This window comes from Miscanthus floridulus, chromosome 15 (assembly GCF_019320115.1).
Source record: "Miscanthus floridulus cultivar M001 chromosome 15, ASM1932011v1, whole genome shotgun sequence".
Taxonomy (NCBI): domain Eukaryota; kingdom Viridiplantae; phylum Streptophyta; class Magnoliopsida; order Poales; family Poaceae; genus Miscanthus; species Miscanthus floridulus.
In genome coordinates, this window is record NC_089594.1 from 54,035,408 (window position 1) to 54,107,496 (window position 72,089).

A 72,089-nucleotide genomic window follows, 5' to 3' on the forward strand; every position below is an offset into this window, starting at 1 on the left:
ACAACGATGATATTACAAACTAGTGGTAATTTCATAATTACCTCGTCTTCATCCTTTGGCCTCACGTACAGCCACCACATAGCCATGGCAACAGCAGCTGCGTAGGGGTGGGCTTGACTTGTTGCACAAAGGAGAGAATGGCCAGGCTGGGTAGCGTGGCGGTGGCGACGGCGACGAGAGGAGAAAAATCTAATTTACTACACAAGGGATTTTCCAAACTAGGGGCTCCCCTAACGGTAGTTTTGATGTGCTTTGCCTAAGGGGTTAGTACATATTTATAGGGAGAAAAACTCCTAACATCTACATCAACTAGCAATATAGTACTAATTAATGTTGCACCCTCCACATTAACTAATGGGCCTAAATAATCATTAAAGCCCATTAGTAAATAAATGCATGAGCCTTTACGATTTATTTGGATTATTGCACATTAGCTTTGAGCGTTGGGAAAATGAGAGATTTATTATTTTCGGAATTAATTAATTTTGTGGATAAAATAATTCTAGAAAAGTATAGAATTATTATTTAAGCCACGAAAAACACTCCGAAACATCTGAAAATTTGGGGAAATTTCCTAGAGACATTGTGGAACATGAGGAACGCAAATAAGTATTTGGAGCCAATGATAACATAATTTGGAGTATCTAAAAATTAAATTATACTCACAGACAAGTAGGAACAAGTTTAAGAAAAGCTGGAAAATTTCCTAAGAAGTTTGTAGAGATTGATTAATGGACGAGGAACTAAAATGAGTGATTTGAGTTACAAAGAAAAGATTTTAGGAAGCGCCCAATGAAAACTTGAGCCAAGAAACAAAGAATTTGATTGGAGAAAAAGATAAAGGCATGCTAGAGAAGGAAAATCGACCTACTAACGCATTTTAAAGACTTTGCTCACTCTCAACACACAAAGAAGCAACAAGCAAACATCACATCATCCAAACGTCTGTGAAAATTAGAAAACTTTGAAAATTCACTTTTTTCCTATAACTAAATTTGCGCTAGCTTAAACTAAACTTGGTAAATTTTATCCAAATATTAAAATAATTCATTTTATTTAGTGTTTTCTATGCACAACCCAAAATCAAAATTTTGGGGTGTGACAAACTACCCCACTTAATAGGAATCTCATCCCGAGATTCAGAGAGACTAGGGAGAAAGATAAAGAAGTTCTTCATGCCTCCACACTTCCTCGATTTGTAATAAATGAGATGAAGGAATGAACTTGCATGATAAAGTGGATTGGGAGTTGCACAGGAAAGCAAGGAAAAGAAAGGTCAATGATGCTTTGTAGAGGATGCTACCCCACTTAACAAGAGTTTTGCTAAACTCTGAATATTCCATACGAAGATCCTTGTGTTTGTGTAGTCTTTAGGGCCTTCCTTTGGATCACAAAGATAGGGATGACGAACAAGCAACATACCAAACAAGACAAGCATGCATCACAACATCGAAACTACACGTGCTTCTATAGCAATGGCGGGCATCCTAAGGAGTGGATTTTGATGAAAGGCCATCGCAAATATGAATAAGGTGAGATTAAAAAACTTTAGTAAACCAAAGAAATAAAAATCAAGCAGATAAGAAGCAATAGCTCAACGAAACCTATCAAGGAGAGAAGAAAATAGGACAAGGATAAGAAATAATCAATTCAACTAGTCAAGGAGATGAAAAAGTAGTCTTGTAGTGAATTCTAAACCTTAGAACGACCAGTTTCTACTAAGGCTAGCGTCCTACAGTCAGCACTGCTCTGATACCACTTTATAGCACCCGGTTTTAAGAATAAAACTAGATACACACCATATGTGAGCCCAGAAAGTCAAATCTCACATATAGCTATAAATAAGGGTAATATCGAAAAACAATGCTCAATATATAGCGTACTTAGTATAAAGGATATAACCTTAGACAGCAAACAGCGGAAAGACAACTCTGATCTTCTCGTGAAGACTCCAATTCCATAGGGACAACGGACTGGTTGATCACAAGCCTAATTCCTCCTAAACTCTACCAATCTGGTACCCATCTAGGATTTTTTGCCCAATAATTAAAAAAATTAAAGCAAGCATAAGTACATGTCGTACTCAACAAATATAATATGGGGTTCATGAGGCTCAAAAGGCTAACACTAGTTTAACTGCAATTAGCTTTTAATTGTCACAATTTTAGCAATAGGGTGGCAACAAGTTTATTCACAAGCCCGTATAAATACATGATCAGGTAAACATGAATTATGAATAGCATAGGCAGTAATTATTAGTGACCATCTTCATCATCAGTATCATCAGTGTTCATCATCTATTCCATAAGGGTTTCAAGGCCGCTCGTGATCGTGAGCATGACTGATATACTAGTTTTACACTCTACAGAGGTTGTACACTTTTACTATGAGTCATGATTTACCCTTTCGCCCGAGGTCATGAGCCTCTTGACCCACTACTAAGGAAGGTCAGCCAGGTTCACTATGAAGCCTTTCAAAGGTTTGTCTAACAAATTAGGGCCGCTAAGGTTTCCCCATCAATAAGCATGAACCCCCCTCCAAGGAGTGACTAACAAAATACCAAGAAACCAAAGTGCACCCTCTTGGTAGGCTAAGATCATACAAAATAGAGCCCCTCTTATGCCATAGAAGTAACCACTAATAAGCTAGAAAAGGTCCTCATACTGAGCTAAAGCCAGAGCCATGTAGCCCTCACAGCTGTACTATAAGTCCCAGATGATCACTTATAGATAAGTCCTTAGGGAGAGGAATCTAGAATACCATAAAATAGTCCAATGCTTCTAGCCCCCTGATTCCATGTTGTTAAAAAGCATCTTTTAATGTTTATTGCATATTCCATTAGTCAAGTTACAAGATCATGGTTGTAGTTGAGCACTAGCATCATACTACATAATACAATAACCCAAAGGTGTAAGGCACAAGGTAACAAAGTACTAGGAAATCCTTAGTGGCAGTCAAGGTAGACACATGCAGTATGAATTAAATGATTAAAGGTGTATAAGACAATAAGGAAGATCCCATGCTATACTTGCCTTAAACTTAGATCCTTCTTCTATTGAATTGTAACCTCCAAAGGACTTCTTCTGGATCACCCACTTCTTTTATATCACCAACACAAAGCTCACCGACTAGACATGATCATAAAGCACCACATAAACATCCATGCAATCATACACGAAGCAAACAATAGAACTAAATCAGAACAGTACATCAAACATAATAAATATCAAGTAAAAAGGTTTTAAAGATATTCTACATGTCACTACGAACACACAGAGACAAAAAAACACGCTAATCGGAACTACGGTTGTAAAGAAACGACTATAGGGTTTTATATTATAAAAGAAAAGATAAGACTATAAGCTTGATTTATGTTAATTAGGAAAAACTATGTGAGTAGCATTAATTTAGATTAAACAAATCATATTTATACTTAAAAACTGAGTTGAAGCTAATCATATTTTATTTATAAATATTTTGATATCATTTATGCCAATTCAACTTTAACTTGCAAATACAAACTAACATGTGAGAATATCTAATAAAATTTGATATGTGTATTTAGACTAAACATATTATAATTTAGAAACATATTTATGTTAGCAACTAGTCATGTTAAAACTTATTTGCAAAAGAGCATTGTATATAATTATGTTGCTTTTATTTATAAAAACTAGTTGCATGCATATTAATCAAATTAATATTTAAGCATATATATAAAAGTCACTTGACATGAAAAATGATGACACTAGCATGTAGATCACATCAATACGAATCTAACGCAATTGGAATGATTCGAAACGGACTTAAAATGAATATACGATGATGATATTACGAACTGGTGGTAATTTTGTAATTACCTCGTCTTCATCCTTTGGCCTCCTGTATAGCCACCACACGACCATGGCAACAGCAGCTGCGCAAGGGTGGGCTCGACTTGTTGCACAAAGGACAGAATGGCCAGGTTGGGCAGCGCGGCGGCGGCGATGACGAGAGAAGGAGAAAAATCTAATTTACTACACGAGGGATTTCCCAAACTAGGGGCTCCCTTATGGTAGTCTTGGTGTGCTTTGCCAAAGGGCTTGGTACATATTTATAGGGAAAAAACTCCCCACATCTCCGTCAACTAGCAATATGGTCCTAATTGATGTTGCACCCTCCACATTTACTAATGGGCCTAAATAATCATTAAAGCACATTAGTAAATAAATGCATGGGCTTTTAGGATTTATTAGGATTATTGCACATGAGCTTTGAGCGTTGGGAAAAATCAGAGATTTATTATTTTTGGAATTAATTAATTTCATGGATAAAATAATTCCACAAAAGTCTAGAATTATTATTTAAGCCACGAAAAATACTCCGAAAGCTCTCAAAATATGGGGAAAATTCCCAGAGGCATTGTGGAACATGAGGAAACCAAATGAAGTATTTGGAGCCCATGATAACATAATTTGGAGTATCTAAAAATTAAATTATGCTCACAGACAAGTGTGAACAAGTTCCAGGAAAAGCTGGAAAATTTCCTAAGAAGTTTGTAGAGATTGATTAATGGACGAGGAACTAAAAGGAGTGATTTGCGTTACAAAGAAAACATTTTAGGAAGTGCCCAATGAAAACTTGAGCTAAGAAATAAAGAATTTGATTGTAGAAAAAGATAATGGCGTGTCGGAGAAGGAAAATCGACCAACTAACGCATTTTAAAGACTTTGCTCACTCTCAAGACACAAAGAAGCAACAAGCAAACATCACATCATCCAAACGCCTGTCAAAATTAGAAAACTATGAAAATTCATATTTTTCCAATAACTAAATTTGCGCTAGCTCAAACTAAACTTGGTAAATTTTATCCAAATATTAAAATAATTCATTTTATTTGGTGTTTTCTATGCACAACCCAAAATCAGAAATTTTGGGGTGTGACAGTTTCCCATCCACTAAATAAGTACTCCAAATTCTTGTTGCTATCTCTCAAAGTTTTTGTTGCAAAAAAGAGGCATGGGCTATGCAAAATTTATTCATAAAAAAGAAAAAATAGTTGAGAAAAAATGGACACAAAAGTGTTCAAGATATTTAAAATAATGGGTACTTAGATGTCCACCTGAAAAAATAACAGTGAAGAATAAGATAGCCCTTGCTCTCTAGAAAAAAATATTTCCAAGTTTCAAAAGAGAGATAAGTTTTCAAGGAGCAAAGTAGAATTAGGTTTCCACTATATATCCACCACAGATTTATCCACATACATACACATCTTGATTTGATTATATGACGCATCCCTCTTTAAATCCATTGTTTGACTTTATAATATATGTATTGCAAGTATGCTCTAGCTTTCTCCCTACCTATGAACTTCACAAAAGCCTTAGTGGAAGGAAGAGAAAAGACAACAACAAATTATGCCTTGGTGAGGATCCACAAATACCACATATATTGAGAGACTTGAAAGTGTCATACAAAGGAATCTCTGAGTTTTATTTTGAAAACTTATAAAAACTTTGGAACAATGGTGGAATAAAGAACTTCAGACATAGTACTTGATTTGATCTATCTTTTAATTGTTCAAGACCCAAGTGAAGGCTAAGAAGCCCCACAATTGAAGGTAATATGGGTAGTTTGAAAGTCATATCAGTTTATTCTAATTCGGATGAGAATTTTTGATTGAACGCACGTGTACTTTTGAGGCATGAAAGAATTGTAGCAACTCTTGATCCATTGTTCAAGTTTAACTTTGCTTAGGGACTAGCAAAGGGTAAGCTTGGGGGAACTTGTTGATGGTTGTTAATGTCAATCATAAACCATCAACATATCCTATATATATACTTAATTCTATCACCAAACATAGGTATAGGGTTTTAAACTAATGGATTCCACAAGTTTTGGTGAATATTTGTATGCAGGAGGGTTTATCTAGAAAACTGGCCCTAGAACCATAGTCATACACTCCAAATAAGCAAATCGATGACAACAAGTGATTCAACTAACTGAAAACTACAAAAGTCAACTCAAGACAGAGTTCAGGACCCACCACATGAAGGGGAGGCCCACTTGCCAAAGTGGCAAGCTGGCTGGCCAAGTGGGGAGGCCGACTGGCCCACTCTAGAACCCATTCGCTCTCCACCACCTCGTATGCATTTCTAAGATCTACACCATTAATTTTAAGCTGGTTTTAAGTCGCTTTATCTAACGGTGATTGAGGGAGTTGACAGTGGATCGATGACTTGGCAATGCCTTGCCCCTACTCCATCTCCCCTATATAAGGAGCCCGCTACCTGCTCCAAGAGGCATCAATCCCATAGAAAGCCATCTCTCATTTAGATCAAGATACACCATAAGAGAGAAATCTCCACAAGCTTTCAAGATGTAGAAGTAGAATAGCTCTAGTTGAGAGTTAGGGAGGGTTGAGCCATTCTTAGGTTCTAGAGAAATCTTTGAAGGTCGGGTATATCTTTGTATCTTACCTTTGCAAGACTTATGCTTTAATATAGTTATCTTCTCTATTTACTTTTATGCCATTCATGTGTATGGTTAATATAATTATCATATCTTAGCATGGATCTTTGCTTGCATTGAGTGCTTTAGTTATCATATGTGACTAGAGTAGTAATCCATAGTATAGACATGGTGTCTAGACTATAGGTTACCTGAGATTGCGCTCAATCCTATGGTTAGTTATGGTAGCCGCAGGGGTGACAGCTCTGTTAGGCCATTGTAATCCACCATGTTAGGATTGGTGTTCATAGAGCTTTAGGCATCCTTCCCCCAACTATGCTTTCTCACCCCCCTTGAGAGTTGGAAAGGTACTGTTGCTCCATACTGTTATTGTGTATGATCGCTATACTTACCCATGATTTAGTTATACCCTATAGAACCAAAGTAATAGAGAAATATTTAGGAACCTTGAACTCACCCGTTGTCCTCTCAATTTAGCTAGACAGCTCATTTATGGAATTTCTTATGTGTGTGTCATTATTCATAACTCTTATCATAAACAACACTTACCCCCACTTTAGTTTAGTTAGTATACTAGCTAGTAGATACATGATGGTGAACTATCAACTTCTTTAACCATTGTTTCCCTGTGGATAAATATGATACCTTGGAATATTCCTAGGTGAAAGCTACAGCGGTACCCAAGTGCTTGTGGATTTATCTGTGTACATCTAAAAAATACCAACACATATCATAACGCCAAGATATACAAGGAGAGAACAAAGAGATGGCACGACAAAAGGATTAAGAAGGAGTTTGCCCCAGGAGATAAGGTATTACTTTTTAATTCTAGGGTGACGTTATTCGGCCATAGAAAACTTCAGAGCAAATGGGAAGGACCATTCAAAGTCATAAGCACCTCATCACATGGAGCGATAACACTGCAAAATGATGAAGGTATGTTATTTAAGGTAAATGGTCATCGTCTCAAGATCTTTCTAGAACCTAAAAAACTTTCTAAGGACTTAGATGAAATAGATTTCATTATTTTACCATAGATTTTCATCGCTGCCCTCCTTACAATTCGTAACATGAAAATAGATTTTTTTGGAAGAGATAGGCATTAGAAATAATAATGAGAAAGATGACCGCGAGGGTCCATAGGGAGAGGCCAGCCAGCCTACTACTCTAGTCAGTTGGCCCACCTATCAGCCACCTCATCTCCAATCGACTTCATCATGATTCTTTGATCATTATCCAGTAAGATTCTCTAGATTCCCGTGTCATTCAAAGCAAGGACCACATATGACAAAGTTGGACCCGAATAGGTCCAGGACTAGGCTACCTAACCTCCCCTATGGGTCAGACAGCCCAGCCTAGTACCTGCTCACCTCGTGCTTTGGCCTCGGTCAAGTTTGCGTCACGTACATTATATTTTCATCTACCTCGCTTTCTGTTTCGAATCGAATTGAAAATCCTTTGATAAAACAACTTTAGAACATGAGGAAAGATTATTTCAATCATGACTTGAAGGATAGATTCACATAACTCTTTTCCTAGAAGTCTTCCTATTATTGGGAACTTACTATTAGGGACCCCGTGTCACTTGAGTTGTTGTTGAATGAGATATAGTAGAATAATGAGAACTTGATTCTTGATTCTCGTTATTGGAGAATTTTATTTCAAAACCCTAAAATATATAGTTTTATCTCTCCTTTGTGGTAAAGCAAATTCCCACCAGAGCCGTGGGAAAACCTTCTACATATGCCACTTGCCATTGTGTTGAGTTTGGTCAAACCTTGTGACCCTTGTTGTGAAACTTATCATGCACTCAAGATCAAGATCAAGTACACTCCACGTATATGTGCTGCTCCTACACTAGGAGTACGCAATAACATGCTTTCCATTTAGATCGACCAAAAATGTTTTACTCCTACACAAGGGGTAAACACAAAAAAATAGGTTTTTTATTCACCAAATAAATGCTCCAAAATCTTGTGAATATCTCTCTTGAAAAGTTCTATTGCAGAAAGAGGCATGGGCTATGCAAAAGTAAAAGAAAAGAAAGAGTTGAAAAAAATGGACACAAAAGTGTTCGAGAAATTGAAAACAATGGGTACAAAGATGCCCGCCATTTAAAAAAAAGAAAAAAGAAAGATAGCCCCTACTCTCTTGAAGAAGTTTTTCAAGTTTCAAACAAGAGAGCCATGTTTCAAGGAGCATAGCAGAATTAGGATAGCCACCATACATATCCACACACATGCACATCTTGATCTAAGAGTATGAAATTTTTCTCCTTGGATCCTTGTTTTGACTTTACAATATATGCAATGCAAGTATGATCTCATATTTATTCCTACCTGAGCTCCACATAAGCCTTTAAAAGTAGGTAAAAAGAAGGCAAAGATATCTATGCCTTGGTGAGGATCCAAAAATACCACATATATTGAGTGATTTGAGAGTACCACTAAAGGAGAAGGTAAGCTATGTTTTGTTTTTTAGAAATCTTAAAATGTTTCTCTAATTGACTTGATTGAAGGAAGATGGTAATCTAATTCAAGCTATTTTGTTCTTCAACCGCCTAAAGTTTCATGGTAGACACTTTGAATCCTATAGATCATGCATGACTAGGAATGGTTTTATGTTGATGTCTTGTCCCAAGGTTATGTATAAAGTAATCCATTCTTTTATCGAGGATGAGTAAAAGCCTAAGTGTGGGGGAGCTTGTTGATGGTAGTTAATGTCAATTTTAAATCGTCAATATTCCCTACATAAATGACTAAAATGGATCATCAACATAGGCATATTGTTTTAAACTAATGAGTTCCATGAGTTTTGGTGATTTCATGACTATAGGAGGATTTAATGAGAAAACTATCAAGATGGACCTATTCGTCAAAGCAAACCACGTTTATCCGCAATGAAATCAACTTGAGAAGAATCTAGAACACTCTAGAAGGCAATACACTATGACCTAACCCCTGATGTCTAGGTGTGGGACCGACCGGCCCCACCTATAGGCTGGTTGGCCTATGGGAACCACATGTCAGTCCCTCCTCGCTATGTCGGTATCACCTTGCACTAGTCTTTGTTGCAGATATCAAAATCATGAATCAAGACTTTTTGAGCAAGCATCATAAGTGGCATCAAGAAGAAGGAATTCAAGTCAAGGACAAGGTACAAATGTGCAATTCAAAAGTGAGGCTAATCGGGCATGGAGTGCTTGGAAGCAAATGTGATGGTCCATTCAAAGTCATCATCATGAGCCATCATGCTTCGAAGCAACAAAGGTAACTTCTCTAAGGTATGTGGTTAATGGTTAAATCATTACCTTTGACCCGATAAGCATGAAAATGAAGAAGTTTATGTGATTCACTTGTTTAGTTTTGCTAAAACAATGGTCAAATTTAGCTTTTGAATCATGTCTTCCTTCTATTCATAATCATAGTCAACACTTTTGAATTCATGTTAATCTAAGCAATGGAAGTCTACACAAAAGCTTTTGCCATGTTTGACATCTATGGGGGTCGGCCAACCTGGCCCAAGGTCGTTCGACATTGCGCAAGCATGTTTCAGCTCCAAAACTCATACACATGTTCTTCTATCTTGTCTTAACTTGATCTAACATATGAAGAGTGGAGTTTGAGATGTTAAAACTAAATGATCTTGTTCTATCTTTACATTCTCAATCTCTAAAACAAATGCTTAAACATGAACCTCTTTTATGCAACCTCTTGTCATGTTAAATTTTGCTAAATTTTGTGACCTTGTGAAGTAGTGACACTTCATGAATATGATATAAAAATACCCTTTTTGCCTTTTTGTGAAGAGAGACATGGAGCTAAAAAAATTTGGACACATGAAGGTCCATGTAAAATAAAAATATATGGGCACATGAAGGTCCAAGTATATTAAAAGTATATGTATAAAAAATATATATAATATATCCATGATCTCAAATGTTATCTTGTGGGGGTCAATCATGGAGATCCACTAACAACATTGCTTTAGTATGATGAATTGAACATATCACATACTATTCAATGTGAGTTTATTTCCTCCTTTTTCATCACATATTATTCCTTCTAATGATTAGCTTGAGAAGTGTCACAACTTTAACTAGGACCTTTGTTTAACTTAAAAATGTACATGACATAGGTATGTTTCTCCTTCAACTTGATTTCCCCTTTTGCATGATAAATGTTTGGGCACCCTTGTTTCATTTCCAATCATGATATGTGCCTCTATTTGCTTTTCAATAAGAGGAATAAAGTTTTGGTTCACTAGTACATTTGTACTAGTAGAACCTTGTTGCTTTCACTCTTTGTGTCTTTGAATAAGCACAGATGTCGAAGGAATAGGTGTGGGGTTTAAGCAACCCAACCCAGCTTAAGCAACTTCTCCTTCGATGAAAAACATCGAGGCTACACACAAAAGCACTTCACACATCAACATCAACTCTATGGACTTCATCTCAATATGAGATGCTAGTTTGTATCTTGGTACCCCTCTCCTACATTTATCTCCCTAAAAATGAATGCTTAAAAAGCCAATTCTTTCATGTTATTAAAACTCAATGAACTTTAAAACATGATCCCAAGATTTGATCATGACTTTTCTTGTGAGATTGGCTTGCATAATCTTTATTCCTTGTCTTTCACTTAATGATTGTGGGAACCTTACTCAATTAGGATAACATTACCTAAGTTGTTGTGAAGTGTGATATAGTGATGACAAGACAAGTCCTTTCTAATCAAGTGTTTTGGAGACTTTTGTTTTGAACAAAATTTAAAACCTTGGCTTCATAACTCCTCTATGGTACCAATGTCCTACCAGAGCCATATGTTTACAAACCCATAGATTCTTGTTGCTTAGATTTTGTTTTGAGTTTTGTCAAATTGTGTGACCCTAGTGAGTGATGCACCATGCTTACATGATCAAGATCACATACACTCCACCATATATGCTTTACTCTTACACTAAGAGTAAGCAAAAACATGCTTTCCACACTTAGCTATGCTCTTACACTGAGAGCTAGCATAGATATGCCTTTTTACCTCTCCACAAACATTCCTTTCCACCTCTCCACAATCATGTTTTTCAACCTCTCCACAAAATAAAGACTCCATGTATCCAAGATCTCCCCATTCTCCATCCAAGTCTGAAAAGAGACATGGGCTATATGTTACAAAGAAAAGAGAGAGAGAGTTGAAAAAATATGAGTTAGAAAAGATGATGAAAAAAAATAGTGAGAGAGATGAGTGCAGAAAAAGTGTCGAGCAAAAAAAAAGAGGATGAGCATCAAAAATAGCCTATGATCTCAAGCATCTAGATTTGGAGAGAGAATCTTTAAGGAGTCAACCTTCCACTCATATCCACACACTTGCACTCTTGATCATGTTTGTATGTTGTTTTCCTCCAAGGATCCATGCTTTGACTTTACAATACAAACATTCTAAGTATGCCTTTCAAGTTCTCCTACCCAAAACTCCACATAAGCTATAGTTGTAGAGCCTTGAGGCAAAGAAAGATCTTCATGAGGACATATACACAAATACCACTGAGTGATTTGAGAGAACCATATGAGGAGTAACATGAGCTATGAATTGTTTTGAAAAATATTTTTAAAAACTCCAATCCTACTTGAGAAGGAAGAGGGATCTATGTCTTCAAGTCAGAACTGTTCCATTTCTCAACCGCCTAAGGTGATGTGTTATAGCCTCTTCAAAACTCACAGGTATGAGTATGTGACTTGGAATAACTTTTATGTTTGCATCATATCCTAAGAAAGTTGTGCATCAAATCCATCTGAATCTTTGCTTGGTACTCTTTCTTGTTTGAATCCTTTACTCAGGATGAGCAACGGTTCGGTGTGGTGGAGTTTGTTGATGGTCCTTAAGACCTCATTTTAGACCCTCAACAATGCCTAGTTTGGTGATAAAAATGACATAAACCATAGTCATATGGCTTATTTCTAACCATTTCCACAAGTTGTGATTACAATGTGAGTGTAGGAACAAGATGGCAATATACATGCAAAAAACCTTCATCAAATGCTAATTTTGACTATACCATGTTGAAGAGCTCATCGAGATACATGAAATCAAGTTTTGCTTCACCCAATTCAGAATCCGGATGACAAAGTTTTGCCTTATGAAAGATTGCAAGATGGGTTGGGCTGGACTTGGACCAGAGGGGCGTCGGCCGACCTAGACTTGTGTCCAATGGCCCCCAAACTTGGTCCATAGGCTCTACACTCAATGGAGAAGCCATGGGAGGCCTTGTTCACCCCATTTGACCAAATGGAGGGTCGGGTGACGCCAACCCAAGGCTAGGTGGCCCAAACCAGTTTTGTCCATGTCATTAATCCTCTCCACCAGCAAGAAACACACTTTGGAGGCATCCTAAACATCGATTCAATGATGGATCATCATCAAGGATGGAGATGGTGTCCATGTGGCCTCTCCCATGGATCCATGGGCCCACTAACAAAAGAAACTGAACTCCAAAAGTGACCAAGCTTTGTACCCAAGCAAAGGTGAACCGTGGAGCACCAAACCGATTCAAGATCGACGGCAGACATGCCAGGGGGCGTTGGGCAACAGTAACCCATGTTAGCCAACATGTGGGATCTCCCAAACTGACCTAGGACCACTTCAACCAACTCTAGGGAGCTCCATTAGCTGTAGATGCACCAAGTCAGTGCATCCAAGTGTCGGCTGACACCCAAGTAGGTTGGCCAATGCCATTGACATGCCAACCGACCTCCTCAGCTCTCTACAAGTACCCCCCCCCCTCCAAGAACCAACCTTGGGAGGCTATAAACAGTGGTGTAGAGCTCCATTTGTAATCATTCCATTCCATCTCATTCATATCTAGTAGAATAGTCACAAGGCAAAGCTCTATAGCTACTCCACTTAGAAGTAGAAGATAGGGAGAGAGTGAGGAGAAGTTTGGGGAGGAGCTGGGGTTGTCGGCATCCTCTCCACTTGTGCCACGGCAAATGAAGCTCTTCTTCGAGTGAAGCCCGGCATCTTCTGTGTGGTAACTTTGTTCTTTTGCATTACTTAAGTGTTGATTATATTACTGTTGTTTACAAGTTTCACCACTTGGTTAGAGTGCTCCGATCTTATTTCATCAAGGCCTAGATTGGAGTAGTGAGTCTATAGATTAAGCATGGTGCTTAGGCTCTAGCTTGCCGGTGTTTATGGCTAGATCCTTGGATAGATTGTGGTTGGGGCAGGTGGTGACAACCCTATCCATCCTCTATATTCCACCACGTTGGTTCTAGTTATTAAATCATAGGGCTCATTGTGCTTTGTGCCTAATCAACCCTTTGGGTGAGGTTAGGGCAGGTACGCCCCAAAGTAAACAACCTTGATATAACCTTCCTTAGTCTTGCCTTAGTATCTTAGAAACCACAGAGATCATCTCTACCTATTATCACCTATCATTGTTCTATCCTTGGACACTCTTGTTTCTTAACTAGTCCACTTCACGTTCCCCATGGAAATTCGATACCTTAGAATACTCCTAGGTGAAAGCTACATTGACATTTGTGTGCTTGTGGATTTATCTATTTGCCATATCTAGTGTCAATAGGTGTAACTAAACCTTCACTGCGCCTACGAATCTTTGCCATGAGCAGGGATGATGCCTCGAAGAATCCTAGGGAAGAACCACCTCATGGAACTCCCTCTAACATCCTAGAGGATGAGGAGCCCTACGAGGAGCCTTGCCCATGCCATCTTCTTCATCGTCGGGGAGGAACGCATGGCATGGTGTTGAGAGATCCTAGGTCGAGATCTGTGGACTCAAAAGGTTTCCTGACAATAGCAAGGCACCCGCCGCCCTCTTGGATTTCCTACAAATATTCTAACCTAGAAGTCTCCCGCATGCCGACCATCAATGAGCCTAGCCGCCGTTTCACTAGAGACCCAGGCCACCGAAGATGGTATTGTTCTTCCCCATCTCTTCGTGGAACTTCCTCTAACACCCAAGATGAATGGCCACAAGCAGTCCGCTACAAAACCCAATATTGAAAGCCTTCTCCTAGCAACGGTAGAGCCGCCAAAGTACGCCATGAACCATGGTGGATGAAAGGAGTTGTCGCTCTCTCACTAATCTAATGCTAAGTGATTTGGAGGGATAGGAGGGGCAAAGCAAGAGACTCAGTGCACCTAGACCCGGCTTAAATAGGCCAACCTTGAAGATGCACCCAGACTCAATGCAATTAAGATGCGTGATCTAGGGAGCACGCATCAGGGAAGACGAGGTATACGATGGTTCCCGGCATAATAAGTGGTGGGGACGGTGTTGGAAGTTGGGACATTCAAGACTCATGCACTTAAATATTCGAACCATGAAGATGCACCCAGACTCAGTGTAGTTAAGATGTGTGATCTAGGGAGCACGCATCAGGGAAGATGAGGTATACGATGGTTCCTAGCGTAATAAGTGGTGGGGACAGTGTTGGAAGTTGGGACGACATTCAACACTCACGCACACTTCCCTGAGTTTTGGGCTTCCTATGCATCTTCCCATATTTTGGTGTGAACACATGCCCCCAAATTTTGGAATAAATATTTCGGTGTGAACACATGCCCCCAAATTTTCAATGAACCCATTGTCCCCTAGGGCTATAAATTTGGAGGTAAGGCGGAGTAGAAGGAATACTACTTGTGTGTTATTTGTTGTGTTGTGAGCCTATGACACATATCTTTTCTTCTTTGTTTTCTCCTTCTAGTCTTCTTCTAAACAATGGCTCAAGGCAAGCATCCAAGGGAGGAAACTCTAGAAGCCACGGATCCACATCCACCCCTTTGTGTCCCTCTTTGTCGCCAAGGGTGAGAGGGAATTATTTCTTATCTCTATGGCTACCTTGCATTAATCCTTTGAATATGCAGGGCTAGCTCTCATGCTGTGGTACATCGACCAACTTTGACGGAGGTTGGACAACAATGGATTCTACATCTTGCTAGGTCCATGGTATCGTCATCTTCATCCTCCTAGTTGGGTTAGGATATCCAGAATCTTATCCATGAAAGGAGGGAGGCCGAAAAACTTGTATTCTGAAGCCACGCTTGAGGTAGGTTGGTCGGCTCGAGCAATGTCTCGATGTCATTAAAACAACCCTCTTTGCATCTAAAGAAGAGACCAATGTTGCTCAAATGAGGGCTGATGAAGCTCGTGCTAGGACAGCAGGTAAAATTTCTTTGAAGAGTTTTTCTTTTAAATTCGTGACTTTATCTGATAACCCTTCATTTTCATTAGATCTTGAGGAACAACTAGCTGCTTCTCATTGCGAGATCGAGGAGGCTCATCATCAGAAGATTGAACAGGAGAGTCACCATGAGATCCTCCAATAGGCAGCACATGGCACAGTTGTAGCAGTCAACGCTAGGGGAGTTTCTCTAGAAGATTGTCTGCATGATATCCTAATTCGTACCAGAGAAGTGGCAACTCATGGGGTCCGCTATGGTGCCAGTGCCGCTCTAGGGTGTAGCACAACTACGTTTAGGGCATGAGCTCCGACACCTGGAACTTGGTTTTCTAGACACTAATCAGCTATAAGATCAAGAGGACCTAATTGGAGACTTCACTGATGTTGTCGAGGCTATCGCAGTGATCATCCATGCAGAAGATGTTGTAAACAATGTTTTCTCAGGACCATAGATTATATCTAGGGTCTTATAAGTAAATAATCTACTATTTGAATGTCACTTTTGATCATATGTCTTTTATTGTTATTTTTTGTTCTAAAGGCGATACTCTAGGTGTCAGCTATATTTTGAGCCGATGAGACTCGGCTATCAAGCATGGACCCAAATACTTGGGTATAGTACTACTTTATGTATTTTCCATTGAGGTCTACGCGATAATAGATCTGTATCATACAGCGGTTTGCACATACAAACCAACAGATCTGCATCTCGATCCTCTGAGGTACAAAGATCATGGAATCTAAAGAATGATGCAGCACATCGCAAAACTTCACCCTCAGTGAGGTGCTCTACCTTCCATCTTGCAACCCTCATGGTCAAGGGATGTGATCTGCTTCTTGACCGTGAGAGCTGCAAGATGTACCTCACGGAGAAGGGATGTGATCTGCTTCTTGACCGTGAGAACTGCAAGATGGAATATAAGCACCCAACCTTGAAGAACGAGCACCTCGCAAACTTGAAGCACCCCTAATCGAGTATGGAGCCCCTGAATAGGAGAGAACTAGATGATTACAGATCTTCTGTTGACACAAGATCTACAAAAAGATCTACAATCATCAAGGTTAAGCTCTTGTTCAGTGGCAGCACCTCGCCAAGGATGGAGAAGGAGCACCTTGCAAAACTTGCACCTGCATCTCAGTGAGGTTCTTTATATTCCATAATCTTGCTACCTCTTAGCGTCGAGGGATGTAGATCTGCATCTTGATGCTAAGGGGCAGCAAGGTTATGGAATCTAAAGCACCCAATCTTGAAAGCCTTCTCCAAACACCCTATGTGTGGATGAAGACAAAGCACTTCTTGGCTATAAGGAAAGATATAGTAGCTCACGAGTGTGTGGATGAAAGAGTGTGTGGATTGAGCCCAAGAGGTGCATCCAGACCCTAGTTAAATAGGCCAACCTTGAAGATGGAGAAGAGCAAGTAATGGTGATGCAACTGTGTTTTGGGTAGTTGGGAAATAACTCACGCTGACTTCACTATCGATAGACCAAACGGTCGTGGAGGGCCGGTGGCCATAACACGTATCCTAGTCGGCTTGAGTTTTCATACGACTGAGAAAATACCACTACCACATCTATTATTAACCCGTCGGTGGTAGAAGTCTCAACTGTCGGTTTCTTTCCTTATGAGGCCTCGCTATCGGTCCAACCGGCGGTGGATGTATAACACCGTCGCATCTATCGCTATGGCAGTAAAAGTGGAGACAATGGTGTGTCAATCTATAGTAGTGGTGTCCCCTACTATAAAAATAGAGGAAAAATAGGGGAGTCGATACAGTAGCCATGTAACCTTGCAAACTCACCTTTCCTGCTTGTCGCCTCCTCCCTAGCACCTCTTTCTTCAAGCTTGAACCATGGCGGCGAAGAAGCATCCAAGGGAGGAGACGATGGAGGGACCAGCTGAGGAGAGGTTGTTCAGGGGGCCTACATGCCTCCATGTCCGACTGGTGGAAGCCAGGTGAGCATGGATCTCGCCCTCAATCTTTTTGGGAAGATTTTGACATAGTTTCTTTGTGCAGCGACATCTCCATAGCTCACCTAGCGCCACAACCTCTCATTGGTCGGGACGGACCCTCGTCTTCCCAGCGTTCAGCAACCTAGTCCTCGCAATTGGTGGGCTCCTCCTCTTCCAGCTCATTGAGCGACGAGGAAGGGGGGACATCCACACTGTAGTACGGGACCTAGATGTGACTAGGCAGGCTCTTCACATGGAGAGCAGAGAGGTGGATCAGCTGCGATCATGCTACTTCGCTGTGGAGACGACACTCACCACAGCCAAAAGGGAGACGGCCATGGCTGAAGCCATAGCAGCTGAAGCGCAAGTGTAGCTCACTGGTAAGGCATTGTCATTACCATATCTTCTTGTTTTGTGTGGCACCACATCTTATTAATTGGTAGGGTTTTCTCGTTCTTGCTCTTTTCGTCAGAGCAACGTCAACCCTAGCCACCGCCCACCTCCGTTTAGATGTGGACTTGCTTGTGGTGGATCCAGGGTTCTCGCCGAAGCTGCTAGTAAATGTCAGGCACCTAATCGCTGACTTTAGTGCCACTGCCAATGCCATTGCGGTTGTGGTGGATGCAAGGCAGGTCATGCAGGACGCCCCTTTTTTAGGGTGAATCACACATAGAATCGACCTATTTGTAAAAAGATATCAATGAAATCTGATCGGTTTTAAGTTTATGAGTTTCTTTTGTCCATTTCTCGGGATTCCATTTTGCAGTGTTGGTGGGCCCCGAACGGACGGGGAGATCTGTCAGCACATAATTTTGATTTACAGCAAAAACTTCGCACCGTGCCGAGCAGTGCCACCAACACGCACCGAAAATTAGATGTCTCTCTTTTGCCCTCCGTGCAGAAATTAGGTTTACCATGCCATTGATTTCAGACAAGGCCATTTGTGATACTATGATGGCCACATAAAAGCAAAAGGAGTCACCTTCTCTGCTTCCATCTCATTCTCCAGCCACACCGTCTCTCCTCTAGCTCCAAATCCTAGCCCCATGGCCTCCCTCTCCACTCTCTAGACACCCCCTCTGCCACCCCGCTCTAGATCCTAGGCGCAATCAACACAGCAACTCGACTCTCTCTCCACTCTCTAGCCGCACCCTCTCTCATACCTTTCTAAACCCTAGCCAGAGCTAGATCCCCTTCAATTCGGTGATAGCAGGTCAGCTCATGACGGAAGGATCCCCTACCTCGACACCTATCGACCGGTCAGGATCTAAATCTTAGCCAGAGCCAGATCTGGTACCCCTTTGTCAACACCGGCTGCACCAGTTCTACGACCACGATGACAAGACGGTGGTGCCAACGACAAAGCTGTAGCCAGGGTATGCAGAGGAAGAGGTACCCAAATTTATTTTATGATGTGTGTTGTATTGTAGTGGTTGAACCTAGGATATGTAGGTAGCGATGGGGTTACATATTTCCTATAGTTGAGTGTAGCTGACATGTGCTTTATTGGATTAATCACTTCCGTATAAGCTATAGTTATTAGTTAGGCGCTTATTTGCATACTCTTGCTCTGTTATGTTGACATTTGATAGAAGCTTTAGTTAATAAATACCTTTGTAATTTAGATGAACAACCACTAAATGCTTTTGAACAAGAGCGGGAGGCACAAATCGCAAAGAATCATAGGAAGATGGAAGAACTTGGATGACGTGTGGGCCAAACACTTGTGTCTCCAAAGGCAAAAAAAGTCAAGCACAAAGGGTAGACACGGTGAAGATTTTGAATATACCCCTAAACTAGGGGAGGTAGTTGAGGGATTTGGTGATACATATAAAACATATTCAGATTTAGAAGATGAGCCATTGGCCCTTGCAATTGAGGTGCTTGTTCTATCTTGTATTGAGTTCGGACAGGAGGGGCAGGGGTGTAGATAGCAATGCAATGCTTTGCTGTCTAGATAGCAATGCAATTTGTACATGTTTGCTGCTTAAGTTTGCTTCTCCAATTTCAGCGTCCAGGTCAAAGAAGTTGTAGAGGACGAGGCTCTGGCAGTAGGACAAAAGGCAACGCTGATATGAGTCCTAGAGGAAGGCAGTCCAAGAGAGTGAAGTCAACATGGCTAGAAGAGTTGACTCATGCATCTAAGAAGAACAAGCAAAATCGTGCAAAAGTGAAGTACCACCAGGCTACAGGATCTCGCTCCTATGTTGTATAGCTGCAATCATTTGTAAGTGATGGTTGTGTTTTATTGTTACTCTTGCCTTTGTATAAATAGAAACTCATATGCACTGTTAATAGAAGCAAAAGTGGCAGGAGACTAGATTTAGCATCATCATTTAATTTTGAAGTTGCAGTTTTGTACCAATCAATATGGTACCTGTACATTGTGCTTATGTAATCCATATCTACAACCTAATGTTTACCTGCTTGCATTTCACAGTATGTAATCTATATTAGTACCTGTGCATTGTGCTTATGTAATCCATATCAATATGAAACCTAAATTACTTGTTATGAACTAATCTATTGAGTTTTCAATTAAAGTTCTCTTTCACTATCAGTAACGTAATGTTTACTGCTTGAATTTTGCAGGAAGCTATGGAAGCTATGCAAGCAGAACCTGTTGCTGTTGGGCACGAACTAGTGACTAGTGCTAATGTTGTTTCCAAGGTCCTCTGCCTCTCCTAGCGCCAGGTCCACTCCTAGGTCAGCGACAACACCCATTTTTGAAGAATGTTGGTATCTCGACAAGCTCCGCCAGAACAGAGACATCGGTAGAGAGAACGCTTCAAGAATAGCTTGTTGCTGAACATGAAAGTTCCGCTAATCTTGTTGAACAAGTGGATGAACTAAAGAGGAAGACAAAAAAGACTGAAAGGGAGTTTGAGGAGTTCAAGATACAGCAAAAGGAGGAGTACTATAAGCTATGTGAACATATCATGCTCTTTAGCTCTTCTTCTAGTAACTCTCAGTGTCAACTCTGTTGACTTAATGTAGTGAACATTTGTGGTTTGATGTGTGGACTCGTGAGTCAGTTTGATGTGGTGAAACTCTGTCAGTGGCTTGCTATTGATCTGTGAACTATAATTTGTTGTATTTGATTGCCATGTTGAATAATTATGTAGACATTCGTTGAATAATTATGTCATCAATCTGTCCAGCAGTGACGATCTCGAGTTACTTTTCTAATGAAATGATTGTTGAGCACGTGGTAGAACCTAGATAGGCCACATGATCAAATAAAATGTGACACGTGGATGAACCAGTACATGACACGTGAAATAGACAGGGCATGACACGTGGGCTAATAAAAATCTGAGACGTGGAAGGAAGTCATCAAGCCACGTGGCTGAATCAAAAATGAAACATGGACTAACAACACCGTGACACATGGTCGAATAAGAAACGACCATGTGGACCAATAAAAATAAGACATGTGGTCCTTTGTAGAAGTGACACATGGTCCAACTACAACACAACATGTGTGCTAATAGAAAACTAACATGAGGAACAACAGGGACCGACACGTGGTCCAGTAAGAACCTGAAACGTGCAAGGACCAGAGAGGGCCACATTGTCCAATAACAAGGTGACACATGACCCGAACCATCTCCAATGCAACCGGCTATAGCAAGTACATGTGGCAAGCATCTCCAATGGAAGCACCCGTCAGCGTGGCTGCCCTTTGCCACACATGCCAAAATAGTTCTATGATGGCTAGTTTTTCGTCACAGAACAAGCCACTTCTATGACGAGTTTTTTGGTTCATCATGGAAGTTCAGCTATGACGTGACTTCTTTGACGAACCGTTTTTTCATCATAAATTCATCATAAAACTGAAATTATGATGAATTTGGCTTCTTCAGTGATGAAAGATGTTCGTCATGTAACTGCAGATTCCTAGTAGTGCACATTTCATCCTTTCCTATCTTGAATGCTTCTAGTACACACTTCTCTAGTCCATCTCTTTAAGACGTAATTCATATGTTGGCAACATCTTTAATTATATTTATCAAATCAAGAACTTTCATACCATGTGTACATAATATTCCCACCCTATTGAATTCCATGGCTACATGAAACTGTTTGGTTTAAAAAGTCACCTGTTAATATGCGTTCATCCTCAAATCTTAGATCACCATGGAGACTCCCAATAGCAACAACATATGTGTTGTCTCCTTCTAATACTCTTGTACATGCAGCCACAGATCTTTCATATTCGCTTTGGAAAGCTTCAAAATAACTGGTGTGTACACTTTACTTGCTTGCACCAACATAGGAGTGCACATTAACCTTCTTGGTATGTTCTTCCTGGCCTCAAATTCAGATTCCAGCTCCTTAGTTCTTTTGTCTTCCACTACCTTCTCAAAGTGCCTCAAAGATCGAACCATATAAAAATCTAATTTCAAATGGTTTTTCAATGCATTGTTGAAACTCTCACTTAGTTGTGTGCTTCTCACTCCCAAACTAAAAACATCTCTCATATAACATTCAGCCCACTTTTATTTGACCTTATAGATACTATCTAACCAAGTTTGCTTGTGTACTTTTGTTCACATAATGTCAAATGCTTCTTGAAATGCCTCCTTGTACTCATAGTCATACATACAAGCACTAAAATAAGAGAGAATATGATGTTCTTCATCTTCCTGGTCACCCTCTTCTTCTTGGCCCTTCATTTGAGATAAATGTTTGATGGCATTTTGCATTATGTGAAATGTGCACAACCCATGATATGATTCAGTGAATACATTCTTTATAGCTTTTTCCATAGCTACATCTTGATCTGTATAAATAGTTTTAGGTTGATTGCCATTATGATCTGCTAAAAAGGTCTCAAAGATCCATGTAAATGACCTAGTCTTTAGTTTCGTCAAAGAGGATGTAGCACCATAAATAGTGGTTTCTCTAAAAATGGTTGAGCCCAAGAAAGACACAAAATGGCTGGTATTCTTTGTCTGTACCAAAAGTAGTGTCAAATGTCACGACATCACCAAAAAGGCCAAAATATGTTGGTTATATGCTCATCACAATGATTTGCATAGCATATTGGAATGATGGATTTTAAGAGATCTTGTCATGAAACTATTTCAACATACTAGCGGCCTGTCCAAAAGCTAACTCCTTCTGCTTCTTGCTTTGTAAATAATTTTTGCAGTCATGATAAGTGTAACTAAGGTTAAATGGTCCTCCAACTTGATGGATAGCCAACTCATGGGCAGCTTTTGGCCTAATTGCAGAATCATTAGCGGTCGCAGTTTCAAAAGCCTATAGTTCTGAAATTTTTCTTTGTGATGCCATCAAGTGTCGAGTTTCAGGCAAGTGAAGGAAGTGATTGTGTTCAAGGACAACATCAGTGACTGCATAATTCCCTTCCCCTCGGTCCAATGTAATAGTTATTTGTGCTTTGCAATCAGTTCTTATTTTAGGTCTAAACTTTGTTACATGATCTCTTTCCACTTTTCTTGGATGACCCTCATTGGCATAAACATATCTGCATGAAGTTACATTATGATCATATTTGCTTAAATTTGTATACCTTTTTCTCACACCAAAGCCTATACGACCCCTATATGCCACCCAAAACTACCAAGCCTGAACTTTTACACCTCAAACCAAGTTGAGGTGTTCCCTTGTGAAGTTCTACCATTGCCTTCAACATAAACCAAATTTGCCTTTCATAGTGCTCAAATGTTCCTTGTCAAATTATGTCAAAAAGAATAAATTTACTACGCATAACCACTTCGCTGAAAAGTCAGGCTGAAAAGTACTGTTCGCTGATTTTTTGTGAGAGAAAAACAATATACCATGGCCGACAAACCAGGCTGATAAGTTCAAGCGAACAGATAGCACATGATTGCATATTCGCATTTGGTGATCAAGCAAAACATCTGCTATAAACAACACATAGATCAAGCAAATCATTCCGAAATCAATGAACAAGTTAGCCAATCTGAGCGGCATATGAATACTTTCTGAAGATTGGATTGCATATATAGAGCTTTCATCTGACACTATCCAAATAATGCGTTGCTCACTATATTTTGCATATTCAATCCTAAGATTGCAAACCACACATCCACGAACTAATGAAACTAGTTAGATTTTAGGTATAGATGGAAAGATTGTTGTATGTGAAGTGAATGCAAAATAATAGAGGTCAGATACTTTTTTGATGCGAAGTCCTTACATACCTCCTCGACAGTGTCCCGGGGCAGCAGCAATGCTGCCAAATGGCATCCTAGCATCGTTGCTGCGCAGTTCAGTGCCTCAGCTCCTTCGAGCGGTGGGTGGCGGACTGCTCGGCTCCTCTGGATGGCGGGAAGCAGGCGGCGGCCAGCGCAATCTGGGGAAACCAGCGCGGCGCGCACGAATGAGCCAGCCACTCCTGCCTATCTTCACGGAGGAAAAATAAGTATCTCCTAGAAACGCTGGCAGCCGTCAAATGGTAGTTGGACGCTTGATATAGGATCTGCTAGTTACACCGTGACTTGTCGAAGGAACATCGCCAAATCTGACTCCCATTCCGAGCCTCTTGAAAACACTTCTTCGAATGGAGTAAAAGCGCATGCAAAATAAACAGGTCACATCTAACTTTCTTTTCCAATATAAGCAAGGCAGTAGGAATAAACATGGTCAGAATAAGCTATAGAAAAACATACCATTTGGATCGATGTTAGTTTTAGCTTATTTTAGCTATATTAGCAAAAGTCTTTATGCTATGCAGCGGATGGTATATCTCGGTGTGTGGACGCATGGTCACTTGAATGACTTGCGCTCGTAGATTTATATAACGATCACATCATCTGTTCTAATAATATATGTTGAAATCGGTCTTCATATCGTCGTTGGATGCACAAACGCGCTGTTTCTAAGTTGTAACAGTCGACTCCGGACCAGATACGGATTATGAGATACGCAAGGGCACTTTGAGTGCATTATCGGTTACCACGTTAAAATATCTCAGCCTTTATCTTCCACTTTGTTTATCTCTCACTTAGGATGACTGCATTGTATGAAGAAAGGGGTGTTCATACAAAGTAGGCTCCACAACGATTACACGTCATCTGCTATTTGGCTACAGTGTTTGGATCCGGAGCCGATTCCATACGTAGGATCGACGCTGACAAAAAGAATAGACCATTATTTCTCAACCTTCCTTTCCATTCTCCCGTATCAGAGTTCTATAATTTTTTAATCAATAGGACGTGTCTCTATAGATGGGGGCTGCTCCTCCATAGACACACCGACATAGTGTCAGGGATATGGTTCTATAGTACCATTTATAGTATAAAACTGACATGGATACGTCTATTGCGAACATTCTTATAGGTAAAATGGTTCCAAAGAGGTAACTTATTTAATACATTGGTTAGAAAGATATATGCTGCCTTTGGGTTTTGTATAGCAAATAAGTCCACGGAAAGGGGAAAAAGTGGAGACATTATTGAAGACATTAGCATTTCCATTCCTTCTTCTGTTGATTGATGCCTTAAGAGAAGTAAAAAAAATCCGGTCGGACTTATGTCTTGACTCACGGGCTAGTCTGCCCAACGAACGGTTGGATCTTGTCTAGTAGGGTGAAAATGGATGTCCAGATATCTAGATTAGCTGAATCTGTATCCGTCAAAACTTGTAATATGGATATTCGTATTTGTATTTGTATTTGTTTCTAATAAATATGGATACTAAATTGATATATCCTAATCTGTTTTATGTTGTTTTTCTCTATCCAGATCCGTATTAAAAAATATTCAACATCTGCATATGTGAAGAATATAGTACTAATAACTAAAAATTATTCCTGCACTAATCACTAAGGCCCTGTTTGGCAACAACGTATTATTTGTCACCTGTAAATGCATTTCACCTGTAATTCATTGTGCACAAGTATACATGGGTATTTTTTTTCACTGGTAAACTTGCTCTTTGGTTAGGGGGAAAAATAATTGTGTGAATATCTTTTGAGAATGAGGCGCTGAACTGCTGATAGCATTCACACACATACAGGCATTATGTCTGGTACACTTCAATTGATCCGGGTGCTGCAATCTGAATTTGCAAATAAACTTCGATTCTTTGAGTTATCATCTCTGACATCAAGTCCAAGAAGGAAAAGTATTTGACTATGGAGATCAGAGTGAGCAGTTGAGAATGACCATTGCAACGATCACTGAAATTTCAGAGCAAAGCATGAAATTGGAGCCAAAAGCTAAGATAATCAGAGAAAGCGGGAGATGGAATTGGATGGAGTAAATACCTTGGACGGCTTGTTCTCAGCCTCCTTGTGGCCGACGTCGAGGACGGAGTCAATCAGCTCAGCTACATCGTTGTTACTGACCCTTGGCCTAGTTGTTGCCGGCGTCGGACTGGCCTAACACGAAGTTGTCAGAATGGAAGATCTGGCCGAAGGGGCACGAGCGGACCGAGTCCATGGCCCCGTGCGCGAGGTCCATGAGGACGGCGCGCGGGACGGAGAGGCCGCCGCTGGCCTCGTTGTTGATGCGCTCGAGCTGGAGGTTTTGGATGAATTTATTCCCGCCAACTAGAGGAAGCGCCTCCCTTTTATTCATTTTTTAGAATATAATGATTTTTAGGTCATAGATTACGTTCTTAAATACTACAATACCATAAGCAATCATTTGAAATATGTACCATTATTGACGGTAGTTAACAACCATCATAAACCGTTAATATAACTTATATAAATGTAAGAATATGATCATCAACATAGGTCTAGTGTTTTAACTAATAAATTCCAGAACTTTTGGTGAATCTGTGTTTGTAGGAGGATCTATCCAGAAAATGAGCAAGTGGCCCCAATTGTCAGATCAAATCACGTTTATCCGGCACGAAACCGACTTAGGAAGGATCTAGAAGCGTCCATAAGACAAACCACCGCAACCTGACCCTAGAGACTGCAGGGTGGGACCAGCCCGCCCCACCTACAGGCCGACCAGCATGTGGGACCCTTATGTCAGTCTCTTCCTTCTACGTCGGTTTCCCACCACCTTAGAGAGTCCATCTCCACCGTTGCTCAAGATCTATTCGTATCGAGGGCTTAGATTTGACGTTGCCATGGATTCATGGCCCCATAGGACTCCTGTTGCCCCCTATAAAAGGCCCCCCATACCCCCCTCGAGGGGCATCCTTATCTCAAGATCAGATGATCGCATTCAACATAGATTAGTCCTCTAGTTAGGATCTATTCTTTGTACACAATAGAGAGAGGGTGATAGAAGAGTTTGGAGATAGTACTGGGATTATCGGTACTCTCTCTATAGCTTGTACCTTGGCAGATCTAAGCTCTTCCAAGTCTGCATCTGAGATACTTTTGATAACTGATTTTTATTTAAAATAAGTATTGTGCTCTTTTGTTCACGGGTTCACAGTTCTTTTTAGTACTCTAGTTCTTGCTAGCTGGATTAGAATAGTAATCATTAGCATAAGCATGGTGCTTAGGCTATCGGCTACCTGTGTTTGCTCCCTGCTCCCTGGTTGCGTGGTAGTAGTGGGTGGTGACAGCCCCATCTATCCTGTGTAATCCACTCCGAATTGAGTAGGTTCTTAAATTAATAGAACCGTAGTCACGTCGGCAGAGTTATCTTTTACCGGTGCTTTACCTTCTAGCGGCGTCCCGAAGTGAATACTAGAATCATAAGCCTTCCTTTGAATAGGGTCAAAACCATAGGAATCCACTCTACTCATGCTTTATACCTTGATAGCTATCCCTGGACAAACTAGTATTTAGACAACACACGTTTCCCCGTGGATACGATACTCGATAATACTCCGGTTGAAAACTACTTCGATACCCGTGCGCTTGTGAATTTTATCTCTGTGTGCCACCACATGTCTCAACAAGTTTTCTGGCGCCATTATCGGGGAGATGGTTGCTATGATTTCGTCGAACTAGGTTTGTCCTTGTATCTTTTATTTCTTTTTAAGCATGGATAACATCACGCCTATCAATCAATTCGCTGCTCCGACGAGCGCACAACTAGAGCCACCGAAATCTTTGAAACCTATCCTTACACCTGGCTATAAGTTGCGTCCGTGTTTAATAAATATGGTCTAGGAACAATCGTTCTCAGGAGAAGGCGATCAAAACACACATACCCACCTACGAGAGTTTGAGCAAACTTGTGCATACTTGCATATTGCAGGCATGTCACATGAAACTTTAAAGTGGAAGCCATTTCTGTTCTCTTTGACAGGAACAGCTAAACACTGGTGTCGTGGGGTCGGAACCACGGTAAGCATTGTTGTTCGAGTTAGGGTTAGAGTACGGGTCTCTGGTGGCTCGGGTGGACTCAAGAACACAAGAATAATAGAGAGAACGCAATGGTTTATCCTGGTTCAGGCCAATTGGTGTCCTACGTCCAGCAGCTGATGATCCTTATACTCAAAAGCACCCAAAATTAGGGGGTTACAATAGGGTTGTAGAGAGATTTGGTAGGGGGTTAGCTCGGTGCTAATCCTAAGGTTGCCTCGCTGCCGGTGGTGCCTTCCCCTCGTCGGAGAGGAGGAAAGACGATGGGATGCGGTAGAGGAGCTCTCGGTGTCCTTTGGTGGGTTGCTTTGCTCCCGGTGCTGAACGGAGGCCAAGGAATGGAACAGAGTAGAATGATCTACCTTCTCTTTCTCCCTCTTTCTCCCTAGGTCCGACCTTATCCCTTAAATAATGAGATAGGTCGGGTACATGGCAATTTGGGGTAACTAGTCTACGGTCTACATGCGCCAGAGTCTAGGAGGGCCTTGCAGCGACACGTTGTGGACCGTGGCGGTGTCGTGGACCCAAAGAAGCCTTGGGCGCCGTCCGGCTACTCTATTCTGACACTCTGCGTGTCAGGTTGTGTTGGCTTGGACCGGCCTCCCCCAGGTGGACCTTCTGGAGTCCTTTTGGAGGTGAAGGAGGTTGGCTTCAAGGGTTGACGCACATGCCCGAGGGCCTCTGAGCTCATAGAGGTCGTTGGGAAGCTTTGTCTTCTTGTGTCACGCCCGTGCGTGACCTTGTCAGAAAAATGACCGGTAATGCCGTACCCAAGGGGCAGCGTCGGGAAGCCCCCGAGCCTCGGTAGCTCGGGGCGTGTCTTCTTGCACTCGGGCCTTGGCTAGCATCATTGGCGGGGTAGGAGCCAAGCGGCTCGAGCAAGCCCCCAAGCCCCAAGCGGAAGTCGTGGTGGAGTCAGGTTCGGACGGGCTTCTTCTCCAGGGGGTGCGCACGAGCGTACCTGATGGGTATAGCACCCGAGCCCCCGGGCGATCCTACAGGGGTCAGTCAGGGGGTCTTCCACTACTAAATTTTGACCCTGTTTCAACGCCCGAAAAGTGTTGCAATAGGCCCAAAATAGTTGCAATAGTAGAAATAGCAACACTTTTTCGTTGGGAGGCGTTGCAAGCGCTTGCGTGGGTAAAGCTTTGGACAACGCTTTTCTGGGAAGCGTTGCAAAATGCGTTTTGGATTTGCAACACCTAGGCATTGCAACATAAGGTTTTGCTACGGTTGTATGTGTGGCAACAACAACTAATGCAACCCCTTAGGCGTTGCTAGACCTTGCAATGACAACTTGCCCATGTCATAGCAAATGGTCTACTAGCAACGACGAACGTGTGTTGCAAGGCAATATATTGCCACGCATAACGTGTGTGGCAACAAGGGTTATGTCGCAACACCAAGAAGTGGTGGCAACATGTGCAATTGACACGCCCAAGGTTTGGTTGCTATAAGGTGCCCATCTATTGCATCGCATAACCAGTGTGGCAACAAGACCTATGTGGCAACACCAAGAAGTGGTGACAACATGTGCAATTGCCACGCCCAAGGTTTGGTTGCTATAAGGTGCCCCTCTATTGCATCGCATAACGAGTGTGGCAATAAGACCTATGTGGCAACACTAAGAAGTGGCAACTTGTGCAATTGCCACATTCACATTGTCGTTGCTATAAGGTACAGTCGCTATTGCTACGCTGATTGTTCGTTGCTATATGATATAATGCCACAGAAAATGTGGTTGCCAATAGCCACTTTCACAACAATTTTGCTTTGGTGCCACCAGACAATACTGCAGCGCCATTAATTAATTAGAAACTCAATAGACATCAATAAAACATTTGAATAAAGCCATCAAACCACAATATTAACTTGTTTAATATGTTCACATCTAGAATTAAACAATACAAATTCAAACTCATGCTACACACATATTATTGAAACAAAGATACCCAACACATTTGTTCCTAAGCCAAAACATATAAGATGCCTACACACCACTGCAGCCGATCCCATCACTCGTATGCTCCACTCAAACTCTAGCTTCGTCACTTGTGTTTTGCGTAGCCTTTGCATCACTCAGCGTAGCACCTTAGCCTGCACCTGACACTCCCCGCTACCTCACTTGCATAGCCTGCACCTGGACGCAAATATCAATAGGCTTAATTAACAAAAGATGCAAGGCTACAAATTTTTAGCTACTCAAAGTCACATTTGAGTAGCTAAAAGTTTGCAATTAAAGTACAGAGCTGGCAGTAGTGAACGACATGTTCTAGTCAATACATAGTAGAAGCAATAGCTAAAGCCTATTAAGGATGAAATGGACGTACAAAGCACCTAGTATTATTATTATATATTCAGGCAAAGCATATATGTATGCATGATTCAGAACTTACTGAGCTTAGTGTATGAGTTGCATTATATCAATGAGAGCCCAATAATTTACAGGTCCTAGTAGTATGAGTTGCATTAGATCGATGAGAGGCCAGTAATTTTAACTTTGAATCTCAGCCATGTTACTTTATAAGGGCAAATTTATAGGTCATAGTAGTATCAGTTGCATTATATTGATGAGAACCGATAATTATAAATCAAGATATTTGCATGTTCCCATTCAGTAGAAGTGCAACATTTGTGTCTTGTGAAGATATGGAGAAATTATTCCCTGACATGAGGGATTAAAATTCTCATCATTAATACAGCGGCTGCAGCTTGGGCTGCAGGCCTCCTCAGTAGGCACTGTAGCAGCAGCAGCAGATGGCTGCTGCAGCCGCTATTTAGCTGCAGCCAAACAGTCCCATCTCGATAATGTTGCTGCTTGCTAAACAGTTTCCAAATCAACAAAACCTTATCTCCTTTAGACATTAACCTTCATGATCTCTGCAGTTACTAGTTGATAGCATCCACAATAAATAAATAGTAAAGATATAAACAAGAGATAAAGTACATGCTAGTTTAGAATTCCTCAATAAGAGCTTGTCAATTTCTATTTATCATGAATCTAGTGCTTAAAGCATTAGAACCATCCAATGGTGTCTCCCATCCTAGTGCAGGTCAGATGAGATATGCCAAAATTTAAGCACATAATAAGAAGCAGGTGCAGGCCAGGTGTTCACAATAATAACATAGTCACAATGACTAAGAACTAGTGATGTTCACAAACAACGAAAATAAAAGGGCACAAGTTATCCAGAACCATTGGTACTATTTTACAGGGCACATCTTAGCTCAACAGCATAGTGCTCAGTCATTCAGAAACATATATAGATGGTGACAAGCAAAGCACATATCAAAAGGCATAAGTTATCGAGAAGCATAGGAAGGAATTTTACCTTACATGTGCCTGATTTGGACTATCCCAACACTGAAACTCTACAATCGTCCTGAAATAAAAGAACATTGACAATTTTGCCATAGGCTTTTCAGCAAAGAGACATTGCAAATCACATGATCAGATTCAATTCTTTTTGGCTGATCGCCTCTTTGCCACAGCATCAGACAAATGTTTTGAAGTAATAAAATTTGGTGTACCATTCCCTTCTTTGTTTTGTGATTGATTTCAGTTAAGACTGCCTCTGGTGGTGCGCACAATGTTACCTGCAGGTGTCAAAGCTGCGAGTTGTCCTTTCTGCTATACTTGTAGCTTATTCTGGAACCCAAAAAATTACATGAAAAATATTAGGACTCTCATACCGTGCACTAATTCATGATGGCTGTAATCAATTTTCAATCTGAAATAACCTGATCTAATGGTGCTTCATTCTCTTATGTTGTTTCTTCTCTTTCAGTCAAGATTGGTTCACGAACAATTGAGGGTGTTTTGTTGCCTGCTGTTTCATTGGCTGTTGTTTGGTTGGCTGCTGTTTCGATGGCAGCTTGGTTAACCTGCATTTAAAATTTTTTATTACTACTACTTAGCTCCCGTAGACAAGAACTTAATTGATTAATCTTCTTATGTTCAGTTTGAGCAAGCATATTATGGCGATGACTGTCAAGTGAATACAACAAAAAAACATATCAAAAAACAAACCTACTAACTTGATAAATACACAAGTTCAAATGTTACAATACTATTACCTGTGGTGATGGTCCATGCCTTTGTGCTACTAGCATTGATGTAAACTCTTACCTAAGTTGTTCTTTATCAGCCTTCCTTGCTTTCTGCAATTCTTCCATCTGACGCCTATGTTCCTCCTTCTCGGCTTCCCTTTCAGCAACTTGGCTTTGAAGTTGTTCTTGTACCTTCTCGAGCGTAGCCTTCAGCTCTTCAGTTTCCATATGGGATGCCGTTTCAGAACAGGCCTGGCCCTCGAAACGTTCAGTCATTAGATGCCTTCTACTTTGATACCTTGCAAATACCCATTACCATGAACCTTGGATGATTTAGATCTAGTAGTTTGCTTGTATGCTTCCTGGAAAATAAGGTTTCTCTCTACTGAAGGAATAAAGCTATCTGGTGACTCTGTTTCCTTCTCTGCAATTTTGCTGCCAGCAGTTTCCTAACACAAAGAAGACATGCAAACTTTGTTAAACAAAAACTGGAAACGAAGACTATGAATCATTTAGTAAGGGTTGTAGAAACAATTATATACGCACATAGACAGCCTTAGATGCATCGTTTGTCCATTTCCCTCCCTTACTGTGCGTTTTCGCCCAAAGATCCACATCATTTGGCTCTTCACCAGTTTGTGGGTCTCTCAAATTTTGGCAAGAATGAAACAAATAAATATTTCATCAAGTAAGAAAACATTGATAGTGCTTCTCAAGTCATTACCAGTTCATAGCTGCACTAAGCGAAAGGCTTTGATCCCATCATATGCTTTGTTTGGGCAAGCGAACGGTTTTGAAAATTCTTATTGCTAAGTTTCTCCATGTTATGTTTGTATTAAAAAAATAGTGCTCCAAAGAAAACATTTATCTCTGCAAGTGCAATTGGTAAGAAAAATAGTAAATGGCATAAAACCTGGAATTCCTCTCTGCCGAAATACAACACTAGATAGTGCCATTCAACAATGTGCAGGTCTTCGGGCTTATGTCTCATTCTCTCATCATAAGTGTCGTAAGCCCTGTAAGTTGCACTAAATGTTGAGCGCCATCCTTTGTAGCGCTCATTAGCAATGGCCCATATCTTTTTCTTGTTTTCCAAAGTATCCTCAAGGTCCCACTTTTCCTGTTGAAAAAACAAATACACAAACCGGGTCAGTTCTTACACTATTTCAGAAATAAGATTGGAACGGACCAAAAATATGCGAAGCTTACCATTACGTCAGATGCTATCTTCTTTTTAACTTCAACATCTATGTCTTTCCACTTTCTCACTCCAATAAGTGGAGCACTTTTCCTTATATACACTACCACTTCATCAACAAAAGACCGTTGGTTACCACCAACAGGTCCTCCTGTTCTAGAGAATTCAACATCCAATTTGATGAAAAGAAAGAATCAGAGCAGTAATTATTGGATACAAAGCAAGAATCAGAGCTCAGCTCCATAAGTTCAAATCATAGTATATGGCCTAGAAAATGGCTGTGCTAGCTGCAAACACCAAATAGATTGCTACTGTTCCTATAACAGCTAGCATGCACTACAGCCTACAGCCACAGCCGAAAAATATCACAGCCAATCAAGCCCAATATTTCTATTCACTACTCACCTAAAGAATTCCCAATATTAATAACAATAAGTTTCTGTTTCATGATAGAGTGAACAAGTACAAAACAAATACAGTTAAGATGCCTCATGCACTAGCTAGAATTCGCATTATTAATAACAATAATTTAATTAAATGATTTAAAAACACAACACTAATTTGGCGTTATCGATCAAAAGTTGAACAGACAAGTAAACAGACAAAACTAGTAGAACTTGAGGAACGACGTCGGCTGTCGGTTTCTTGACTGCCGTCCTCTCCGTCGTGGTCGTTCGAAGAAGCAGGGGTCGGCGTTGTACCCGCGCCGAAAAGCGCCGTCGTGGCCCCGTGTCTCATCGTCGTGGATGCTGGCGGCCGCCTCGCGCGCGCTGGTGCTGGCGTCGGCGTCGTGTACCCTGGGGTCACCGTCGTCGACCCGGGTTGCCGCTCCGTCACCGTTGTTGCCGCGGCCGCCGAGGAGGTCGCCATCTACTACCCTTTGAAAACCTAACTGGTGGCAGCCTTGTCCCCTGGTCATTAGATTAGGGTGGGGGTGTTAATTGGGTTTTGGAGGGGGCAGGCGCGGTGGTATAGGGCGGCAAAAACGTTTAGGGAAAAAAACGCGGGGTATTTGGTGCTCCCCTGCTTTGTTTTTTTGCTGGAAGGCAGGCCTCCAGGGTCTTTTCGGATTGGTGATGACGGCGGCATTTGTAGATTCTGAAATTTGCTCAAAAAAATTAGATTACCAAACTTTGGTAGTAATCGAGGTCTCCAAATATGGATCAAATCGATGAAATACATGTACATATGTTATAATAGGCCAATAAGTTTATGGAAAGTTGGGTCAATGTAGAAAAAATCATATGAACAAAACAAATATGAGATGTATTCATATGGAAAAAGATTTATGTCATCAATGATTCACTTCGCCCACTCGCCTACAATGGACTGTAGAGCTGATAGGGATGAAAACGGATCGGATCAAGGCGGATTAAGCCTGGACGAAAAACTCGAAGCTCATTAGCTTGCTCGACGCCCGTCCAACTCGGCTCGACTCGGCTTGGAGTATTTTTCTAAAGAGCTGAACTTGTATTTCAAGTCATTAGAGATAACGAGTCAGCTCGAGGTGGCGAACGAGCCGAGCCGAACCAGCACTCCAGCTTCGTTGGCTTAATGAGTCCCTGAGCTAGCTGGAACTGGACCCAAGCCGAGCTGGCTCGATATCCACCTCTAGAGCGGATTTATATAGTCGAGTACTATGTTGATGCACCGACTACAATTAACACTTAATAAGTTATCCTCACTCACAAATGATAAGTTAGTAGGCTATAAGAGTATAATAAGAGTATAAGAGCAGCAGCAGCAGTTGTTGTTGTCGTCGTCGTCCTAGCCATAGTAGCTATATGAGTATGGCAAGTAGTATAGCTATTCTAAGCATAAGAGTATAGCTATTTGAAAATCTTATGAAGTTACCTACAACTTTCTTATTAACATCTTAAGATGATTCTACAGCTAACAAGGTCAATTAATCCAATGAATGCATCTCTGTCCAAAACATGGACAGAATCTGACATGTCACTTTAAACAGCTATAACTAGAGTTCTACATATCCAATAATTGTGGTTCTAGACTTTTTAGAAATCTTAGAAAATTCTAAACAACTTTGTGATAAACACCTAGAGCTAATTATACTATTAAAAAGGCCCCACAGTACTAACAAGGCAACCCATCTCTTTATAGAATAACATCTTCTCTTCTGTAGAATAACATGGTAGTCATGAGTTTTCAGTCCACTAACCTTACAAGCTTTGACGTCAACACATCTCTTTATATTGGAGGCAAACCCATCAGGCATATTCACTCCTTCTAGAAATTTGCAAAAAAATTCCTTCTCATCCTTAGATAATTTGTACAATGCTGGTGGCATAGTATATTTATTATTCTCCATCACAAGATGTTGATCCTTCCTCATACCAAGATGTTCCATGTCAAGACAGGCCTTCTCGCTGTCCTTGCATTTACCATCAATTTCAAGCAACGTACCCAAAATGCTCTCACAGATGTTCTTCTCAATGTGCATCACATCCAAATTATGCCTTATAAGCAATGAGTCCCAATAAGGCAATTCAAAGAAAATACTCTTCTTCCTCCAATTGTGCCATCTATTTTCTTCTTCATGTTGCTTCCTCTTTCTTGTTGTTTTCCCAAAAATGGCTTGATCAAAACATTCAAACTGTTCCTTCACTTGTACACCAGTCAATGGTTCAGGAGCCACCCTCGTTTCCACTTTGTTATTAAAGCTTATCTTATTCCTGCGCCACCTATGTTTCAATGGAGAACTCATAAATTTTAATAATAAAATGAATAGGCAACAACAAAAGCATTTCAGCCACATGAAATCTTACCTATATTTCGTTGGCAAAAACCGGCGATGTCCCATGTAGCAATGTTTGGAGCCGTATTTCAGCCACAAGAAGTCTGTATCCTTGTTGCAATATGGACATGCAAACTTCCCTTTGGTGCTCCAACCAGATAACATTGCATATGCAGGAAAATCATTGATTGTCCAAAGTAGAAGAGCATGCAGAGTAAAATTCTTCTTTAGCTTGGCATCCCATGTTTCAACACCATCTGTCCACAGCTCCTTTAGCTCATTGTTGAGGGGACGGAAGTATACATCAATATTGTTTCAAGGAGATTTTGGTCCTAGAACCAACATCGACATCATCCAATAAGATTGTTTCATACACAACCAAGGCGGCAAATTATAAGGGATTATGATCACAGGGCAAGTGGTATATGTTGTACTTATCATCCCAAATGGATGGAATCCATCAGATGCCAGAGCTAGCCTAACATTACAAGGATCATCTGAAAACCACTTGTACTTGTCATCCACGTGCTTCCATGATGGGGAGTCTACAGGGGCCAATCTTCCTTGTGCCATCTCATCTCTGATGATGTGGTCGCCCTCATATATAAAGTGGGAAATACCATAGGATCTTACGTGGAACACGCTTCTTTCGCGTACCACCAGTGTCACTAGTATCATCACCCTTTGCAGCACCATCATCCTTCCACCTAGACTCACCACATGTTGGACCACTACCGGAATCGAAGGATTTGCCGAGTGTCATATTCTTTGCCGAGTGTATTTTATCGAACACTCGGCAAACCATCTCTTTGCCGAGTGCCAAACTAAAAACATTCGGCAAAGACTCTGACACTCGGCAAACTCTTTGTTTGTTGAGTGCCTTACTAAAAAACACTCGGCAAACATTCTGACACTCGGCAATTCTACTGAAAAACACTCGGCAAACTCCGGCACTCGGCAAATATGGGAAAAACACTCGGCAAATTACGGCACTCGGCAAACATCGCGCCATGTGTCCCTCCATTGCCCTTTTGCCGAGTGTCCGTTGGGCAACACTCGGGGCAAACAATTTATTTATTTTTCCCATTTGACCTTGAAACTTTTTTTGTACTCAACAAGCAACATAGCATAATCCATGTTAAAATTTAGCATTTTTTGGATCTGTTTGCTAGTTTTAATTCATTAAAAGCATTCTAGGAATTTAATTGATTTACGTCAAGTTTGATCTATAAGTGCATGAAATAATAGAATAAAATGGGTAGAAATATCATATTCATGGTGTCAAGTCTATTTTTTGGCCTTACTGAAGAAATGAAAACAAATTTGAAACATCTGGGTGCCAACACTCAACCATCGACATGTAGCTTATTGGTTTTTTAATTATAAAAAATCAAACAAAGTCTGAAAAACATAGGACTTGCCATTGTATCGTAATATGATACATAGAGGCTATGGTAAAAAATTGAGAAGATTTCAGAAAAGTTGTAATGTACATTGCTTAGAAACCGAAGCATCTCTAAGGAAGAATTGTGGTATCATCTCTAAGGAAGAATCGTGGTATCGAGAGAGAACGGAACAGGTTTGAAGGCGAAATGACGGTTCAATTATCATTTGACCATGAAACTTTTTCTATACATTAGATTGAGCTACAACTTTCTGAGCTTGCTATTTTTCCCCTCCCATGAAAAGAGAAAAATAAATAATAAATAAAAAATAAAAAATAGGGGGTTTGCCGGGTGTCAAACAAAAAACACTTGGCAAATAGGGGGTTTACCGAGTGTCAAAAAAACACTCGGCTGAGTGTCCAAAAACAACACTCGCCAAAGAAAAAAATGAAGAAAAAAACCCACCCACCCCTCCCCTCCCTCCCAGCTCGCTCCCTCCCATCCTCTCCCGCGTGCGGTCGGCGCCTCCCCTCCTCCCGCCGGCGGCCGGCCCCCTCCCCTTCTCCCGCAGGCGGCCGGCCCCTCCCCTCCCTCACCGGCGGCGCCCTTCCCCCGGATCCACCACCCCCTCCCTCACCGGCGGCGCCCCTCCCCTAGATTCGCCGCCCCACCCCTCCCCTCCCTCACCGGTGGTGCCCCTCCCCCAGATCTGCCGCCCCCTCCCTCCCATCCCTCCGCCTCTCCCCGCGCTCCCTTCCCTCCTCTCCCCCGCGCCGTCTCTCCTCTGCGCCCCATCCCCCTCCCCCCCCCTGCGCCGCCTGGCCACCTGTGCCCAAGATGCCAGCGCCACCGCAGCACACACGACCGCCGCCGCCGCCCACGGTCAGCGCCTTCGTCCTCCAGATCCGGCCGTCGGCGCCTCCCTCCTCCACACGGTAGGGCACCATGTTGGCCTCGGTGTGGTTGCCGCCAGCGGGCGAGGAGAGGCAGGATGCGGTGCCCTGTTCGTCAGGTACCGCCGCCGCCCTACGCCGAGCTTCCCATGTCTTCTTCGGGCCCGTTGCCGGTGACGGGAATCCACCACACCAGGTATGCCCGCTCCTTCTCTTCCCTTCCTGTTGTGCCAAATTGAGCACTGGAACCCTAACTTGAGCTATTTAGCTATTTGTATTCGATGTAATCACAAGTGTGTACATGTATTATGCCTACTAACTTTGATATTTATTTTATCACCCATGTCAATTGGGTCTATGGTTTAGTGATCTCTCGTTAGCTTTGTATCTTGCTACATGTATCTGCAATGGAAACTGATGATCCAATTATCCTTTCCAATGGCTTTGCCCTCTGCTAGATTATCCTTTCCTCATCAAATGGAGTTGCTCCGAAGGTATAGATGCAACACCTTCTAAAATCTGAATCGATGATGCTGCAGCCAGGTAGGTCATTCTGTGTCCTCCAGGTTCAAAAATTTTTATCTATGTGTTGTAGTTATCTTCCATGAGTGCAAAGAAGAGAATGTATATACTGAGAGATGTTAAGCTGCAGCAGGTCATGTCTCTGTGGTATATCTCTTCGTTTCTATTGTCTCAGTATTAGTGTACTGTCACTACGTAAAAACGATTTTTAGCAACGGGTCGAATTTTTTGTAGGGGCGGCTGGTGATGGAGCAGCCCCTACAGTGCCGTGCTCGGGTGCCCAGACACCAGCCGCCCCTACAAATGGAACAGCAGGGGTGGCTGGTGATACGAGCCACCCCTACAAATGGGTCTGGTTTGTAGGGGCGGCTCACTCATCAGCCGCCTCCGGCGTTTCTATTTGTAGGGGCGGCTGGTGATTGAGCTGCCCCTACAAATGGCCTCCATATAAATAGCTCCGATTTGTAGGGGTGGCTCAATCACCAGCCGCCCCTACAAATGGCCCCCGTATAAATAGCTTCGATTTGTAGGGACAGCTCAATCACTAACCGCCCCTATAAATGACCCACATATAAAACAGCTGTAGCACATTCTTCCTCCTCGGGTCACTCACTCCAACCCATAAAAGAAAGGTGGGGAGGTCTTGGGCACCTCCCAAAAAATACTTTACTAGGGGGGAAGGTTTTGGTCTCAAATCCTTTGGTGGAGAGGTTGTAGAAGGTAAGAAAATGCTATTCTACACTTTTTTTGTCGTTTTAATAGTTGGTTAGTGAGTAATTAAAGTTTTGTTTTTCTCTCTCTTCTATGGTGCTTGAGCTACTTATGAAGCAAATTAGACCCAAGTTTCAAATGTACTAGGGTAAATTAGGGAGGGGAACAAGATCATACCCTTATTTGGTCCATGTTTCTTGATTTTAGTGAACAATTAGTTAGTTTTATACATGTTTCATGTGCATGTAGATCTAGATCTAGGGTTTGGTTTTTTTATTAATTTCATTTTTGTAAATTTGGACTAAGGTTTGTATGAAAGATATTGGATAAAGTATAATTGTTGCTAATTGTTGTCTTTAAAATTGTTTATTATAATCAATAAATATGTATTTTAATTAATTATGGATAAATGGGCCATTAATTAATTTTCCTCTACCATGGTATGTTTGTATGTTTCATGTAATTATATTAGATTTATATACAATTATTCTCAAGTAATTATTAATTTGATTCATTTTTATATATCTGAAAAAGTAGTCCTTTAATGTTTGTTTTGTTGTTGTTGTAAAAGATGAAGTACATGAACTCTTGGATGTATAGTTCGTTAAGGTTCAAAGCAGGTTTCCGTGAAGAGGTGGATAAATTTATTGAAGCTTCAAAGAAGCATGCAACGACATTGAAAGAGAATAAGGATACAATTATTTGTTCCTGTAAAGATTGCAAGAACCGTATGGCATGGACAGATGTGACTATCATCAGATCACATTTGATTATACGATGATTTGTTGAGGACTACGTAGTGTGGATTCATTATGGTGAAACGGTTATTGTTAACGACGAGGATGAGGAGGAATACGATAACGAAACCATAGAATCCCTGTCCCAATATTCAGCAGAGCTTGATGCACGAATGGATTTCGAGTTTGGCAATGAACAAGGTGGTGATGCTGGTGGTTGGGATGGTAACGACGAAGGTGGTGCCAATAATGATGGTGGAGCACGTGTTGGGGATGAAGATGATTTGGAGGACATGATTCAAACCCTTGGACCAGAGATTTTACTAAATAGCCCAAAAGGTCTAGAAAATTTGGAAAGGGTGACAAAAGCATCGAAGGAGACTGTGTATGGTGTTGAAAAGGGTTGTCCGACACATTGGACATTGGAATGAGAAGGTTCCATGATTAGTACTTGCGTGTTCTTCCAACGAGAATAGATATCATACAAGCATATTTCCCCACCGGCACATTTGGAAGCCCAGTTAGGAAAATTGTCTTTGACTTCAATGACATGCAAACATTCTTTCACCTGGGAGAAAGGGAGATGAATCTAATTCGCACATGGTGCCTGTAAGTCATTGTCCTCCCGATATGATATGAATGTAATCTTTGAATTTTGTTGTAACTAACCCACGCTGTGATTTGTAGAATACAAGTGCACATTGTCAAACAAATGCCAAGTGTGAAAGCCGGGTATGTAGACCCTCAAGCTATAGCCCAAACAAATTTTAATTACCCTAAACGGTGGACACTGGATGCCAAAGAGCTAGCTGCTACAAAGACTCTTTGGGAGAAAGAGCACATCCGTACGGCGAAACTAAGGGAAGAGTCCCTTAAGGTTGCGGCATACATTGCCCTAGCTTTCAAAAATCTCCAACAACACTCTACTATATGGCTACCATACAACTTCGAGTAAGTTCAACTCTATACTTAAAGCTTTGTTTGATATATTTTATTCGATGCAAAAGAGCTTATCTAGTTCTATGATTAAATCCATGCAGCAACCACTGAATTTGTATAGCCGTCGATGTCGAGAGGAGCATGGCATGGGTCTTTGATTCATTAGATAAGGACACGGTGACATACAAAGACTTCATATCGATTCTCAAGACGTATACATATCGACAATCCTCATTAGCTTATATGTTTGTATACATACTTGTAACATTCACTTTTGGATACTAACAAGTTGTATTTGCTAAAATAATTCGAATAGGGCATTTAGGTTCTATGTCACTAATCATCATGGAAGGCATGATCCAGCAAGGAAGAAAAAGCTGGCTATAAAAACACTATGTGTGGTAAGTGTAACTTACTTCTTCAGTACTCTATTACATGGCTGTCAAAAGCATTACTTAACATTTTCATATGCAAAACACACAGTGCCCCAAGCAGAACCCTGGGAGTGTACATTGTGGATATTATATATGTTCTATGATGAGTAACATCGGTGCCTACAGGAGACACCCCTTAAGGGTAAGTTTGAACCTCTTCACCCATAGTATAAAAACTTCGTACATGGTATGAAATACTAAACCGAAACTTGTTCTCTTGTAGTGGAGAGAAGAAAAAGGAATGAAAAGAGACCCATACAAGGATGACCAACTCTTAGAGCTCGTCGGCGACCTTTGCAACTTCATATTGGACCAGATTGTACACGTCAGAGGCGCCTACCATGACCGAGAGTCTGAGTTAGGTACAAATCCTCAGTACCAACACCTTCATGAGACTGAAAGGCTAGCTCTAGGATGTTGATAACAATATGTATGGAATTTATATATTTAATGATGGATTGTATATATTCTTGTGATTTGGACCTGTACTTGTAGTTTATAGAATACTCTTGTGCTTGTAGTCGCGGTCGTGGGGCGTTCGGCAACGCGAACGCGGTTCGGAACGTTGGTCGCGGGGCGTTCGGCAACGCGAACGCGGTTCGGAATGTTGGTCACGGGGCGTTCAGCAACGCGAACGCGGTTCGGAACGTTGGTCGCGGGGCGTTCGGCAACGCGATTTTGAATTGTAAGTTTGAATTTTTTTTGCGGAAAAACGTACTGTAGGGGCGGTTCTAGATTGAACCGTCCCTACAAATACCTGTTTGTAGGGGCAGCTGATACTACAGTCGCCCCTACAAATCGATTTGTAGGGGCGGCTGGTAATACGAGCCGCCCCTACAAATTGATTTGTAGGGGCGGCCTGGGAACCGCCCCTACAAATGCATGATGTGTAGAGACCCTTGCGTAGGGGCGGCTGGGCAAACCGCCCCTACAAATGGTTACGAGCCGTCCCTAAAAATCAATTATGTAGTAGTGTGCATAGCCTTCTGTTTTTATATAGTCCACTTATATATGAACTGAATAATTTGTAGTCATAGGTAAGTTGAAATGAGCATATTTAAGTTCTCACTTTCTTGTAGTTCACCTTCAGCAGTTAGTTATTTTGAGAAGTGTCTTTCTTGGGATTTTGGCCTATATTCAGGACTACCTCACAGGTTAGTGTCTTTCTAAGTCTCTATGTTAGCATGTAATTTGACTGGAAGGAGGATCTTGGACTGGTTCGATCTATTTTTGGTGGATGTGTATACAGGGAGGAATTCTGCAAGGAGTTCAAGGAGAAGAACCCTAAGAACGAGTCTGTTGCTGTGGTAAGTTCTCCCAACATGGAGTAATATGTTATTATGCCTGGTGTTCTTCAACTAGATACTTGAGTAATTTTACTTTAGTAATTTGATTCCTGGAAGTATATGAAAATTTTTAGGTTGGCCATCTAGTTGGGCATCATATTTACTACTGCACCATCATAGCTTAAATACAGTGATAACTATTCTTTTAACAAGCAGGCGACTTGCCCTTTAATTCTCTCCCTTTTTTGCAGGTTTAGTTAGCTGTGTTACTATTGATGGGTTGACAATCCAAGCGAACTGTTTCTGCCAAGAGGAATACTATTGACTCTAGTTGGAAATAGATTTCTAAGGTAAGATATCAAGTATGTACATGGAATCTGACAATTATGGTACTGTACCAGATCAGTAACTAATGGAAGTATCACTAGAGATTTTACCAGTGACATTTAATTTGGACTTGAAATATCAAAAGTGTGTTCTAAACTCCACTCCTTAGGCTTCCTTTCTTGTTTTACCAGTGACATATTTAATTTGCTCATGTTTAGACCTGGGTCTAGATCATGTACTGGTAACTGTTCATAGTGTTTGTAGCACTCGCAGGTGAGCGTGCTGCCACTGCAGGTGGACCTCCTGCAGCTACCGCCAGGGGAGCCCACGCTGCGCTGCTCTCCCCTTCCCTAACTATACCTTATGACTTTTTTTGTTTTGTACTACTCTTGAGTGGCTGTGATGAATCAAGTTTCTATTAGAGAACTTCTGCACTTTAGCACCTTATGAGCTGGTACTTGGGATATTTTGTTCTGTTTGCTGCTTAAATAGGATGGCTTGTACCAGTACAAGCAACCAATTTTGTGGTCAGTTCAATTCCCATTAGAGAGAGAATTAAATTAAGCTCTAGGTGAAATTAAGTTGCAGTTGTCATGCTGATAATTGGTAAATATGAGCCATTTCTCGAGTTCTTTTGCTCTTGTTCTTTTGCTCCAGGTGAGGAAGGAGAAGCTAGAGGATAAAAAATGTTCTTCTAATAGAAAAGGTTCTTCTCACACAACTTCTTTGGAAAATAAGATGTGCATGCAGATATGGTGTACTAAGAGTGTTTTGTATGACAGCTATTAAACTGAAATATGCTGAGAAAAAAATTATTTTTTTTCTTTGGAAAATAGTTTTGCCGAGTGTAATTCCCAAAAACACTCGGTAAAAAATAATGGTATGCTGAGAAAAAAATATATTTTTTCTTTGAAAAATAGGTTTGCCGAGTGTAATTCTCAAAAACACTAGGCAAACAATAATGGTATGTTGAGAAAAAAATTATTTTTTTCTTTAGAAAATAGGTTTGCCGAGTGTAATTCACAAAAACACTCGGCAAACAATAATCCTTTGCCGAGTGTATTTTGAAAAACACTCGGCAAACCACTTTTTTTTGCCGAGTGTCAAATTTGACACTTGGCAAACCATTTGCCAAGTGCGCGATAAAAAACACTCGACAAATAGCTGTTTGCCGACACTGTAGATGTCGTGTGCTGTTTGCCGAGTGTTTTTTGGTCACGGCAAAGTCACTGTTTTCGGTAGTAGACATGTATCCAGTTTTTCATTTTCCTTCCAAAATAATATGCAATCATTCTCACACAAGCGTGTATCTTTTCATAGTCCAGACCTAGCTCTTGAACTACACTCTGCACTTTCTCCACCGTGTTTGGGACACCGTGGCCTTCAGGTAGCACAAGTGATAACAGACTTAGTATGCTGCTCATGGCAGTGTTACTAATACCATGCATGCACTTAATTTGAAACAATCTCACAATAAAAGAAACCTTGGTAGCCTTCTTGCAACCTGAATACAATTCCTGTCTTGCCTCCTCTAGTAATTTTTAGAACTTCTTGGCACGCTCATTTGGCTCTTCATCTGGACCTTGGATGATGTTTTCATATATAGTAGCCCCTAATTAGTGTTCCATTTAGCTCACACTACTAGAGAACAGACTTTAGAACGATATCCCAATTTGGCATTAGTCTCGGCATTTTTTGCCCCTGGGACTAAAGGACCCTTTAGTCCCGGTTCGTAATACCAACCGGGACTAAAGGTCCCTGCCCAACGGTTGTCCGCGGGGCAGGGATCTTTAGTCCTAGCTGGTATTACCACCTTTAGTCCCGGTTGGTAATACTAGCCAGGACTAAAGCTTTTAGTCCTGGTTTGGGTGATACCCCGGCAATAAATATTAATCTTTAGTCCCGGTTTGGTCACCTAACCGGGACTAATTATGCCGGCCTATACACTGGCTCATTTCTTCCTCCCCGAGCCCGAGCCATTCCATTCAAACTTACTGCCTCTGTTCTTCAGCTTGCTGTTGTTCTTGCTCTCTCCCCCTCCATTGGTGTTGCTCTTCAATTTTGGAGGTAACAAACTTAATCCTCTTATGTTTTATCAGTAGCTTATCTCATTTTGCGATGTAGATGCATGTGTAACTTTATATGTTGGACTTTATTATGATTTTATATGTCATTTTTAACTCAAAATCACATGATGATTTGCATATATGTTTGGATAAACAAAAGTTAAATTAGTTCATCAAAATCACGCCTCGCTCGTCCTCGCTGGAGCACGCGCCATCCTCGTCCCCGGCAGCTTACGTGATCTTAGAATTAATTTTTCCATGAAATGAAAAACTTAGAAAATAGTTAGAAAATTATAGAAAATCCGTACTAGTTGAACTTGCGGACCATGTTCAGCTCGACGAGCATGTTCTCTGCCGAGCGGTAACAGACATCAAGGAGGAGCTTTGATTCTACGAGGGAGAGCGGCAACGGTCGTGGAAGACCGTGTTCCCTTCCTCGTAGAATCGGAACTCTTCCTTGGCCAAGTATGGTGCCGTCCGATGGAGAAATACTCGCTGAGATGATCACGTAAGCAAGGTCAACTAGTACGGATGGTTATTTATTGAAACATGTTTTTGAGCTATAATTTGATGAATATTTGATAACTTCAGACCTACAAATGTCATCTACAAATGTTACTATCCTCGGCAACCTAAATGCCCGTGAGCTCGCCGATATCGAGCAGGTCACTTAGAATTATTTTTTCCATGAAATGAAATACTTAGAAATCATGCCTTTTATTTTTTAGAATTAAATTTTTCATTAAATGAAAAACTTAGAAAATAGTTAGAAAATTATAGAAAATCCATACTAGTTGAACTTGCGGACCGTGTTCATCTCGGTGAGCATGTTCTCTGCCGAGCGGTAACGGACGTCAAGGAGGAGCTTTGATTCTACGAGGGAGAGCGGTAACGGTCGTGGAAGACCGTGTTCCCTTCCTCGTAGAATCGGAGCTCTTCCTTGGCCAAGTACGGTGCCGTCCGGTGGAGAAATGCTCGCCGAGATGATCACGTAAGCAAGGTCAACTAGTACGGATGGTTATTTATTGAAACATGTTTTTGAGCTATGTGATTTCTATGTCATTTTTAGCTCAAAATCACATGATGATTTACAATAGTAAAATCACTTGATAGTTTGGTATTTTACTATTATACATAGTACATATTTCATGGTTTAGTTAGATAAATAAATAATTTTAGTTTTGTTTAAATATATTATTTTAGAAAATGTGAAATTTACACTAGTTTGCAAAAATAAGTATAGAAAGTAGATGACAACTGGTACCGGATCCTCGGCCTCTCGTTCGGTTGCGAAACGACTGAGGCCAGAACTCCCTCTCATCATATGTGGCAAGTGTAAGCAGAAGATTGTGATGGAGTACCGAGTCAAGAGACAGGGACCCAACAAGGGTCGTGTTTTCTACAAGTGCCCGGATCGCGATGTGAGTTTCTTACGCATTTGATTATTATGGCTGATTGAGCTGCTTTTCTTGAATATTTTTGACTAAATATTTTTTGGCTTTAATTTTAGTGGGAGGGCAATGGATGCGATGGTTGGTACTGGGAGGAAGATTATGCTACATATATGCAGAATTCGGGTGCGCTTGAGGTAGCGGCTGCTGATGATGAGGCAGTGAGCCAGCAGGAGAAGCTTATTGATATTCAACAGAAGAATGATTTATCTGTTTTAGTTACGTATGATCATGAAATAATTATGTTACTGAAGTGCATTGTAGTTTTAGTTTATTTAGTGATAGTTGGGATTGCTTACGTTGTAGCCAGGCTTAGTTAATTAATCAACCGTGTGTGTGTCATCTATGTTGTGTAATAAAATACTTAATTATGTTCAAGGTTTTCATAATTTATCGTGTAATGTAGATTATGTCATGCCATTGGATGTACAATTCGATCGCCGCTCCCAAGACTTTATTGAGGGCGTGCACTATTTCTTAGGTGTGGCCGAGGCAAATAAGTATGACGGTTTCATGTGCTGTCCATGTGCCATATGTAAGAATTTAAAGGAATATTCAAGGTCAATGAGTCTTCATTCACATTTGCTTAAGTCAGGTTTCATGTCAAACTATATATGTTGGACTAAGCATGAAGAAAGCGGGGTCATGATGGAAGAAGTGAAGGAGAAGATTTAGACATTGATGACATTATTGCTCAGTATGGTGCCTTTGATGATACTACAATGGGGAGAGATGAAGAAGAGGTAGCGGCAGAAGATGATCTCGGTGATGCTCTTGGCGATGCCATTCGTGATGCACAACAAGAATGGGAAAGTGAAAAAGAGAAAGTTAAGTTCAAGCGCATGCTTGAGGATCATAGGAAGTTGCTATACCTGACGGCCGAAGAGGGGCAAAAAAAGCTAGGTACAACACTGGAATTGCTACAGTGGAAGGCAAAGAATGGTGTATCTGACAAGGCATTTAGGAATTTATTGAACCTCATAAAGAAGATGCTTCTGAAGCCAAATGAATTGCCCACCACTACGTACGAAGCAAAAAAGATTGTCTGTCCTTTAGGATTAAAAATCCAGAAGATACATGCATGTCCTAATGACTGCATCCTCTACCATGGCAATGAATACGAGAATTTGGATGAATACCCAGTATGTAAAGCAGCGCGGTATAAGATCAGGCATGATGATCCTGGTGACGTCGAGGGTGAACAACGTCCTAGAAATAAAATCCCTACCAAGGTTATATGGTATGCTCCTATAATACCACGCTTAAAATGTTTGTTCAGAAATAAAGACCATGCAAAGTTGTTGTGGTGGCATAAAGAAGACCGTAAGGTAGACAATATGCTGAGACACCCAGCTGATGGGTCCCAGTGGAGAGCGATAGACAGGGAATTTCTAGAATTTGCAAATGAGGCTAGAAACTTAAGGTTCGCCTTAAGTACAGATGGTATGAATCCTTTTGGGGAGCAGAGCACTAGTCATAGCACTTGGCCAGTTACTCTATGTATCTACAACCTTCCTCCATGGTTATGCATGAAGCGGAAGTTCATTATGATGTCGATCCTCATCCAAGGTCCGAGGCAACCTGGCAACGACATTGATGTCTATCTGAAGCCATTAGTTGAAGAACTTCTAGTTTTATGGAACAAACCAGGTGTACATGTCTGGGATGAGTACAAACAAGAACACTTTGACCGACGAGCAATGTTGTTCATAACAATCAATGATTGGCCTGCTTTAAGTAATCTTTCAGGTTAGACAAACAAAGGATATAATGCATGCACACATTGTTTTGATGACCTTGACAGTATATATTTGAAAATATGTCGAAAGGTCATGTACCTTGGCCATCGTCGATTCCTTCCTTTGAATCACCAAGTAAGAAAGAAAGGTAAGCATTTTAAAGGTAAGCCAGACCACCGGAAGAAGCCTCATAACCGAACCGAGGAAGATGTACTCGCAATGGTCAAGGATGTGAAAGTAGTATTTGGAAAGGGACAAGGCAGCGAATCTGTTCCCAAAGATGCTAAGGGACATGCACCCATGTGGAAGAAGAAATCCATCTTTTGGGAGCTACCCTATTGGCAAGTTCTAGAGGTCCGCAACGCAATCGACGTGATGCACCTGACAAAGAATCTTTGTGTGAACCTATTAGGATTCATGGGTGTGTATGGGAAGCCAAAGGATTCACTTGAAGCACGCCAGGACTTGCAGGGCATGAAAGAACGAGACAACCTTTATCCAGAGAAGAAAGATGATGGACGTCATTACTTAAGTCCTGCTAGCTACACGCTTAGCAAAGAAGAAAGGGATAGCATGTTCGAATGTCTAAGCAGCATCAAGGTCCCATCGGGATTCTCCTCCAATATAAAGGGTATAATAAATGTGCTAGAGAAGAAATTCATAAACTTAAAGTCCCACGACTGCCATGTGCTTATGACGCAATTGCTTCTAGTTGCTTTAAGAGGAATTCTACCTCCACATGTACGTCTAGCCACAATCCTTATATAGGCCATTTTTCATTTGAGAAAGTTTGAACAAAATGTATTTCAAATTTTACAAGTGTGTGACATAGTTTTAGAAAGTCTATATGAGATTCAAGAATTTGTGACTAGTGTTTGATAAAATTTTCTCAAATGGAAAAATGAGCTATGTAACAATTGTAGATCTTGCTGAGATGATCAAACTTGGTATTCAGAGATTTTTCATCTGAGGTCATTTAGTGTCTCATTTGAGCAAGTTTGACCAAGTCACATTTGGTCAAATGAAAAAAACAACACTTTGACTCTAGTATTATAAACTCTAAATGACTTCAAATTGAAAAGTTTTGAATACCAAGTTTGTTAAAATCATCAAGATCTACAATTATTGTTTTGGTCAACTTTCCATTTGAGATAGTTTGGACGGTTCAAATTTGTGATTTTTAAATTTCAATGCCTACAAACTAGTTTTCGGAACCCTAGATTGTCTCCAATTGAAACGTTTTGAGTACCAAGTTTGTTCAGCTCTTCAAGATCTACAATCCTTATATAGGCCATTTTTCATTTGAGAAAGTTTGAACAAAATATAGTTCAAATTTCACAAGTGTGTGACATAGTTTTAGAAAGTCTATATGAGATTCAAGAATTTGTGACTAGTGTTTGATAAAACTTTCTCAAATGGGAAAATGAGCTATGTAACAATTGTAGATCTTGTTGAGATGATCAAACTTGGTATTCAGATATTTTTTATCTGAGGTCATTTAGTGTCTCATTTGAGCAAGTTTGACCAAGCCAAATTTGGTCAAATGAAAAAACAACACTTTGACTCTAGTATTATGAACTCTAAATGACTTAAAATTGAAAAGTTTTGAATACCAAGTTTGTTAAAATCATCATGATCTACAATTGTTGTTTTGGTCAACTTTCCATTTGAGATAGTTTGGACGGTTCAAATTTGTGATTTTTAAATTTCGACGCCTACAAACTAGTTTTCGGAACCCTAGATTGTCTCAAATTGAAAAGTTTTGAATACCAACTTTGTTCACCTCATCTAGATCTACAATCCGTATATAGTCCATTTTTCATTTAAGAAAGTTTAAATAAAATGTAGTTCAAAATTTACAAGTGTGTGACATAGTTTTAGAATGTCTATAAGAGATTCAAGAATTTGTAACTAGTGTTTGATAAAACTTTCTCAAATAGGAAAATGAACTATGTAACAATTATAGATCTTGCTAAGATGATTATACTTGGTTTTCAGAGATTTTTCATCTGAGGTTATTTAGTGTCTCATTTGAGCAAGTTTGACCAAGTCAAATTTGGTCAAATGAAAAAACAACACTTTGACTCTAGTATTATGAACTCTAAATGATTTCAAATTGAAAAGTTTTGAATACCAAGTTTGTTAAAATCATCAAGATCTACAATTGTTGTTTTGGTCAACTTTCCATTTGAGATAGTTTGGATGGTTCAAATTTGTGATTTTTAAATTTCGACGCCTACAAACTAGTTTTCGGAACCCTAGATTGTCTCCAATTGAAACGTTTTGAATACCAAGTTTTTTCAGCTCTTCAAGATCTACAATACTTATATAGGTCATTTTTTCATTTGTGAAAGTTTAAACAAAATATAGTTCAAATTTCACAAGTGTGTGACATAGTTTTAGAAAGTCTATGAGATTCAAAAATTTGTGACTGGTGTTTGATAAAACTTTCTCAAATGGGAAAATAAGCTATGTAACAATTGTAGATCTTGCTGAGATGATCAAACTTGGTACTCAGAGATTTTTCATCTGAGGTCATTTAGTGTCTCATTTGAGCAAGTTTGACCAAGTCAAATTTGGTCAAATGAAAAAACAACACTTTGACTCTAGTATTATGAACTCTAAATGACTTCAAATTGAAAAGTTTTGAATACCAAGTTTGTTAAAATCATCAAGATCTACAATTGTTGTTTTGGTCAACTTTCCATTTGAGATAGTTTGGATGGTTCAAATTTGTAATTTTTAAATTTCGACGCCTACAAACTAGTTTTCGGAACCCTAGATTGTCTCAAATTGAAAAGTTTTGAATACCAAGTTTGTTCACCTCATCAAGATCTACAATCCTTATATAGTCTATTTTTCATTTGAGAAAGTTTAAAAAACAAAATGTAGTTCAAATTTCACAAATGTGACATAGTTTTAGAAAGTCTATAAGAGATTTAAGAATTTATGACAAGTGTTTTCATAAAACTTTCTCAAATGGGAAAATGAGCTATGTAACAATTGTAGATCTTGCTGAGATGATTATACTTGGTATTTAGAGATTTTTCATCTGAGGTCATTTAGTGTCTCATTTGAGCAAGTTTGACCAAGTCAAATTTGGTCAAATGAAAAAACAATACTTTGACTCTAGTATTATGAACTCTAAATGACTTCAAATTGAAAAGTTTTGAATACCAAGTTTGTTACAATCCTCAAGATCTACAATTGTTGTTTTGGTCAACTTTCCATTTGAGATAGTCTGGATGGTTCAAATTTGTGATTTTTAAATTTTGACGCCTACAAACTAGTTTTCGGAACCCTAGATTGTCTCTAATTGAAACGTTTTGAATACCAAGTTTGTTCAGCTCTTCAAGATCTACAATCCTTATATAGGCCATTTTTTCGTTTGAGAAAGTTTAAACAAAATATAGTTCAAATTTCACAAGTATGTGACATAGTTTTAGCAAGTCTATATGAGATTCTAGAATTTGTGACTAGTGTTTGATAAAATTTTCTCAAATGGGAAAATAAGCTATGTAACAATTGTAGATCTTACTGAGATGATCAAACTTGTTATTCAGAGATTTTTCATCTGAGGTCATTTAGTGTCTCATTTGAGCAAGTTTGACCAAGTCAAATTTGGTCAAATAAAAAAACAACACTTCGACTCTAGTATTATGAACTCTAAATGACTTCAAATTAAAAAGTTTTGAATACCAAGTTTGTTAAAATCATCAAGATATACAATTGTTATTTTGGTCAACATTCCATTTGAGATAGTTTGGATGGTTCAAATTTGTTATTTTTAAATTTCGACGCCTACAAACTAGTTTTCGGAACCCTAGATTATCTTAAATTGAAAAGTTTTGAATACCAAGTTTGTTCACCTCATCAAGATCTACAATCCTTATATAGTCCATTTTTCATTTGAAAAAGTTTGAACAAAATATAGTTCAAATTTCACAAGTGTGTGACATAGTTTTAGAAAGTATATACGAGATTCAAGAATTTGTGACTAGTGTTTGATAAAATTTTCTCAAATGGAAAAATGAGCTATGTAACAATTGTAGATCTTGCTGAGATGATCAAACTTGGTATTCAGAGATTTTTCATCTGAGGTCATTTAGTGTCTCATTTGAGCAAGTTTGACCAAGTCACATTTAGTCAAATGAAAAAACAACACTTTGACTCTAGTATTATAAACTCTAAATGACTTCACATTGAAAAGTTTTGAATACCAAGTTTGTTAAAATAATCAAGATCTACAATTGTTGTTTTGGTCAACTTTTCATTTGAGATAGTTTGGACGGTTCAAATTTGTGATTTTTAAATTTCAATGCCTATAAACTAGTTTTCGGAACCCTAGATTGTCTCCAATTGAAACGTTTTGAGTACCAAGTTTGTTCAGCTCTTCAAGATCTACAATCCTTATATAGGCTATTTTTCATTTGAGAAAGTTTGAATAAAATATAGTTCAAATTTCATAAGTGTGTGACATAGTTTTAGAAAGTCTATATGAGATTCAAGAATTTGTGACTAGTGTTTAATAAAACTTTCTCAAATGGGAAAATGAGCTATGTAACAATTGTAGATCTTGCTGAGATGATCAAACTTGGTATTCAGATATTTTTTATCTGAGGTCATTTAGTGTCTCATTTGAGCAAGTTTGACCAAGCCAAATTTGGTCAAATGAAAAAACAACACTTTGACTCTAGTATTATGAACTCTAAATGACTTTAAATTGAAAAGTTTTGAATACCAAGTTTGTTAAAATCATCATGATATACAATTGTTGTTTTGGTCAACTTTCCATTTGAGATAGTTTGGACGGTTCAAATTTGTGATTTTTAAATTTCGACGCCTACAAACTAGTTTTCGGAACCCTAGATTGTCTCAAATTGAAAAGTTTTGAATACCAACTTTGTTCACCTCATCCAGATCTACAATCCGTATATAGTCCATTTTTCATTTAAGAAAGTTTGAATAAAATGTAGTTCAAATTACAAGTGTGTGACATAGTTTTAGAAAATCTATAAGAGATTCAAGAATTTGTGACTAGTGTTTGATAAAACTTTCTCAAATAGGAAAATGAGCTATGTAACAATTATAGATCTTGCTAATATGATTATACTTGGTTTTCAGAGATTTTTCATCTGAGGTCATTTAGTGTCTCATTTGAGCAAGTTTGACCAAGTCAAATTTGGTCAAATGAAAAAACCAACACTTTGACTCTAGTATTATGAACTCTAAATGATTTCAAATTGAAAAGTTTTGAATACCAAGTTTGTTAAAATCATCAAGATCTACAATTGTTGTTTTGGTCAACTTTCCATTTGAGATAGTTTGGATGGTTCAAATTTATGATTTTTAAATTTTGACGTCTACAAACTAGTTTTCGGAACCCTAGATTGTCTCCAATTGAAACGTTTTGAATACCAAGTTTGTTCAGCTCTTTAAGATCTACAATACTTATATAGGTCATTTTTTCATTTGTGAAAATTTAAACAAAATATAGTTTAAATTTCACAAGTGTGTGACATAGTTTTAGAAAGTCTATGAGATTCAAAATTTGTGACTAGTGTTTGATAAAACTTTCTCAAATGGGAAAATGAGCTATGTAACAATTGTAGATCTTGCTGAGATGATCAAACTTGGTACTCAGAGATGTTTCATCTGAGGTCATTTAGTGTCTCATTTGAGCAAGTTTGACCAAGTCAAATTTGGTCAAATGAAAAAATAACACTTTGACTCTAGTATTATGAACTCTAAATGACTTCAAATTGAAAAGTTTTGAATACCAAGTTTGTTAAAATCATCAAGATCTACAATTGTTGTTTTGGTCAACTTTCCATTTGAGATAGTTTGGATGGTTCAAATTTGTAATTTTTAAATTTCGACGCCTACAAACTAGTTTTCGGAACCCTAGATTGTCTCAAATTGAAAAGTTTTGAATACCAACTTTGTTCACCTCATCAAGATCTACAATCCTTATATAGTCTATTTTTCATTTGAGAAAGTTTGAAAAACAAAATGTAGTTCAAATTTCACAAATGTGTGACATAGTTTTAGAAAGTCTATAAGAGATTTAAGAATTTATGACTAGTGTTTTCATAAAACTTTCTCAAATGGGAAAATAAGCTATGTAACAATTGTAGATCTTGCTGAGATGATTATACTTGGTATTCAGAGATTTTTCATCTGAGGTCATTTAGTGTCTCATTTGAGCAAGTTTGACCAAGTCAAATTTGGTCAAATGAAAAAACAACACTTTGACTCTAATATTATGAACTCTAAATGACTTCAAATTGAAAAGTTTTGAATACCAAGTTTGTTAAAATCATCAAGATCTACAATTGTTGTTTTGGTCAACTTTCCATTTGAGATAGTTTGGATGGTTCAAATTTGTTATTTTTAAATTTCGACGCCTACAAACTAGTTTTCGGAACCCTAGATTGTCTCAAATTGAAAAGTTTTGAATACCAAGTTTGTTTACCTCATCAAGATCTACAATCCTTATATAGTCCATTTTTAATTTGAGAAAGTTTGAACAAAATATAGTTCAAATTTCATAAGTGTGTGACATAGTTTTAGAAAGTTTATAAGAGATTCAAGAATTTGTGACTAGTGTTTGATAAAATTTTCTCGAATGGAAAAATGAGCTATGTAACAATTGTAGATCTTGCTGAGATGATCAAACTTGGTACTCAGAGATTTTTCATCTGAGGTCATTTATTGTCTTATTTGAGCAAGTTTGACCAAGTCATATTTGGTCAAATGAATAAACAACACTTTGACTCTAGTATTATAAACTCTAAATGACTTCAAATTGAAAAGTTTTGAATACCAAGTTTGTTAAAATAATCAAGATCTACAATTATTGTTTTGGTGAACTTTCCATTTGAGATAGTTTGGATGGTTCAAATTTGTGATTTTTAAATTTCAATGCCTACAAACTAGTTTTCGGAACCCTAGATTGTCTCCAATTGAAACGTTTTGAGTACCAAGTTTGTTCCGCTCTTCAAGATCTACAATCCTTATATAGGCCATTTTTCATTTGAGAAAGTTTAAACAAAATATAGTTCAAATTTCACAAGTGTGTGACATAGTTTTAGAAAGTCTATATGAGATTCAAGAATTTGTGACTAGTGTTTGATAAAACTTTCTCAAATGGGAAAATGAGCTATGTAACAATTGTAGATCTTGCTGAGATGATCAAACTTGGTATTCAGATATTTTTTATCTGAGGTCATTTAGTGTCTCATTTGAGCAAGTTTGACCAAGCCAAATTTGGTCAAATGAAAAAACAACACTTTGACTCTAGTATTATAAACTCTAAATGACTTCAAATTGAAAAATTTTGAATACCAAGTTTGTTAAAATCATCATGATCTACAATTGTTGTTTTGGTCAACTTTCCATTTGAGATAGTTTGGACTGTTTAAATTTGTGATTTTTAAATTTTGACGCCTACAAACTAGTTTTCGAAACCCTAGATTGTCTCCGATGTAAAAGTTTTGAATACCAAGTTTGTTCAGCTCTTCAATATTACAATCCTTATATAGGCCATTTTTTCATTTGAGAAAGTTTGAACAAAATGTAGTTTAAATTTCACAAGTGTGTGACATAGTTTTAGAAAGTCTATATGAGATTCAAAAATTTGTGACTAGTGTTTGACAAAAATTTCTCAAATGGGAAAAATGAGATATGTAACAATTGTAGATCTTGCTGATATGATCAAACTTGGTATTCAGAGATTTTTCATCTGAGGTCGTTTAGTGTCTCATTTGAGCAAGTTTGACCAAGTCAAATTTGGTCAAATAAAAAAACAACACTTTGACTCTAGTATTATGAACTCTAAATGACTTCAAATTGAAAAGTTTTGAATACCAAGTTTGTTAAAATCATCAAGATCTACAATTGTTGTTTTGGTCAACTTTCCATTTGAGATAGTTTGGATGGTTCAAATTTATGATTTTTAAATTTCGACGCCTACAAACTAGTTTTCGAAACCCTAGATTGTCTCCAATTGAAAAGTTTTGAGTACCAAGTTTGTTCAGCTGTTCAAGATCTACAATCCTTATATAGGACATTTTTCATTTGAGAAACTTTAAACAAAATGTAGTTCAAATTTCACAAGTGTGTGACATAGTTTTAGAAAGTCTATAAGAGATTCAAGATTTTTGTGACTAGTGTTTGATAAAACTTTCTCAAATGAGAAAATGAGCTATGAAACAATTGTAGATCTTGCTGAGATGATTATACTTGGTATTCAGAGATTTTACATCTGAGGTCATTTAGTGTCTCATTTGAGCAAGTTTGACCAAGTCAAATTTGGTCAAATAAAAAAACAACACTTTGACTCTAGTATTATGAACTCTAAATGACTTCAAATTGAAAAGTTTTAAATACCAAGTTTGTTAAAATCATCAAGATCTATAATTGTTGTTTTGGTCAACTTTCCATTTGAGATAGTTTGGACGGTTCAAATTTGAGATTTTTTCAAATTTCGACGCCTACAAACTAGTTTTTGGAACCCTAGATTGTCTCAAATTAAAAAGTTTTGAATACCAAGTTTGTTCACCTCATCAAGATCTACAATCCTTATATAGTCCATTTTTAATTTGAGAAAGTTTGAACAAAATGTAGTTGAAATTTCATAAGCGTGTGACATAGTTTTAGAAAGTCTATATGAGATTCAAGAATTTGTGACTAGTGTTTGATAAAACTTTCTCAAATAGGAAAATGAGCTATGTAACAATTGTAGATCTTGCTGAGATGATCAAACTTGGTATTCAGAGATTTTTCATCTGAGGTCATTTATTGTCTCTTTTGAGCAAGTTTGACCAAGTCAAATTTGGTCAAATGAAAAAACAACACTTTGACTCTAGTATTATGAACTCTAAATGACTTCAAATTGAAAAGTTTTGAATACCAAGTTTGTTAAAATCATCAATAGATACAATTGTTGTTTTGGTCAACTTTCCATTTGAGATAGTTTGGATGGTTCAAATTTGTGATTTTTAAATTTCGACGCCTACAAACTAGTTTTCGGAACCCTAGATTGTCTCCGATGTAAAAGTTTTGAATACCAAGTTTGTTCAGCTCGTCAATATCTACAATCCTTGTATAGGCCATTTTTTCATTTGAGAAAGTTTGAACAAAATGTAGTTCAAATTTCACAAGTGTGTGACATAGTTTTAGAAAGTCTATATGAGATTCAAGAATTTGTGACTAGTGTTTGACAAAAATTTCTCAAATGGGAAAATGAGCTATGTAACAATTGTAGATCTTGCTGATATGATCAAACTTGGTATTCAGAGATTTTTCATCTGAGGTCATTTAGTGTCTCATTTGAGCAAGTTTGACCAAGTCAAATTTGGTCAAATAAAAAAACAACACTTTGACTCTAGTATTATGAACTCTAAATGACTGCAAATTGAAAAGTTTTGAATACCAAGTTTGTTAAAATCATCAAGATCTACAATTGTTGTTTTGGTCAACTTTCCATTTGAGATAGTTTGAATGGTTCAAATTTATGATTTTTTAAATTTCGACGCCTACAAACTAGTTTTCGGAACCCTAGATTGTCTCCAATTAAAACGTTTTGAATACCAAGTTTGTTCAGCTCTTCAAGATCTACAATCATTATATAGGCCATTTTTCATTTGAGAAAGTTTAAACAAAATGTAGTTTAAATTTACAAGTGTGTGACATAGTTTTAGAAAGTCTATAAGAGATTCAAGAATTTGTGACTAGTGTTTGATAAAACTTTCTCAAATGGGAAAATAAGTTATGTAACAATTGTAGATCTTGCTAAGATGATTATACTTGGTATTTAGAGATTTTACATCTGAGGTCATTTAGTGTCTTATTTGAGCAAGTTTGACCAAGTCAAATTTCGTCAAATGAAAAAACAACACTTTGACTCTAGTATTATGAACTCTAAATGACTTCAAATTGAAAAGTTTTGAATACCAAGTTTGTTAAAATCATCAATATCTACAATTGTTGGTTGGTCAACTTTCCATTTGAGATAGTTTGGATGGTTCAAATTTATGATTTTTAAATTTCGACGCCTACAAACTAGTTTTCGGAACCCTAGATTGTCTCCGATGTAAAAGTTTTGAATACCAAGTTTGTTTAGCTCTTCAATATCTACAATCCTTGTATAGGCCATTTTTTCATTTGAGAAAGTTTGAACAAAATGTAGTTCAAATTTCACAAGTGTGTGACATAGTTTTAGAAAGTCTATATGAGATTCAAGAATTTATGACTAGTGTTTGATAAAACTTTCTCAAATAGGAAAATAAGCTATGTAACAATTATAGATCTTGCTGAGATGATCAAACTTGGTATTCAGAGATTTTTCATCTGAGGTCATTTATTGTCTCATTTGAGCAAGTTTGACAAAGTCAAATTTGGTCAAATGAAAAAACAACACTTTGACTCTAGTAATATGAACTCTAAATGACTTCAAATTGAAAAGTTTTAAATACCAAGTTTGTTAAAATCATCAAGATCTACAATTGTTGTTTTGGTCAACTTTGCATTTGAGATAGTTTGGACGGTTCAAATTTATGATTTTTAAATTTCGACGTCTACAAACTAGTTTTCGGAACCCTAGATTGTCTCAAATTGAAAAGTTTTGAATACCAAGTTTGTTCAGCTCATTAAGATCTACAATCCGTATATAGGCTATTTTTCATTTGAGAAAATTTAAACAAAATGTAGTTCAAATTTCACAAGTGTGTGACATAGTTTTAGAAAGTCTATATGAGATTCAAGAATTTGTGAATAGTGTTTGATAAAACTTTCTCAAATGGGAAAATGAGCTATGTAACAATTGTAGATCTTGCTGAGGTGATGAAACTTGGTATTCAGAGATTTTTCATCTGAGGTCATTTAGTGTCTCATTTGAGCAGCTCATCTAGATCTACAATCCTTAATGAAAAAACAACACTTTGGCGGGCTGCAAAAATTTCAGGCCTTTAGTCCCGGCCCAGGCCAGGAACCAGAACTAAAGGGTGGGCGGAATTACCCACCCAAAAATACCTTTAGTCCCAGCTGGTAACACCAACCGGGACTAAAGATCATTTAGTCCCGGACTGTAAGCCGAGCCGGGACTAAAGGGTTGGACCTTTAGTCCCGGTTTGGCTTACCAGTCGGGACTAAAGGATCTTTAGTCTCGGTTGGTGTTATCAGCCGGGACTAAAGGGTCCCGGCCTATATATATCGAATGGTCGATCTTCCACTTTTCGATCTACAACGTCGATCTCGTCGTCTCTGCTGCGCCCGCGCCGCCGTCGTCGTCTACCCTCGCCCGGCCTCGATCTCGTCGTCTCTGCCGCGCCCACGCCGCCGTCGTCGTCGAGCCCCGCCCTGACGGACATCACGTCTCCGCCGTACGTCGTCCTCGCGCGGCTCTGCTCAGCCCCGTGGCCGGCCAGCACGCCCAGCCGCCACCATGGCCATCCATAGCCTGTTGCTAGCTATATAGCACTCGGCCATATTTTTTAGATACTTTTTTAGATAGTTTTTTAGATAGTTTTTTAGGTAGTGTTTGATATATATGTTAGATTAAAATGTATTAAAATTTAATTAGTAGTTTATTCTTAGTTTTTTAGATAGTTTTTGATATATGTTAATTAGATTTAAATGTATTAAAATTTAATTAGTACTTTATTTAGATAGTTTTTATTATAGTTTTTGATATATTTAGTAATTATTATTCTATCTCTCTCTATATATATGTTTTAATTTTAATTTTGATTTAGTAATTCTATCTATGTATATATGTTAGGTTTAATTAGATTTAGTAATTAATTCTATCTAGAGATTCTATATGTATACATATATATGTACTTAATTATTTCTATGTGTATATATACATGTACTTAATTATTTTCATGTGTTGAGAGAGAGAGAAAATTGTATCTAGAGAGACATTCTATGTGTTATCACATGCATATCTAGAGATATATACATATGCACTTATTCTATGTGTTGAGAGAGAGAGAGAAAATTGTATCATTCTATGTGTATATATACATGTACGTATTTCCATGTTTTTGGATCAAAAGTGTTTTTTATTCGATTCCAAAGCCTATACCTTATTATTGTTTATCCTTATAAAATATTATGTGTTATTATATTTAATTGGATTTAGTAATTCTATATGTGTTATCACATGTACTTATGTTATGTGCCATAGTAATTCTATCTATGTGTTATCTTAAAGATACAAATGGCTGCTCCAGATGATAACTTGAATGATGACATAATGGTGAATATTATCAACACTGGCACCAATGTGGATGACACGAGTCAGTACTTTGCTGATTATGAGGATCTTCTGAATATCCTGGTGGTTGAAGATCAACAAATTGTCGCGCAAGAAAATACTAGCGAGGTATATTCGATTATCTATCATCTCTTATAGATGCATGCGTACGTATATTTGTTGTTAATCGTTGTGTTTCTACTCATGTAGCCGGTCTCTGGATCTACATCAACCACCGGCAAGAGTAGGAAAGTCCGAGGGCCAAAAAAGCCATTAGAGGGCCGTTTCATAATATCAGAATTCGACACCGACACTGGCAAACCATTGGGACCACATGCTCAGACATATGTCAATCAATGTGGGTTCATTGTAAGGGATAGGATCCCAGTTAGTGCTCATGAATGGAAGCAGAAGATATCCGCTCCTAATGTTAGTTTTGTATCTGATCGTGATAAGAACCTAGCTTGGAGAGATATCACTTAGCATTTCATATTACAAGCAGATGATGCTTTGAAGGAGCTAGTGAGAGATTGGACAATGAAGAATATGGCAACATTGTTCCTAGAGTTGGAAGAAGACATTGTATAAAAAGTTTATCTTGAAGAATGAAATGCTGAATTTCAATGCTAAGGCGTTTGTCAAGTTGGAGTCCCATTGGGATGACTTCGTACAATACAAGACATCTCAAGAGAGTGAGGAACGTGTGATGAGGAATCAGCAGAATGCCCAGGCAGAAGCAATACCATCATTACATGGGATCAGGTGGTTATAGGAGTGCTATTCCCAAGTGGCAGAACCTAGAAGCAGAGATTACTGCCAAGGGAATCATACCTAAAACAATAGAGAAGAACTAGCCTCAACGCGCGAAGAATTAGTTCTACGCTCATGGGGGAAGCCTAGACCCAGACACTGGCAAGCTAATTTTTGGCCAAAAAATTGAGAGAGCAACATAGAGACTAGCTCGTGCTAGGGAAGAAGCTGATAGTGGTGTTTTCAAGCCCAACAGAGAAAAAGATGAATTGATATATGCCCTAGAGAATTCTGAACACGGTGGTCGAACAAGAGGCTATGGGGTGGTTCCGTGGCTACAAGCATTCCCAGCAGACAGGAATACCTATAGAAGCTGCTAGAGAAAGAAGGATGAGGAGGTAGACCGAATCCGTGTATTGGAGCAATTTGTTAATGAGTCACGACAAGCATTGTTTGAATCACGTGAACGAGAAAAATCTCTTGAGGCAAGAATGCAGGAGGAGATCAAGAGGCAAGTGCAGCTAGCAATGAGTCAAATGCAATCGCAATCAACGTCAGGAGTCACCATTAGCCCCGTTGGTCAGATGAAAAGCAGTTGTGCTTCCACGGAGCTACCAATTATTCAAGGTGATGCTGGGTTGCGCTTCCCTATTGATGACATTACCGAGCCTCTAACCAGATGGTAATAATGCATCAATCATGGTGGCTGTCGGGGTTGTATCTCCAATAGACCGAACGAAGACACCAAGAATCCATGGGTCAGTTATTCAACCTGGATATGCTAGCATCTCGGTCGATAGAGTGCTCAAAGGTTACAACAATGTTTCTCTTGACATTGAAGGCGGTGATGGGGAGAAGACACTAGGAGAAGCAGAGAAGACATTTATTCAATGGCGCAAATGCTTCATCATCATTCCTAGGGCGCCACTGCTTCCCCTACCTCACCCTAGGTATGAATGAAAGTGAATGAAATATTATTTTTCCATTAATTTTATATTGGCTTCAAAAATAATTGACCCACAACTTGTTTTTGTAGCAGGGTCTCCCCCCAGCCTAGCCCAATCATTCATTCCCCATCTCATCACAGCGTCGTGGGTGAAAGCTCTAGTTTGGTTTTGGTGAATTGATGAAACCCTAAGTGCTAACCTAGTTCATCAAGTGATCATGAGATAGGTAGCACACTTCAAGTAGAGAAGCAAATGAAGATCATAACATGACAATGGTGATAGCATGGAGATGATCAAGGGCTTAAACTTGAAGAGAAGAAAGAGAAAAACAAAAAGCTCAAGGCAAAGGTATAACTTGTAGGAGCTATTTTGTTTTGGTGATCAAGACACTTAGAGAGTGTGATCACATCTAGGTTTGATAGCCATACTATTAAGAGGGGTGAAACTCGTATCGGAATGCGGTTATCAAAGTGCCACTAGATGCTCTAACTTATTGCATATGCATTTAGGATCTAGTGGAGTGCTAACACCCTTGATAACATTTGTGAAAATATGCTAACACATGTGCACAAGGTGTTTGCAGGGTTGAGATGGGTTTGGGTCCCTTTCAGATTCGACGCTTTTGGAAAAATGAAATGTCTATTTTCTATTGCGCCGGATGCAAAATTCTTGGTGGTTGGCACTTTTGAGCAAGGGTGAAGAAGTTAGAGTTGAAATGGAGTTGGTCGAAATGATGCTGGCGTCGGTCTACTGACCGGACGCTGGGTCACTCAGCGATCCGGACGCTGAAAGGCTGCACCCAGTCGAGCTGTCAGACTGCACAGTGGCTAGGGTTGAGCACTGGACGCTGGCTGCATCCGGTCTAGGTGGACCGGACGTGTCCGGTCAAAAAAACATGCCTCAGGGAGCTTACTGGAAACGACCGGACACTGGGGCTTCAGCGTCCGGTCAGTTTTGACCGGAGCGTCCGGTCAGCGTCATAACCGTTGGAATCTGACGAACAGCGTTTGAAGGCGATGACACATGGCATCCATCGGGCGACCGGACGCTGAGGGCCAGCGTTCGGTCAGTATGACCAGAGCGTCCGGTCAGAGCGCGTTTTGCCCAGTGAAGGGGTATAACGGCTCTATTTGATGGGGGCTCTATATATAGCCCCATGGCCAGCTCAAGGGATAACCTTTGCACATTTTCATTGACATAGCAACCTTGTGAGCCTAGCCAAAGGACTTCCACTCATCTACATCGTTGATTCATCATCATAGTGAGATTGGGAGTGATCCAAGTGCATTGCTTGAGTGATTGCATCTAGAGGCACTTAGTGATCGTGTTTCGCTGCGGATTTCGCTTGTTACTCTTGGTGGTTGCCGCCACCTAGATGGCTTGGAGCAGCTGAGGATCGTCGAGCGGAGGTGGTGATTGTCTTCGGCTTCGATCGTGGTGATTGTGAGGGGTTCTTGACCTTTTCCCTGGCGGAGCACCAAAAGGGACTCTAGTGGATTGCTCGTGGCTTGTGTGATCCTCATCTTGTGTTGGTTGTGCGGCACCCTATTGAGGGTTTGGCGTGTGAAGCCAATTAGCGCGTGAACCTCCAAGTGAGTGAATCGCCACAACGAGGACTAGCTTGCCGGCAAGCAAGTGAACCTCGGTAACAAATCATTGTCTTCATCATTGATTCCGAGGTGATTGGTCTTCATTGTTATTCATCTTTGTGATTGATTGGTTCATCATCTACACGGCGGTATAACTATCCTAACCACTCTCTTTACTTTACCGCAAACTAGTTGACAAGCTCTTTAGTGTAGCTAGTTGTGAGAGCTTGCTTGCTTGGTTGGTGTGGCTCTTTAGTTAGTCTTTGAGAGCACACTAACATAGGATAGTGTCTTTGCTATTGTGTGAATAGACACTATCTAAACTAGAATTGTGGTAGGTGGCTTGCATTTTGAGTAGGCTAGCGCAACACTCGCTTCGCCTCATAATTGTCTAACCATTTGGTTAAGTGTTGTTGTAGAAATTTTTATTAGGCTATTCACCCCCCCTCTAGCCATTAGGACCTTTCAGCGGGGGGCGAGATGACTTCATCCCCACGGCAATCTCCAACTCCTACACCGGCCCCATCGCCTCCACAACGATCTCCAACTCCTACACCGGCCCCACCGTCTCCACAATGATCTCCAACGCCTCCACGCCGAACTCCAACACCGGCCTCATCGCCTCCACAGCCGGTCTCCAACACCGCCCCCACCCCCTCCACAGCGACGCACTACAAAGACGTCTAAGGTCCCAGCGGCAAAGAAGACCCAAAAAAAAAGAATTATTTCTCAAGAAATACCTCCTAAAAAGGACTGATGAGCAAATAGCAGCTGAAGAAGACAAAAAAGTGAAAGATTTTTTTATAGATATCCAAAAGCAGAGACAAGCGAAGCTTAAGGAGAAGTCGTACTTTTACATACCACGAGATCAGCTGAGGTAGAAGGTCGAAGCTCATAAGAAAAAGATGCTTGAAGTTCGTAAGCCTCCGCCACTATCAGACTATGACCGCTCCCTCGTGAAGTCACATGATGCACATAAGAAAAGGAAAAGAGCATCAGGGAAAGATGTCCCACAACTCGGACAACAGAAGCAACCAATGCAAAATCTTGTTGTTGCTAATGAATATGGTTCCAACATAGAAGTCTATCGACCAGACAACTCTGGAGAAGTGTCGGTTCAAGACCTTAATGCTTTTTTGAACAAACTAGTTTAACCTTGGATCAAGTGATGGGCAAAGCTCCAATCCAGAACCTAGAAGTTGATACCTGGAAGACTTATAAATTTGGCAAAAGTCTGTACAACCCTGCGGCTCTGAATGAATTGGGTACGCAAATGTACTTGCTCAACAAGTGGTACATGCAGGCGTGTGGCAGGGGTGAGCAGTGGATCTTTGTCAGATTTAGAGACCATCATTACTTTCATGGCGATGACATCTTACATATTAGTTTTGAAGAATTACATCAACTATACCACTTGGACGCTCTGGACAAATCAATCATTAGCTCCTTTTGTTTGTAAGTGATTCTTACTTTTATTTAATAAACTCACTTCCATGCGTACGTGTATATAATTATCCTCACATGTAACTTATATTTATTTATAGATTCCAGATGTCAGAGCTCCAAAGAATACAAGACACCAGTGTTGGCTTAGGGAATTGCCGAGTAAGGCAGGAGACTAATTGGCTTGAGTTAAAAGCATTCTCTGCTGGTATCTTTCCACTAATTCTACCAAGCATAAACCTTGCTTCACTAGCAGACAATTGAAGGAAAGCTCATCTAGAGGCTTGATCAAGGGATTGCATAGAATCCTTGCTAAGACCCATATAAAAATGTTGAAGAAGTACAGGGTCTTGAATGGCAAGATTCGGGCCAGTGATGATGAGTTTATTAAAATGATCCCATGATGTGGCAAGAGATTCTTCTTCTAGTTGTCTAAAATTTAGAATCTCTATCCGAAGGCTAACCACTCTAGAGATGGGAAAGAAATGTAAACAAAATTTAGAGCATAACGTTTCCCAATCTCCTTGCATACTTCCTACGGTTCGACTATACCATTGTTTAGCTCTTTCCGTCAAAGAGAACGGAAACAACTTCCATCTTAAGGTTTTGTCCGACATGCCAGCAATATGCAAGCATGCACAGGTCTATTCAAACTCCTGTAGGTGTACGTATGTGTTTTCACTGCCTTCTCCCGAGAAGGATTGTTCCCGAATCAGTTTTATTAAACATGAGCGTAGCTCATAGCCAGGTGTTAGGATAGACTCTACTGATTTTAGTGGTTCTAGGCGCGTGCTCGTGGGTTTAGCATATTGATATATAGGAGTGTTATTCATAGTGAAAAGGAAAAGAATAAAAGGAAAAAGAAAAAAAAATACAAAGTTAAGCTAGGTTCGTAGTTAATTCAATAACCATTTCCTCAACAACAGCGCCAGAAAGCTTGTTGGTATATTTAATGCACACAGATAAATTCGCAAGCGCACGAATACTGCTGTAGCTGTCACTCGAAAATATTCCAAGTATCGTATCCACAGAGAAGCGTGTGAGACTAACTACGGTCTAACTTAACATGGGGTAGCAACAAGATTAGGATAAACATGAGCGTAGAGAGGATAACTGAGGTTCTCTAATTCTAACTTGGGTAAGCTATATCTTCTACTATTCAACTAGGGACATTACTAGGAAAAGATACCAACAGAGGATGCTTTCCTTCGTAATCGGATCCTACTTGGCCGACAAACGGGAGGTGGACTACAAAGGATCAACGACACTATATAGTACTCAACGAGGCTATATAGTACTGATATCACACATGCGATCTACCACCGATCCAGGAATGCAGGGTGCATTCACGATTAACCTAAGTCTAATCACCACACTTACACTCACGATTAATACTTTGCTCCCTCTAGAGCAGAAATAAAGCACTCAAAAGAGTCGCGAACCTGATGAACAATATAAACACAATGCTTACTTGAATCAGAAGTTGATTACTAGAGAAATCTCAAAGACAAGCTCAAGTAGAACCTGGATCCACCAAGGTACAAGCTGTAGAGAGGGCACCAACCGGCCGACACCTCCTCCAAACTCTTCCCTCACTCTCCATCTCACTATTTCTATTTATAAGACTAGATCCTATGGAGGACTAATCTTCTCTTGATTGTTGGCTCTGATCCTGAAGATATGAATTAGGGTTTCAGGGATCTACTGAGGGAGGGGGGAGGGGCTAATATATATAGGACAAAGCATCAATCCTCAACCCTCGGATTAAACCGACTTGAATAAACAATGAAGATTTGATCTCAATGGCGGTGCGGAACCGACTTTCGAAGCAAAGGCTGACTGGTGGGACCCATACGCTAGCCCCACATGGCAGCCCCTTGGGGTCTGCTTCGGTGGAGAGCCTCCTGGAGTCTTCTAGAATCTTCCCACACTATTTATGTGGCGGAATTCCATAATTTCCTTTGATGAATAGGTCCTCCTTGACGGTTTTCTGGATAAACCTTGCTGAAAACATAGATTCACCAAAACTCGTGGAATTTATTAGTTTAAACCCCTATACCTATATTTGGTGATGGAATTAATCATATATGCAGGTTATGTTGATAGTTTATAATTGGTGTTAGTGTTCGTCAATAGTGGTCTTCCGTGTCGAAGGTGATGGTCGTCTAGGACCATCAGAGCCATGTCAGAGCGGCAAGTGTGTGAATGGTGTTCACTTCCTGCTTGGTGATGTGGTGCTACCAGTGGGATTCATAGGCCTAGGAGCCCCCAAAGATCATGAGGCAGTGCTCGGCTTTCGGGAACTCAGTGTCTTCCGCCTAGTGCCTCCCGTTGGGCCACTAGCCTTTGGGGTAGGCTTCTGGGCCTTGCCCTGCTGGCCGAGGGTGCCATGGATGTAGCCCTTCATATGGTAGCATAGTCCTTGAGGAGGTGCTTTGCCTGCCCCCTATGGAATGGGCCTAGGGGCCTCGAGCGCATTCTCCAAGTGTTATAGGCGTGTGCCTCACCTGCGGGGGTGAGGTCTGGCGGCACGGTTGGCCGTGGTCACCATCTCCTCCCCTGGTGCTTCTAGTCCTTGTTCCTCCTATCATAGCACCACTAGGATGAGGCGGGGTCATCACCACCATCACCTCCACTAAGGTCACTGGTGGCCTCGGCTTTGCCGCTGAAGTTAGCCTAGACCACCTCCTCACCGGTGGCATACTGGCTGGCGATGTCCAAGAGCTCCCACATCATGCACGGGGTCTCATAGCCGAGCGCGTGGATGAGCGCCTCATAGGTCATGCCGTAGATGAAGGCGATGATGATGTCAGTGTCCCGTGATGTTCAGGAGCTCATTGTGCTTCTTGGAGAAACGTTGCATGTACTTCGAGAGGGTCTAATTGGGCTTCTGCCCGAAGTTGTGGAGGTCCCACTGAGTTTTGGGATGAGTGTACATACCTTAGAAGTGGCCGATGAAGATGAAGCGAAGATCACCCCAGCAGCAGATGCTGCCTAGCTCGAGCTACTCGAGCCAGGCTCTGGTCTAGATTGTGAAATCATCGTCTGACCTCCTAGCCTTCATGGTGAGGCAGTAATCCTCTAGCAGTGATCCGGGTTAGTCTCACCGTTTTACTTGGAGATGTGCGTCGGTGGTCGAAAACGCTTGGGGTAGGGGGCCAGCTTGGATCACTACCCTGAACACCGGGGGGCTAAAGTGATTCGAGGCAGCGCCCCTGCCCTATCGCTCAGGGGTATTGAAAGGTCCTTGTTTGGTTTTGGTATTTGAGTGACAACTTAGGTGGACTAATTGTGTTTATGTGAGATACACAGGTGATTAGTCCACTAGGTACATGTGTGTGAGCAACATATGCCATGAAGGTGAAAATGGCTTAGAGATGTTGCAAAGCTCACACATGTGATGATGAAGGAGCTTAAATGCACATGAGACATGACATTGAGTCATGTGATCAAGGTGGAGAAGATCAAGATAGGACTTGGCTTGATGGACCGGTTGTAAGCGTGAAGGGCAAGTCAAAGGCTTTGGAGTGATGGACCGCGTGGCGGTGAAGCTTGAGCAAGACTTGGCGCCGATGGACGATGGCAATGGTGAAGAGCAAGTAAAGTCAAGATCGATGAACCAATATGATCACGTGATGATATGAAGTGGATCATATCATTGTTGATCGTGTTGGTGCATGTGTTGCATCGACATTGGAGGAGATGGAATGGAATGCGCAAGGCAAAGGTATAACCTAGGGCATTTCATTTCACCGGTCATAGGTGTGTAGAGAAGTTTATGACCAGGGTTTAGGATAGATGGCCGTACTATCAAGAGGGGAAAACTTGTTTGCATATCGGTCATCTAGTGCCACTCGAGTGATCTAACTTTGCATTGTCGCTAGGAGCGAGTGGCGTGGCAAGTTGAGTGGCTAACATCCTTTAGGAAATGATTGTGAAAATGCTAACACACTTACACATGGTGGTGTTGGCACATTTACAAAGGAGGTGGTGTTTGCAGGGGTGAGATGGGTTTGGGTGATTCGGCGCTTTTGGGAAAGAGGAATGCCTATTTTCTATTGCGCTGGATGCAAATTCTTGGTGGTTAGCACATTGGAGCAAGGGTGAAGAAGTTAGAAGTGAAAACAAGTTGATCGCAAAGATGCTGGCGTCGGTCAACTGACCGAACGCTGGATCTAAATGCACCAAACGCTGGTAGGCTACGTCCGGTCAGGCTGACGTACGATGACGTAGAAGCTAGAGTGTGACCGGACGCTGGCTGCGTCCGATCAAGTGTGACCGGACGCGTCCGGTCGAGGTCAATACCTTACTAGAAACGACCGGACGCTAGGGATTCAGCGTCTGGTCAGTTGAAAGCTGCTGTGTCCGGTCAGGTCAAGTGACCGTTGGAATCAGGACACGTGGTCATCTACGAGTGACCGAACGCTGAGGTCTAGCGTCCGGTCAACACGACCGGAGCGTTCGGTCGGCCCGATTTTTGCCCAGTGAAGGGGTAATGGCTAGTTTAGCCCTTAGGGCTATAAATAGAAGTGGCCTTCGGCCATGGCTGGTGTGGAGCACCTTAGGGGACTTTGTGTCCATGCTTGAGAGTGCTTAGGAGCCCTCCATCTCATACATACTTGATAGTGATCATTCGATTATGTGAGTGAGCGATTCTAGTGCGATTGCATCGTGAGGTTGCATCAAGTGGCACTAGGTGATCGAGTTGCAAGCCGGTGGTGCTTATTACTCTTGGAGGTTGCCACCTCCTAGATGGCTTGGTGGTGGTCTTCGTCGAAGCGCGCAAGAAGCTTGTGCGGCGCTCCAGAGAAGTGCTTGTGAGGGGCATTGTGCTCGCCCCGTGGGAGCCACGAAGAGCAACTCTAGTAAAGCATGTCATTGAGCTACCCTCACTCAAGGGGTAGGTTCTTGTAGCACCCGACGTGCAGGGCTTAGCGGGTGATGCTAATTAGCCGCCGAACCACCAAGTGAGCGGTCGACACAATGGGGACTAGCGTATTGGCAAACACGTGAACCTCGGGAGAAAAATCATCGTGTCAACCTTGTTCTTCTCATTGGTTTGCATCCCCATTACCCAAGCTTGCAATTACTTTTATACATATTAAGCTTGTGTAGTTGCTCTTGTAATTAGATAGCTTGTGTAGCTTACTAATTACCTTCTTGCTTGTGTAGCATAGAAGTAGCTCCCTTGCGTGGCTAATTTGGTTTTAGTAACCTTGTTAGTCACATTGCTTAGTTTGTGTAGCTAAGTATTTGCGCTCACTAATTAGGCATTGGTTGCCTTGTTATTGAGCATTGCTAGTGAGCTTAGTTAGCTTCGTGTTTTTGCTTACTAGCATGTGTAGGAGCTTCCTTGTTGCTTAAAGTACTAGTGGCATAGGTTTATGTGACCTTGCTTCTAGAATTAGTTAGGAGAGCTCTAGCTAGCCCTGAAACCTTTTGTTGCTTGATTAGTATCTCTACAAGGTGCTAGTGAACATATATAGTGGGGTATAGTCTTGGCTAGACCGATAGTTTTAATTCCGCACTTATTTCGGTTAGCCAACGTGATTAAGTTTTAAAAAGGACTATTCACCCCCCTCTAGTCGCCATCTCGACCCTTCAGGTATGGGACTACACCTGAGCATGGTGCCTTGCCTCAATGGTGTCGCGGATATCGCATTCGTCACCGATCCGGTGGCGTGCAGGGGGACGCAGAGGAGAAAGGTCATGTCTTTGCTCTTGCCGAGGCTTGGCGCCCTAAGTCCATGGCCCGTTGGGGCTGTTGTCGGAGGTGTCACCACTGCTCCCCCTGCCTATGGGGCATGAGCATCGGAGTGGTCCCCATTGGGAGTGGCCATCATCTGGGATAGCTGGTAAAACACAACGCGACATCAGGATGCTGAGCTCTCAGCCTACTGCTCGAGGACAATGCGAAGAAGCCGCTTTGCCTCATTCAGCCACTCGTTGATCTTCAGGTCTAGCGTGTCAGAGATGTCTTCCAGGTGGCAAGCGGCGGCCGCCATGTTGTACGCCACATGGGGAAGTAGAGGCCACTGGGAGCCCCCGTGCGGGCATCGTCATCATCATCGAGAGGGTGCGCATCTTGCTGCCATGCAAGGTCCTGCCTTTTGGTGCTCGAGCTATACCTTGGCGGCCTCCTGGTCCATTTACCAAGCCCATAGGCGATCCTCCTTCTCCTAGAGGTAGACCACGTGGCTGCGGGGACTCTGGTCTAGCAGCGTGAGCGTGGGTGCCTCCTCGGCAAGAACCTCACTGTCAATGTGGTAGCACATGCGTGGAGGGGCGCTATAGTCAACGTCGTCGGAGTCGTACTCCAAGTCGCTAACTGAAAGAATCTCAAGGAAGGTGCATAGTGAAGGGACGTTGATCCTCGCCGCACCAGAGAGAATGTAGCGCTGTGGCACCTCGCGACTCATAAGGTGCTCTAGCTCCATTTGGAAGGACGCTGCCACGTTCTAGATCCCAAAAGGCAGGTCTGGAAGGTACTACCAGAAGCGGTCAGGCAGTGGGAGCACCTCACCGATGGTGATCTGGTGGTGGATGTTGGTCAGCATGTAGAACATCTGGCAACAATCTAACACAATGGGGTTTAGGCCCAAACCATGCTAGATCTGTCGGGCTAGGACCTCAAGATCTGCTCCTAGAAGTCCTGGCAGAGCGGGCAATGCCGGGGGCTCACTACCCACCGATGCAGCTGTTGGTGGTCCTTAACTCACATTTTAAC

The 72,089-nt window shown here is 40.4% G+C and overlaps 1 protein-coding gene and 1 long non-coding RNA gene across 2 annotated transcripts; one reads left to right on the plus strand and one right to left on the minus strand.

The window, feature by feature from the left end:
* Positions 1–29,729: 29,729 nt before the first annotated feature.
* Positions 29,730–34,045, minus strand: LOC136507477 (uncharacterized). Its single transcript, XM_066502187.1, has 8 exons — positions 33,828–34,045; positions 33,138–33,282; positions 32,842–33,048; positions 32,008–32,180; positions 31,620–31,763; positions 31,410–31,527; positions 31,211–31,261; positions 29,730–30,018 (listed from the first exon to the last, which is right to left on the minus strand). The coding sequence occupies exons 1-5, from the start codon at positions 34,043–34,045 to the stop codon at positions 31,667–31,669; spliced, it is 840 nt and encodes a 279-aa protein (XP_066358284.1). The 3' UTR covers positions 29,730–30,018; positions 31,211–31,261; positions 31,410–31,527; positions 31,620–31,666.
* An 8,546-nt stretch (positions 34,046–42,591) lies between these two features.
* On the plus strand, positions 42,592–43,140 carry LOC136506762 (uncharacterized). The gene is made up of 3 exons (XR_010771718.1): positions 42,592–42,656; positions 42,752–42,809; positions 43,040–43,140. It is a non-coding gene; the product is annotated as an uncharacterized lncRNA (long non-coding RNA).
* The last annotated feature ends 28,949 nt before the right edge of the window (positions 43,141–72,089 follow it).

What these genes read in the sequence shown, in the direction of transcription:
- LOC136507477 (XM_066502187.1), bottom strand. Translation starts at nt 34,045, where the DNA reads ATGACCAGGGGACAAGGCTGCCACCAGTTAGGTTTTCAAAGGGTAGTA. An exon ending in AGATAGCATCTGACGTAATG is followed by an intron (nt 33,049 to 33,137) that starts GTAAGCTTCGCA and finishes TTTTTTCAACAG; the next exon opens with GAAAAGTGGGACCTTGAGGA. An exon ending in TCGGCAGAGAGGAATTCCAG is followed by an intron (nt 32,181 to 32,841) that starts GTTTTATGCCAT and finishes TTCGAGGGCCAG; the next exon opens with GCCTGTTCTGAAACGGCATC.